At 39.4% G+C, this 72,089-nt stretch overlaps 2 pseudogenes across 1 annotated transcript; one reads left to right on the forward strand and one right to left on the reverse strand.

Moving 5' to 3' along the window:
- The first annotated feature begins 6,570 nt into the window (after positions 1–6,570).
- Positions 6,571–49,065, forward strand: LOC143544308 (G-type lectin S-receptor-like serine/threonine-protein kinase At4g27290; annotated as a pseudogene). Its single transcript, XR_013137231.1, has 7 exons — positions 6,571–7,893; positions 7,973–8,110; positions 35,522–35,646; positions 47,687–47,897; positions 47,979–48,216; positions 48,289–48,443; positions 48,687–49,065. The product of XR_013137231.1 is annotated as a G-type lectin S-receptor-like serine/threonine-protein kinase At4g27290 (transcript).
- Positions 49,066–65,277: 16,212 nt separating this feature from the next.
- The window catches only part of LOC143544317 (G-type lectin S-receptor-like serine/threonine-protein kinase At4g27290), a 16,568-nt pseudogene continuing 9,756 nt past the window's right edge, over positions 65,278–72,089 (reverse strand).

Consider the following 72,089-nt stretch of genomic DNA (forward strand, 5'->3'; position numbering starts at 1 on the left):
CAGCAAGGCATCGGGATAGGGGACGGTTTTAGCCTTCCCCGTATCCTTAGGATTGTTGTTACCATCCTTCAAAACCGGTTCGTTTATTTTAATTTCACTTTTATTATTTTCAATTAAAACCGGTTCTGGTTCGTCATCACTGACGACTGTCTCATCAATATCTTCCACCACCCCATCAACCCGAGATGGTGGACCCCCAACCTTATTATCATACTTTTTCCCATTTCTTAAAATAATTACCTGATTGACGTGCTTCTTCGAATTCGAGCTCGAACTGAAATGCTGCGGGTTCACTCTGGTATCACTCGGTAACTGACCCGCGGTTTTCTGCAACTTTTCCATGTCTTCTGCGAGCTGACCAATCTGCTTTGACATTACTTCTGCTGACTTGTCTCTCAACTCGAACTGTCTCTGTGTTTCCTTCTGATTATCAGTCACGACCTTCAACAACGCATCTAACTTCGAATGTATTGACTCGTCTGAATTTCCTGAACTACCCTTCTGCTGGTCCTGATTCTGATTACCCGACGAACTGTTACCCCGGGTAACCATCTAAGTTATAACCCTGACTGTTACTCTGACTGTTCGAACCACCCTGACGGTAGCTGTTCTACTGTCGTTTCTGACTGGACCCCTGAAAATTCGGATTCGACTGACTCGACGCATTCCCGTATCTGAAATTCGGGTGATTCCTTAGGCCCGGGTGATATGTATTTGAATTGAACCCTTGGCCCTTAGATTCCCCGTACGCGTAACTAACTTCCTCCTCGTCTGGGTACTCGTCATCATCATCATACCCGGGGCAACTTTATGTCTTATGCCCCAACTCGCCACAATCTGCACAAACCGGGAATTTCACCCCGACTTTACCAACTTCTTTCTTCTTCTCCTTTCGATAACCCGCGACTTCTCGTTCCAATTCTGCAATTCTGTCTGACTCGCTCGAGACTGATTTAACTGTTCGGGTGACCCCGACCTTTCGTCTTCGATCTGCAGCTGCCTCTGCCTTGGAATCTTCACTCATAAACTCCAAAAATTCCCAGTCATCTTCCTTGAGTTGATTCAACAATTGACTATTACAATAAGCTTTCAAATATTTTATGTCTTCATAAGTCAATCCATCAACAAAACACTTAATCAACTCCCACAACTCGATCTGATGGTGCGGGCACTTTCTAATCATTTTCCTTATAACGAGCAAAGGCCTCATGAAATAACTCACCCGGTAACTGTGAAAAATGTCGAATTTTCATTCGAGCCTCGATGGTCTTTGACTGTGAATAACACTCGTTAAGGAAAACTTGCTGCATCTCACCCTAGTTCTCAATACTGTGCATCGGTAGCGAGTTGAACCAGTGTTTGGCTTTGTTTTTAGGGAAAATTGGAACAACCGCAACCGAACCTCATCCTGACTATACGTACCGTTACCTATAGAACCGCAAATAGCTGAAAAATCTGACAAGTGTGAATACGGGTCTTCAGATCCCAGTCCGTGAAAATGGGGAACTATGTTGATGTAGGATGGACGGGATTTAAATGTCGGCTTCCCCTGTATGTGAACTTGTGGGACAATCGGTGAGGCACCATCCAAAATAGCCGGTCTAAACCGACTGTTAACTCCTTGAGCCGGGAGCCCATAATTCCTTCGTTTGGCTCTCGGTTCCTCAAAACCTCCCCGGTTAACCTAAATCGGCTGTCTTCGTTCCTCCCAATATCTTCCAATACCACCCCGATCCGGATTTCTGTTCCTCCACTTGTTACCTCTTACCCTAACTGGTTCCTCAACTTCCTCAACCTGTATACCCTCATATGCGTTCTCTGCTCAAACCCATCATTCCCTTTAACTCACCATTCATCCCCGTTACTACCATCATTCCTCGGTTCTTGTTCCTCCTCATCTCCCTCTTCTTCATCTTTGGTGTGAATACTGACATGATCGAAATCCCGTATAATAAGCTGTCAGTGACGAGGGTTGTTGTTCGGGGCTGATGGCCAGGGTCTGTCAAGGTTTCGGTTTCTGGATTGTGGGGCAGAATTTTGGGGTTGCTGATTGGTGTTTATTGGTGGTGGTATGTCATTAATTGGTGGATTTTGATTGTTTGGTTGGTTAGGTTTGGTTTGGAAAACTTCAGGTGGTGGGTTTTGGTTTTGATTCTGGTTCTGACCTTCCATATCTGACTGTCTGACTTGAGCTTGGTTCTGTCGAGCGATCCGTTCGATTTCTGGCTCGTAAATCAGCAGAGAATTTCTTCCTAAATAGCGGGTGTGCATAAACCTGTTACCTGCACAACGAACACACCCCGCGTAAAATGGGAAAATAAAGTAAACTACGCTAAAAATAGAAATAACAACTAAATTAAACAAAGAAATCAATTAACACATAAACACTAAGCGCACTAACACCCCGGCAATGGCGCCATTTTGATGCTAGACTGTCACTATCTAGTAAAAAACAATATAAATCAGTGTCCTAATCACCTTAAACTAATCAGGGTAAGTAGGGTGTCGAACCACGAGGAGTATGTGGTCAGTTTAAAGTGTAAACGATTCCTAACATTATGAAGTAATTTAATTAAAGTGCTGATCACACTAGCAAACAGTTTGGTTTTATAATAACTGAACAAGTAATCAAAGATTTAATCAAGTAACAAGGACAAATCACACCCGGGAATCCGAGTAAGCAAACTAACAGCAAACGCATGCACATAACAGATAAACTATCCTGTGTCAACTACAGACTGACTAACCGGTTAAACCATAGGCGTCCACGCTCGCTAACACACAGCACTGGTTATCCAACGGTCCCTGCCAGTGTGACTCAAAATGGGCAAACATATGCTTTCTCACAATTAACAGGTCAAACAATCCTATAATCAATTATCATGGCAACTGGCACACTAATTGTTCTGATCGAAATAAACCTAAACTGACGTTGTGCACAATAATACTAGACGTCAATACTCATAGATTAACGTCAAAATAATTACAATAAATCGTTCTAGTACATGAGAAAATAACTGAAAGATACAATACTCTACATCCTGGGCATGACTCGAAGGATTTAGCCGCGTCTCGGCATCTCTCGGGCTTCGGTTATGATGTAGTAGGACATGTATGATGCCTTGAGACGATTGGAAGTGATGGTGTCTCTCCTTGCTGCTCTAAAAATCTCCTAAAAGGTGAATAATGGCGTCTAGGGTCGTCAAAACTAAATATAAACTTAAACCCTAACTTTCACGATTATGGGGACCATTGCGTAGCGCGATGGTCTCCTGTCCTGGTCCATCGCGCTGAGCGATGGACCAAAAGTTAACGCAGTCCAAAATGAAGGGCATCGCGCTGCCTCCCACACCCATCGCGCTACGCGATGGGTGGCTTCACTCAACAACTCCCAATAAATTCCTCGGTTTGCGTGCTGGACATCCCGGGTCTTCATTCCATGCTCGTACAGGTCCAAATTAAGCGCGTTAAGTACCTGTGACCTGAAACACGATAAACACGTATGAAGTACCATAGTTCCTAAACTAAACAATTAAAACGACTATGTTAACACGTTAATATATGTACAAATAAACCGAACATCAGTATGCTCGTAAAAGATATGCTTTTATAAAAAACAAGATTTGCTCGAGACCAAAACATAGTTTACTTGAGATAAACAAGGATATGCTTGGGGTTTCATAAAACTTGTGCTCGAATCCAGAGAATGATATGCTCGAGATAAGTTGCGCTCGAGATAAACAAAAGATGTGCTCAGAATAAAACACATCATGTTCTCGAAGCAACACTTAATCATGATAAAGAGTCGAGACCAATATTATATGCTCGATACATCCAAACTTCTTTTCTGCATCATCAATTACTTATTTGGCCTTCCAGAACCTGCTTGAATTTTCACTTTGCATCTACTGCAACAAACAATGACAAGATTGCCTCTAGTACCTATGCATTTATCGACTTGTACATACTTCGTATAAGATTTTACCAGCAGCAATGTTTTTCAAAATACTCTGTACTGTTCAAACATCACACAATTACTAGAAACTATTACGAGCACATAAAACCCTAACTTTCAGATCGAGAAACTAGCTTCATAATCTGAAATTAAATGTCTGTGGCTTTATTCAACTCATCTCGAAATCAATAATCAATTTATCAACAGCCTTTACCGATTTGAAAAAAAGAATCACATGAGCCGTTTTGCCCCAAAACAAGCCAAACACTGTTACATCAGATCTGGACCGATTTGACCAAATAAACATGAAATTAATGTTGAATCTCCGAACGAGTAATCAACCCAAACATCAATCCACATAAATTTTACCCAAATCATCAAATAATTTCAAAACCCTAAAAAAATTATTTCAACGGACTTCATAGTTTAACGTCCATGGTGGATTCAAGAGCAAAATGAATACAATTCAGCTGTTAGTATGAAAGATTCGGCAACCCGCTCGCAATTGAAAAGAACCGAACGTCGGTACGGAAGCGTGAATATCGGTATAAACGAGCTCGGAACTAGCTAGGAACGAATTGTTCATTCACTCTTGAAAGATAATAACTGACGGATGAATGATATTGAGAGAGAGAGCTTGATTCGATTACAAAAATCAATAAAACCGGATTAACACATATATGTAATCGGCATGATTCTCAGTCCCACTAGTTTTTTTTGCTAACAACAAAGTTTTAAGCAAATATTTAGATCCTTTTGAAATCCATAATTAGAGTTATCAAATTGAGCTTAGATCTTTGTTTCTGATTTGATTATTAGATAAAATTCAGAGATCAATAGCTCTGATACCAATTGTTAGGATTCTAGATCTCAATCTAAGCTAGTGAACACAATTCACAACCAATGAAACAGTAAACAACTGATCTAATTCTTTGAATGAATTAACATCACTTTAATTGAAATCATATTTGAACTATAAATTCAACTAATGTATGAACTTACACAAATTAAGCAACGGAATTCTTTGAAGCTAATTAATAGGTTTCATATGGAAGAATAATTATTTATTAACTATAATCGAATTATTACAATCTATTGCTCCCCCTCAAGCTTAGCTCATCCTTCACTTAGTACGTAAGCACACTGATCAGGTGAGTACTGTGACTTGAAAAGTGTTAATGAAGAAGAGACTCTCATCTTAATTATATACAAGTGATAAACTGTTGATGAGCTAAAAGGTGAAAGCGATATTTAACTAAATAGTTACAAACTACTGATGAATAAATTACAACCAACTAACAAAAAGAGAATCATATTCTAACTACTGATACTTGCTAAACAACTGCTGTTTGATCCATTAGTTGTTAGACTTCAGTTGTTTTGATCTCCACTTGGTAAATCAGCTGTTGTGTCTTCAGTTGTTTTTTATCAACAGTTTGTAAGATCAGCTATTTAGAACAATAGTTTGTCAAAACTTCATAATGGAGAACAACTGATGTTTGGGTCATCACTTGTTTGGTATTTGGTTATCAACTCTTTACAAGCTTCAACAGAAGATATGACAAATTACTCATAAAAGACTAAAAATTAAAGATATGAGTATAAGCATGTAGTGAAAGATGCTAATGTTTGCCATATTAATGAAACAACTCAATGACTAATTAGGGATGTTTTGTATCCACTAGCTGTTATGCTTGCTTTAAAAGATGATATGGTTTGGTAACAGGACTTTAACACCGTGCTGGGGGCGTTGAGGCCCGGACAGTAAGCAAGGAAACAATAACGTGGTAATGGGGCTTTAACAAGGTAATTATGAGGGGCAAATGCTGTAACAAAGAAATTGTGAGGCTCTAACGTGGTAAAGGGGTTTTAAACCACAACGCGACGTTAAAGAGATATGTTAATTAATGCCCCACTGCCTGCGTGACAGTAACGTGGTTCTTTAACTTGACATTTAAAACCCACCACTAACAAGTAGACTAAGAGCATGTTTGGGATTGAATTTGGAAAATGCTTATTGGCTTTAGTGGTGTTTTTAAAAAGCCAATAAGTTAAAATGTGTTTGGCAAACACAAAAATATTTTTTATTTAGTTTTTTGAAAAAGTTAAAAAACAGTTTTCAAAAAGTCTCAATTCCTGACTTTTTCAAAATGATTTTTTGAAAAAACCAATAAAAGTATAAAACAATAAGCATTTTTCAAACTTAATCCCAATCATGCTCTAAGATTGGGCTTGCTAGTTTGAAAAGCAAACGTTTATGAAGTTTTGCCCGTTATAAAACTTGTAAGTTATTGTTTTAAATAAATTTCAAATTTTGTAAGCACAACTTCTAAATCTAATTTTTTTATCCATGGCAACGTTTGAATTCTCGCTATTTTAGAGAGAGAGCTTATCTAGGTTATTTAATATTATGTAGAGTGATTGATGGCATGAACGTCTGAACATGACTTTTGTTTACAACCGCGTAAATTGTGTTGACAGAAGAAAACATGTAATTATTTTGTCTAAAAATTTCTATGGTGACAATGAAAGTCAAGAGAAAAAAAAAATCATTTTCCATTTGAAAAGAAAGAAAATAATTTCGTAACGATACTATACAGACATTTATTTTCAAAAGGGGAGTTTTGTGTTTAATTACATGAGTGACTAACAATCCAACACCAATATGATCTTTGGCTTGCTTGTGCTTTACTCATCAATAACTTGTATCTATGCTGCAGACACCATAAATGCAAACCAAACCCTTAGATATAATGAAACCATTGTTTCCGCTCAAGAAACCTTCGAATTTGGTTTCTTTAGCCCCGGTAACTCCACCAACCATTATGTCGGAATTTGGTACAAAAGAATATCCAAACGAACGTACGTATGGGTAGCCAATAGGAACACACCACTCAATGATACATCTGTAGAGCTGACTCTCACCCTACAGGGAGTTCTAGTTATCCGGGATGCTACCATGGGCAACGTCCTATGGTCGTCAGCTAACGCGTCAAACACGTTAGTGAGGAATCCGATTGGTCAGCTTCTAGATATAGGCAACTTTATAATATACAACAAAGGTGAAGACATCAATCAAGAAGATCCCATATGGCAAAGTTTCGACTTTCTGACTGACACTTTACTTCCTGGAATGAAGCACGGATGGAATTTGGTTACCGGAACTGAAAGATACTACACGTCATGGAAATCGGGCGATGATCCGGCTTCAGGTGAGTTTTCTCTTTGGGTTGATACCAGAGGTTACCCTCAGGTGATCCTAAGGGATGGAGAGGAAATAAGATTCCGTGCGGGTCCATGGAATGGACTCAGGTTTAGCGGAGATCCTGATTTGAGACCAAACACAATTAACAACTTCACCTTTGTTGTTAATGAGAAAGAAGTTTACTACCAATATAATCTTAAAAATAACACGGTTTTTACTAGGCTGGTGTTACAACCAAGTGGTAGTATGCAGCGCTTGATATTGGTTGACAGCATACAAGATTGGAACCTTTATTTGGCTCCAGAAAGTGATCATTGTGATCAGTATGCGGTGTGCAAGGCATTTGGGAGCTGCAACATTGACAACTCCCCTGTTTGTGAATGCTTGAAGGGGTTTGAGCCCACTTCGCCTGAGCAGTGGAGAATTGCTGATTGGTCACACGGGTGTCGACGTACTATTCCTTTGGATTGCGGACGTGGTGAAGGGTTCGACAAGTATATCAATATGAAGTTACCAGACACTAGGGAGTCCTGGTATAACCAGACCATAACCATGACCATTGTAGAATGTGAGAAGATGTGTAAAAGCAATTGTTCGTGCACGGCTTACACAAATTCGAATGTTTCAGGGAGTGGGAGCGGTTGCTTGCTTTGGTTCGGTGACCTAATAGATATCAGGACGTTAGCTGAAACAGGGGACACTATATATATACGAATGCCACCTTCAGAGCTAGGTATATCTCTCCAACTGTTTTATTTTCATTACTAAGTTCAAAATTGTCTAAATGTGAAATGAACTTTATGTTTTGACAGACTCAACACAGAACAAGAGAAGCGCAAATACATGGAGAAGAGTACGAGTTATTGTCCCCATAGCATTTGTTGTTTTGGTCATACTAGTCTTGATATGCTTATTTATTCGTTATAATAGGAAGAAGCAACATCGACAAGGTACAAAGTTTGACTACTGATTGTTTGTCTACATATATGCATATTTTAGGGAATCTTAAAATAGCCTTTTTTTTAGAGAGGATTCTCAAAATAGTCATTTTTTCCTTAAAATCTTTTACAATTTGGACTGGCCAGACGCTTTGGGAAAAGAGAATAATAAAGAGGGACCAGGCCAAATTTTGAAAGAAAGTCAGGTAGGAGACGAGATTTGGAAAAATAGTGAAGGTAAAGTCCAAATTATATTGTAATTTTGGAGTAAAAGTTCAAATTTTTTCAAATCTTTTTTATTCAAAAACCGTTTTGAAAGACTGTTTTATTATGTTTCCTACCTTTCCCGTCCATATTTTCAAATTCTTGAAAAAAAATATTTTGAAATCTCGTCTTGAGAGACGAGATTCTACCACCATCACCACCACCCACCTTTCGCCTTCTACCACCACCACTACCGCCACCACCCACCCACCACCACCACCATCACCCACCGTTTGCCACCACCACCATCCACCCCCACCACCCACCCACCGTCCACCACCACCATCCGTCACCACCCACCACCATCGTCCGCCACCACCACCGTCTTCTCCATCATCTTCATCTTCATATTCATCTTCATCATCATCATCATCTTTTTCATCTTCATCTTCACCTTCATCTTTACCGTCAGGTGGTAGACGGTGGTGGTGGAGGACGGTGGGTGGTGGTTGAAGAGGTATGTACCCGCCTCAACACCGAGCAAGGCGGGTCAACCCACAAGATATAGACAAGAGGATTGAAATCAAGACATTATGAAGGCACAAAGCCAAAACCTATGCGCATGACGCATATCACATATGCTCACGCATATCACATATGCTCATGCATCACATGCTCAGGCATCATATGCCCAGGCACCACACATGCTCAGGCATCATATGCCCAGGCATCACAGATGCCCAGGCATCACATATGCTCACGCATCACATATGCTCACGCATATCACATATGCGCGTGGCGCATCAGCGCGCGGCGCATATCACATGCTCGTGCATATCACATCTGCGCATGAAACATCTGCGCGTGAGAATAAAGAGAAGACCTCGCGCATCCTCAGGATTGGCGCATATCACACATGCACATAATCAACCTCGTCCTTATCCAAATCAGGATTAGGGCAACCTTGATTGTGCACGTCAGACAACCTTCCAGAAGGTATCTTTTTAAGGAATAAGAATATGCTGATGTTGACAGCCACCAATGAAAGGTGGACAACTCAGCAAAGCCTATGTGCCACCACGTGGTTATAACCAATGAAAAAGCACCAGGTGTCCCAAAGGACACGTGGCGCAAAGCTACTGGAAGAGGCCAACAAAGCCCTAATTGGGTCTGAGCCCAATCATTGGAAACCCTAGCACTATAAATACAGCATCAACTCCACAAGGAGAACGGATCATATCATACTCAGAGGATCCAATATCATCTGATAACATACAATTACAGAGTATTCAGCTATTAAGCAATACACTCCAAATTCCTTACTCTCACATATTATTATCTTCTCCCACAAATACTTATTCTCACACCGGAGGGTTACCCCAAAGAGGACCCCTCTGTCCCTTTCTGAGGGGTAAGTTTACGGTGCTGTTCATTTTGTAGGTGGAAGAACCCAGATCCAAGAGAAACCATCGGTGAAATAGCATAATCACACCCGAGGAAAGTAGATCGTCTACCAGTGAGCCGATCCACGTTTCTTCATTGGCGCCATCCACTGTTACAACGGCAACAAGATCTCATCAGATCTCTAAACAAAAAACCAAATTTTCACCATGGTTTCTGGCGTTCGTAACGTTGATCAAGTTCTGGAGGATATTGAACGTGAGGATGTTAATGAGGGACAACAGTTTCTGAGGGCGCCGCGTGATTCTACGCGCGCCACCAGTAACCGTCCTTTCATCACAACTCCTCATGGCCAGACTGAAACTCCTCCAGACGATCTTACGTTACAAAATCTTGCCGGCGCGAAACAAAAAGGACCAATGGGTCCAGAAGATGAAACTAATGACCCCAAAGAATGGCTCATAAACGAGCAACGGCGCCTAATGGACAAGTACAATGAGCTGGTCAAACACAAAGCACAAAAGCAAGCGTTTTATAAGCAAACTGTTCATGGAACAAAAAGGGCGCGCGCGCCGGAAGAAGGACATTCTGTTCACACTGCACACACTGAGTTCAGTGATGAAGAAGTGCACAGCATGAGGAAGACGCAAGATACTCATGCAGGAGGCTCACAGCTCCGCGCGCACGTGAACATGGCGCCTGGAGCCAGAGCCGATCTGGATCTGCAAATACCGTACAGCCCACCAGTTAGAGGGCAAGTGGACGTAACCACACCGTACAGACCAGCCATCTTGGTGAAACATTCAAAGTTCACTGAGCGCATCGCGAAGGCTCCCATCCAGCACAAAACCAAGATGCCAAGTGGTTTGGGCAAGTATGACGGCACAACAGATCCAGACGATTTCTTGCAAGGTTTTTACAACACGGGAAACCTAGAGAGCTGGACGATGCCAACATGGTGTCACATGTTTGCTCGCTGCCTCACGGGCGCGGCGCGTGTCTGGTTCGAGAGCTTGCCGACTGGGCAAATCGATGGGTTCGAGGAACTATTGGAAAAGTTCCAAGCCCACTTCGTACAGCAGCGCAGACACACGCGCGACCCTGATGACATCATGCACTGCGTGCGCAGGAATGATGAAACGATTGAAGACTACATAACACGTTTCAATCAGGAGTCTCTGGCAATCGGAGGTATAACTGAGCAACTCCTGCGCGTGGCCTTTATACAAGGCGCGCGCAGTGATCAACTCCGCCGAGTTCTCGTAAGCAGAGATGGCATGCCCACCACTTGGGCCAAACTAATGGAAGCATCGCGAGTCTTCGCGAGAAATGAAAAACAAATTGCCCAAGATAGGGCAAGAGAAAGAGCGCATCAAGCTGAGTCACCGCGCAGCAACGAAAAAAGGGGCAAACAGAACTCTGTATGGTCCAGGTTGCAATCAACCAGTTTTTCTTCCGCAGAAAAGCAGGCGCAACCAAGCTCACCCCAGCCCCAAAAAGACGTTCGTAGTCGCGTGGAGGGTGACAAGAGGGAGGGCGGCAGAGATCCTAGCAGACCTCTGCCAAGAATATGGACTCCCCTCACTAAAACGCCTTCACAGGTGTTAAGCACTGAGAATGTCCAATTCAAAAGCCCCAAGCCACTACACTACAAGGGACCATCAGACAGTGGCAAGTACTGTGAATTTCACAAATCCACAGGGCACAACACTGATGCATGCCACCACTTGAAGGATGCAATTGAAAAAGATGTGAAATCAGGCAAACTGGCTCACCTGGTAAAAAACTCAAGACCAGAAAATGAACAATCAGGAGCCTCAGCCAGCAAAAAGTACAAAAGAATCTGTGTAGCCGAGGGAGGAAGGCAAGGGCAAATATCAAGAAAGAGAAGCGCGCAAATCCAAGGAGATTGGCGCGAGCAACAAGTCATCTTCCCAAGAATCAGGGGAGGCCCTTCCATCAGCAGTCCTCTTGTCATCACTACACACATTGCTCATTATGAAGTGTCAAAAGTCCTGGTGGACACTGGCAGCGAATCAGACATCATGTATGAGCAATGTTTCAGGAAACTGGATCCGGCAGACCAGGCAAGGCTTGAAATTGTGAATGCACCGATCTCGGGTGTTTCAAATGAAATCATTCATCCCCTAGGTCAAATACAATTTGAACTAACCATGGGGGATGAGAAACATAAGCGAGCCGAAGTTGTTAACTTCCTGGTCTTGCCCACCACTTCCTGCCACAATATGATCTTGGGTAGGGAAACGATTGCCCAATTCAACGCCATACCGTCGCCAGCGCACGGCGCGTTGGGGTTCCCAACACCAACAGGTGTAACTTTTGTATACCGGGATCATTTGTGTGCAGTGACAAGTACTCCGCGGGAGGGGAGAATGAAGCTTCCAATGGCAGACAACGCGCCAGAGGAATGGATTCTCAACCCAAAATTCCCGGAGCAGAAAATCACAATTGGCGCAACGATATCAGACGACACGAGGTTGAGAATGAAAAGGTTGCTCACAGCATATATGTCGGTCTTCGCGTGGCAACACTCTGATATGACTGGGGTTCCGCGAGACCTGGCGCAACATTCTCTCAACACGTTCAAGTCTGTAGAGCCAATTGCTCAAAAGAAGAGAGTCATGGGGGATGAGAAGGCGAGGGCCATGAATGAGCAAGTTGAGGATCTATTGCGCGCAAACATCATCCGCCCGATACGATACCAGACATGGGTAGCCAATCCTGTGATGGTAAAGAAAAGTAACGGGTCGTGGAGGATGTGCATTGACTTCAAAGACCTCAACAAAGCATGCCCAAAAGATTGTTACCCCCTCCCAAACATCGACGCAAAGGTGGACTCCGTGGCGCCATTCAAACTCAAATGTTTCCTGGATGCCTACAAGGGCTATCACCAGATTCAAATGGCACCACAAGACGAGGACAAGACCGCATTTAGAACCGACAAGGGTGTTTTTTGCTACACAAAAATGCCCTTTGGTTTGAAGAATGCGGGAGCCACCTACCAAAGACTTATGGATGCTGTTTTCAGCGAGCAGATTGGAAGAAACCTAGAAGTCTATGTGGATGATTTGGTGATCAAAAGCAGGGAGGAAAAGCAAATGCTCAAAGACATCGAAGAAACCCTTGGGCGCCTAAAGGAAGTTAACATGAAGCTCAATCCGAGCAAATGCACTTTCGGCGTACTAGAGGGAAAATTTCTAGGTGTAATGGTCACCAAGGATGGTTTCAAGGTGAACCCTGAGAAGGTGGAGGCCATCCTTGACATGCCCTCGCCATCCACCATGAAAGAAGTACAGAAGCTGAATGGTAGATTGGTCTCAATCAACAGGTTCCTAGCGAACCATGCAAGCAAATCTACCCCATTTGTCAACACATTGAGGAATTGCTTAAAGAAAAGCCAATTCAAATGGACTCCTGAGGCCGAGCAAGCTTTCAGGGAGATAAAAGAATGTTTGATAAATCTGCCCGCGCTCACAGCTCCACTTCCTGGTGAAACTTTGACATTATACCTATCAGCAGGAGAGCGCGCCATCGGCGCAGTATTATTGGTGGATCGCAAGGGAATCCAAACGCCAATATACTATGTGAGTCGGGTGCTGACAGATCCTGAGACGCGTTACTCCATCATGGAAAAGTTAGTTTTATCACTAACACACGCGTCGCGCAAGCTTCATAGATATTTCAATGGTCATCCCATTGAAGTTCTGACTGGTTACAACATCCAGCAAGTTTTGCGGCGCCCCGCGCTCTCGGGAAGGCTGACAAAGTGGGCGCTGGAATTAGGCGAGCATACGATCGCCTATAAACCCCGTCCAGCAATAAAGGGACAAGTCTTGGCTGATTTCATTGCCGAGGTCCCCGAAGGAAAAATTGAAGAGGCTCAGCGCGAGGTAGACCCTCCGCGAGCCAATGATGAAGAAAATGTGTGGAGATTGTTCACTGACGGAGCTTCAAACAACGAAGGGTCCGGCGCAGGCCTAAAACTGGTGGATACGGAGAATCATGAATATACTTACGCCATCAGGTTGGACTTCAAAAGCACCAACAATGAAGCTGAGTATGAAGCCCTGCTGGCTGGCCTGCGCATCGCGCACAAATTCGGAGTTAAAAAGCTGGAGGCCCATGTTGATTCATACTTCGTAGCAGCACAGGTCAACGGCCTTTATGATGCCAAGGAGAACACCATGCCTCTGTATCTAGAGCAGGCGAAAAAGCTCATTGAGCAATTTGACTGCTTCAGAATCATTCATATTCCGCGCAGTGAAAACAAATCTGCTGACGCGCTGAGCAAGATGGCATCAACCAGCTTCGATCACTTTGGCAAAGATGTCAGAGTAGAAGTAATGAGCAACCCGTCGGTGGGAGCGAAGTCTGTCCTTGTAACTCATACAACCCCTTCATCATGGATAACTCCAATAATGGAATTCTTGAAGGAGGGAAAAGTACCAGACGATCGCGCACAGGCGAGGAAGATAAGACACAGGACGCAGAATTATGAACTGCTTGATGGTACACTATATCGACGCTCTTATCTTGGACCGCTCATGAAATGCCTAGATGCTGAGGAAGCAAGCTATGTGATCAGAGAGATACACGAGGGAATCTGTGGAATACATGCTGGCCCGCGCATGGTGGTTACCAAGGCAATGAGCGTAGGATACTATTGGCCAGGCATGTACTTGGACGCTTTAAAAGAGATCCAAAAATGCAAAGCATGTCAGAGCTATGCGCCAAACACCATGCGGCCAAAGAACAACTTGATTCCGGTGACCTCCGCATGGCCTTTCCATAAATGGGCAATCGATATTGTGGGTCCCCTACCGCAAGCGCAAGGGCGAGTAAAATTTTTGGTAGTGGCAGTAGACTATTTTACAAAATGGGTTGAAGCCAAGCCACTAGCAAAAATCACAGCCGAAGCGATGAAGCAGTTTATCTGGAGCCACATCATATGCCGTTTTGGCTTGCCCATGGAAATTGTGAGCGATAATGGCAAACAATTCACTGACAAGAAGTTATCAAACTGGCTCAAGGAATTGCGCATCAACCAAATCTTCACTTCGGTATACCACCCTCAGGGGAATGGCCAAGTGGAGCGTGCGAATCAAAGTTTGTTAAATGGGCTGAAGAAAAGGTTGGAGGGAGAATCCTGTTGGTACATGTATGTCAGTAGTTCATAGTCTAGCATTTGTAATCGAGTCTGTAATGTAATTATGTTTTGTTTATGTTTGTTTTGTAATGCGCGAAGTTGTCAACAAGTTCGCTATGGCGAACTTGTTGAATCAGCGAAGTTATTGACAACTTCGCCTGTGGCGAAGTTGTCGTGTTTATATACTGTTTCAGACGAAACAGTTTAGCGAGTTGGTTTTAGGGTTTTCGTTTCAGTTTTCAGTAACCGAGTTACGTGTCATAGTCTGTAACGGTGACCTCGGGTCACGTGTTTGTTATCAATATAACGTGGTTGGTTTATTGCTTGTGTGTTCGATCTCTACATACTCTACACTCGTATCTACCTACGCAGGGATTCCGCACCTGCGTTGTTAGAGACATCCCGTGTACGATCCGTCCAGGAACCTACAATTGGTATCAGAGCCAATCGGCTCGATTGTGAGGTTCGGGATTTCACGCGGGTGTAGAAAACGTCTCGTTTGACCTATTCGCGGGACGTGTTTTTGTTGGGATTGAGTTTTGCTAGTGCTTGACAGTCATTTTCAAGCCTTTGCATTGATCGGGAGCTGCTGGATTGACGAAAACAGATCTGAACAAACTTCCCTGTTCATCGGGCGAAGTTACCGTTCATCGGGCGAAGTTACCATTCTTCAGGCGAAGTTGCCGTCGCTGGAATTAGGGTTTTTGGCGAAGATATAAGGATTAGCGAAGTTAACTACAACTTCGCTCACTTCATAAGTTCGCCTTAGCGAAGTTATCCGCAACTTCGCTTCAAACCCAAGTTCGCTCAACTCATAAGTTCGCCAGAGCTAAGCGAAGTTATTCTTAACTTCGCCCAAATCAAGCGAATTTAAGATCTCAGCGAAGTTCTCTTTCAGCGAAGTTAACCTTCAAGCGAAGTTATTCTTAACTTCGCCAACTGAGCTGTTTTAATATTTTTTTTTGTTTTTCCAGGTTTTTCAGGTTTTTGCAAGGATGTCGTCGATCAATATCTCCGACTTGGTCAAGATGGAAGTAGAAGCGGGGTCTGCCACTAAGGCCCCGAGGCTGATGAAGGGAACTGACTTCGTGGCATGGAAGGACAGATTCATCCAATACATCAAATACCAGGATGCCAAAATGTGGGTGTGCATCCAGGATGGATATATCCCTCCAACTGCGCAATACGAAGGTCGCGATGTGGTTAAGAAGTACAGCAAAATGGAGGAGGAAGAAAAGAAAATGTACGAGGCCGAAAGCAAGGCCCATGCTGCGATAACAATGGCACTTCCTCAAGAGGTTCTCCATACATTCCGAAAGTACACTTCTGCAAGAGAGCTTTGGGATGCTCTTGAAAATAGATTCGAGGGGAATGTGGGTATCCGTGCATCGAAGGTAAAACTTTTGAAGACCCAGTTCTCCGTCTTCAAATTTTTGAAAAACGAATCGCTGGATGATATTATCACCAGATACTATCATCTAATGACAGAGCTTAGCAATTATTCGATTGCTTACCGAGAAGAAGAGATCGTTGAAAAACTTCTCGATGCTCTTCCACCGAAGTGGGAAATGTACACCGTTCTTATGAGGGAAGACAGAGACTTTCCTAATTATGATCTTGAAACGGCAGTGAACAAGCTCAGAACTTATGAGCTTAATATGGTTCGAAAAGAAACACCTACAGATCAGATACAAGACCCTGGTATGTATGGTGCAAAGGTCAACTCAGGCTCAAGTTCAAGGCCTGAATCTGCTGCTTATTACTCTAAAGGGGAGTCAGGCTCTGACTCGTCTCATGAAGGAAAAGTTTCTGTAAACACGAATGGTGATGTATGTTTCGTTGCTGGAGGATCTAGTACTTCAAAGCCTCAAGCATCCACAAGTAGTTTTTCTGCAAATGCATCTAGCAATAGTTATTCCAAGATGCCTATGAGTGTAAAATCTGCTGAAGAGCAGTTTGCAGTCTATGCATCATTTATTGCTTCCTATGAAAACTACATCCAGGGGAAGATTGTGGACCCTGCTGTTCTGGATGAGGATTATGACCAGATCGATGCTGATGATCTGGAGGAGATGGATTTGCAATGGCAAATGGCCATGATAGTGAGGAGAGTCAAGCGTTTCATGAATAAGACGGGGAGAAAGTTTGTTGGTGGTCGGCCCGGGTTCGACAAGTCCAAAGTAAGGTGCTATAATTGTCAACAGTACGGGCACTTTGCCAAGGAATGCAGAAATGAGAGGGTTGAACGAGGACAAGGTCGACCTACACAACACTCAGGAGTTAAAAGAGAGATAAATGCCATGTTGACCAGAGAGGCAGGAGAGTACAACTGGAATCAACGCTCAAGTGGTTCTGGTGAGCAAGCAAACATGGCTGAGTCTGAAGCTGAAGAATGTAAGAAGGTTGAAGAAATTGAGAAAGCAAATGAAGAAGAAACCGCTTTCATGGCAAATGACAAAGATAATCGCTCCGAGGTAAGTCCTAAAACTATTTGTACTAGTTGTGAGAATTTGTCTGAGCAACTTAAAACAATAACTGATCAGTATGTCCATTTAGATGCTGACTTTAAAACTATTAAAGAAGATCACCATTTTACGAAAGCAAGAGAAACGAGTTATAAAATTAAAATAAAAGCATGTGAAAAAGACGTTCAAAGCTTAAAAATTAAACTTGCTGAGAAAATTGAAATAATTGATCTTAGTTATGAAGTTTTGGAGGAAAAAACTAAAGTGATTGCTGATCGAGATAAACAGATTGCTGACCACCAGGTAAAGGTGGTGGAACTGAACCGCAAACTTGAGCAGTTCAGGAATTCCTCGGCCATCCTTGATCACCTCGTGAGTGATCCAGGTACCTCTGCAAAGAGGGGAGGAATCGGATATAATGAAGTTCCACCACCCTTTAACCACAACTATACTTATAATCCGAGTGTTCAGAAATCTGTCGATTTCGAAGTTCCTCAGACAACTCCAATCAAGATTACAAGTGTAAAACCAAGTGTTAGCTGTGGAGAAACAAGTTCGAAAGTTTCTAATGTGAATATTTCTGTTTTGAGTCCAGTCTCATCGGATTCGGATAAGTTGTCTGAATCTGATCAGACAAAAGAGAAGGTAGGGTTACCCACCGATGGAGATAAAAATGAAGTTTCTAAAAAGAGTTCTCCACTCAATCCGTACGTCCCACCTTATGTGAGACGAACGGCTGGTAACGCTGCCTCTACATCCAAACCAACATTTGACAAGAAAATGGAGAGTAGATGTTGCTTTAGATGTAACAAGTTAGGACATCTAGTTGCAGATTGCCCTTTGAAACCGAGATTTAGAGATGTAAAGACAAATAAAAATGAGAATAAGCATCATTTTGTTCCTGCTAAAAATGAAAACTTTAAAAAATGCCAAAATATAACGAATTCAAGTTTTCATAAAAACCAACCTCATTTTTACAACCAAACCTCAAGATATAACACCTTCAATTCTCAAAGGTTTGGAAGGCATTACACACAATCTGCAGGGAGATTCCCTAACAGGACTTACAGAAATTATCCTGATGCTAACTTAAGAAAGCCAGGGTACGGGACGTATCGATCCAAGACCAATTGGTCTTGGGTCCCAAGATTCTAACTCTTTGTTTTATTGTGCAGGAACAGTTGAACAGGGTTGCAAACAATCTTTGGATTGTAGATAGCGGCTGTTCCAGGCACATGACAGGCAACAGACACTTGTTGCAAGACTTAAAACCTGTTCAGGGAGCTAGAGTTAGTTTTGCTGGTGAAAGCGGAGGAAGGATTACCGGTAGAGGAACTGTGTCGAATGGGAGAATGACACTTGAAAACGTAAATTTTGTGGAGGAATTAAAGCACAATCTGCTGAGTGTGTCGCAGATCTGTGATAAAGAATACACTGTCCATTTCACTAAGAATGAAGCGATTGTATTGAAGCCTGGTTTTCATATACCAGAAGAATGGATAGTAATGAAAGCTCCACGTGAAACGAATACATACGTGATGGATATGAGGTCTACTGAAATGGCCACCGGAGAATCCTGTTTAATGACAAAGGCAAGCGAATCAGAATCAGAATTATGGCACAGGAGAATGGGACATATTCATCTTCGTAAGATGAACTTCATTGTCAAAAATGGGCTTGTGATGGGCGTTCCCTTAAAGAGTTTTAACTTTGAAGATAAATGCATAGCGTGCAAGAAGGGAAAACAACACAAGAAAAGCCATCTCACCAAGACGATCAACTCAATTGCTGGTACTCTAGAACTACTTCATATGGATCTCTTCGGTCCGGTGAATGTACAAAGTCTAGGTGGTACTTCTTACTGCTTGGTGATAACTGATGATTACTCGCGATACTCGTGGGTATATTTTCTGAAAACGAAAGACGAGACGACTCAGATGGTGAAGAATCTGATTACAAAAGTCGAGAACGTCATGAGTAAATCAGTTAAATTCATCAGAAGCGACAATGGGACAGAGTTCAAGAACTTTGAGATGGAAATCTTTTGTCTTCAGAAGGGTATTGAGCATCAATACAGCGCTCCGTATACTCCACAACAGAACGGAGTAGCTGAAAGGAAGAACCGAACGTTGATTGAAGGAGCCAGAACTATGCTGGCAGACTCAAAGCTTCCTGTGATGTTCTGGGCTGAAGCAGTTGCTACAGCCTGCTATGTTCTGAATCGGGTGTTAACCGTTAAGAGACTTGGAAAAACTTGTTACGAGCTTATGCACGGAAGGAAGCCCAACTTGTGCGGTCTTGAACCTTTTGGGTCTCCTTGTTCGATTTTGAAGACTAACTCGAAATTTGGTGAAGTAGCCGATGAGGGAATCCTAGTCGGTTATGTTGTTGGGACTCCCAACAGACGGGTCTTCAATACGACAACTTGCAAGGTGGAGGTGGTTTGTAACACCGACATTACTAGTTACCAACCGCCAAAACCAAGCAATGGACCTGCTGAGCTGTTTGACTATGTTAAACTTTTTAAGTCGTTTAACGTACCTACTTTGGAAATTTCTGAAGAAGACGAAAGAGCAGTGACGAAGATGATTTTTGATGAGGAAGAGGAGGTAGTGCAACATCAGATGACAGAAAAATCTCAGCCTTCCACATCAAATCCTATCGATACCCCTGCGGCCTCAACTGAAGATGAGTTTATTAATCCTTTTCACTCTCAGCCAGAAACAACCATAGACGAGATCTCTTCGAACTTGGAAGACAATTTACATGTCGGTGCTGTTCCGACCACGAGAATTCACAAAGATCACCCTTTGGAGAACGTTATAGGTGATGTGTCCTCGAGTGTACAAACCAGAAGTAGCTTGAATGAGCACACCTGTGTTTATACAAGCATAAAAGAAACGGGTATAATGAATGAATGTTTGTACTCCTGCTTTATAAGCCAAATTGAACCAAAGAATTATCAAATGGCTTTAAAGGACAGCTCGTGGGTCGAAGCCATGCAAGAAGAATTGGCTCAGTTCGAGAAAATGGAAGTTTGGACCTTGGTTGAAAAACCAAGAAATGTGCATGCTATAGGCACGAAATGGGTGTTCAAGTGTAAGAGGGATGAAAAGGGGATTATCGTGAGAAATAAGGCGAGGCTGGTTGTTAAAGGTTTTAATCAACAAGAGGGTATTGACTACAATGAGGTTTTCGCTCCTGTTGCCCGGTTAGAAGCGATTCGATTGTTTTTGGCGTTTGCTGCATCTAAAAAGATGAAGGTGTTTCAGTTAGATGTGAAGAGCGCGTTTCTTAACGGGAAAGTTGATGAGGTTGTGTTTGTTGAACAACCTCCGGGTTTTCCTGACCCAGACTTTCCGGATCACGTATACAGGTTGAGCAAGGCGTTATATGGGTTACATCAGGCACCTCGTGCCTGGTATTCAACGTTATCGGACTACTTGCTGGAAAATGGTTTTGAAAGGGGATTGATTGACAGTACGCTGTTTGTGAAGAGAGAAGGATGTGACTTCTTACTGGTTCAAGTCTACGTGGATGATATCATTTTTGCTGCATCAAGAGTATCCATGTGTCAGGATTTTGAGGCTGTCATGAAGAAACGATTCGAGATGAGTGCTATGGGTGAACTAACCTTCTTTCTAGGATTGCAGGTTGATCAGAAGAAGGATGGGATGTTCATTCATCAAACAAAGTATGTTCATGATGTGCTGAAGAGATTCAAGATGGAGGACAGTTCTCCATATGACACCCCAATCTGCGTCAATCACAAATTGGGCGCTGAATCAGATGGTGACGCAGATGTGGACCCTACTCTGTATCGGGCGATAATAGGTTCATTAATGTATTTAACTGCTTCTAGGCCCGATATAATGTTTTCTGTTTGTCTTTGTGCTCGTTTTCAGGCAAACCCAAAGGAATCTCACATGAAAGGTGTGAAGAGGATTTTGCGGTATCTTAAGGGCAAGCCGAAACTAGGGTTGTGGTACCCAAAGGGGGGAGACGTTGAACTGGTGGCGTATACAGATTCTGATTATGGTGGCTGTAATCAGAGTCGGAAGTCAACAACAGGAGGCTGTCAGTTTCTTGGAGGAAGATTAGTTTCCTGGCAGTGCAAGAAACAGACATCAGTTGCAATTTCAACATGCGAAGCTGAATACATGGCAGCATCCAACTGCTGCTCTCAGGTTTTGTGGATTCAGCAACAATTGCGCGACTATGGTCTGAATTTCTTACTTACTCCTATTTTAATTGATAACACTGCCGCCATCTCAGTAATTAACAATCCCGTGAAGCACAGTAAAACTAAACATATTGACATTCGTCATCACTTCATACGGGATTGTGCTGAGAAGAAACTGATCAAGATCGAAAAAGTTGATACACTTGAAAATTTTGCTGACTTGTTTACAAAAGCGTTTGATAAATCTAGATTTCAAAACCTAATTTAGCTAAACGGGATGATCAATCCCGAGTAACCATGTCTTTGATTTTCAAAAAAAAAAAAAAAAAAAAAAAAAAAAAAAAAAAAACATGGGTCATTTTTGCTTAAAATGAGTCGGTTACCTCAGTTTGATGGACATATCCTAGGATATGTTTTGGTCCTCGTTTCAACTTAGAGAATGAGGATAGCCATTAACCGGAAGACTGAAAGTGACCGGTGCAGCTATGACGTGTGTTCTTTCAGTTGCTGAAAATTAGTCGGTCATACTTAGTAAGAAGGACACATACTTGTATGTGGTCGGTCCAGTTGATCCATTGGATCTTCAGGATAGCCGTTTACCTGACGACTTTGACGTGATTGGGGCGATTGAATTTAAAGTTTTTTTTAAGGGAAATGAAATTAATTTTCAAGTCTGTTACTTCGTATGAAGTTCTATGCTGTGTTTAACAGAAAATTGATCCAACCTTGGAAAATGATATATATACTAATCGTGTGTGCTTAACTAGTGAAGTTATTAGGCTTAAAAGGCTTTAGAACAGTCATTGTATGTCGTGGTAATTTTTATGGTGCGTAAAAGTGTTTGTGATACTAACTTAAACTACTCGAATTTACGTGGAAACTCCTTAAGAGTTTTGAATGTCTTCACACATATCTTTCCGAATGATAGGCAGAAAAGCGACTACCCAGTCATACACGAGCCCCTGAGTGATCTGATTCCCGTGAAGAAAGCATTTCAAGACACTGCAGTGATCCAGATTCGGGACTTGCAGTAGTTTAATACTCCGAAGTCAATAAGAATGTTTGGTTAAAAAAAAAAAAAAAAAAAAAAAAAAAAAAAAAAAACATGTATATTTTTAGTACTTATGAGACATAGTAACAATCAAGACTTCTCAGGTCTGGAGTAAGAAGAGAACGGGAAGCAGTCAACGAGTATATACAAGTTAATCAGACATTATGGGTCGAAGTCAATTCGGGGTGACTTGGGTATAGCCAAATACGCTTTGAGAATAGATAGAAGACATCATTATCTCTGAGATGTTGCCAACTTAAATTTTTGAGCTTAACTGAACCTTAATCCGTATCACAGAAACGATGAAAACCATTTACGTTATTTACATGCTTGCAACCTGTGTCTCTATGTCATAATACAGCCAAAGACGGATCTAAGTGACAGTCACATCGTTAGTATGATTCCTGTTAGGATCTTTTCTAAAACGTAGTGGTCCCTGACTAGACTGAAATTTGATCCCTTATTTCGTTAAAATTTTTCTAAGTTTTTTTTTAGTTTTTGTAGTTATATTATTTTATTGTTGGTTACTGGGTCTTGATCATATTTGTTTAACTCTTTTTGGTAATTTCTAAGGTTAAATTCAGGATTATTCAAACTTAAAGGGCTGATTTTGAAAATTACGGGCGAAGTTGTTGAATTCAGCGAAGTTGTGCTTAACTTCGCCTTGGCGAAGTTAAGCGTAACTTCGCCTGAACCAACTCAGCCCTATATAAGGACTTTCTAACGGGAACAGTAACATATATTGAAAACTTTCCGGCGAACATAATATCAAATACAGATTATCCGCGATCTTGTTATCTTCGATTTCGATCCTTGATTTCAGTTTCTAGTACTCATTGACGGTATGTATAGTCAATATCTTTCACAAACATACTCATTCTCTATAGTTTTACCCGGTTCGAGACCTCGGGTCGTCGAACCTTCGAAACCAAGTTTTTCACCTTTGTGTTACGTGTTCATGGACGTCCTTCACGTTTCAATATCATTAATCCATGCCGTTCTTCATTGATGGATCATTAAATCGGTCCGAAACGTCGGATAACACTTGTTTGAATCTGAACAGTCGCCGTTTCAGATTCAGGCGAAGTTAAGGTTTACGCGAAGTTATTCTCAACTTCGCCAGTGGCTTAAGTTCGCCTTCAGCGAAGTTATCCACAACTTCGCTTGAAGCTTAATTTCGCCTATGGCGAAGTTATCCATAACTTCGTCTTGAACACAACTTCGCCTATTTCAAATTTTTTATAAGTTTATAGACGAACTTACAGATGAAGCGAAGTTGTTCCCAACTTCGCCTCACCTTTAAATTCGCCTGTACATCACAACTTCGCATATGGTACACAGCGAACTTGTGAGATGGTTTTATGGTCTCTAACTTGATTTGTTTTGTGCAGATATGGCTGCTGTTGGAGGTGCTGGAGGTGATGATGGTGATGAGCAACGACAATTCTTCCCAGCTCATAACCAATACATCACTTTGGATCCAGACGCACGAGGCGTTGAAGACTATAGGGAGATTATCACATTTCTCCAACGATCACGAGTTTTTCACGCGATCACTAATACACTACCCATATCTCTGCCCAACATTCAAGATTTCTGGCAGACGGTGTATTATGATTGCAGACCTGAGCCTCCAGTGATGCGAGCAACTGTCAATGGTCAAGACATACAGTTTTCCTCGGAAGACATACGGTTGGCTCTGCAGTTCGGTGATGAAACGAGAGACGACCCAACGGAATTCGTAGCTCCTTTCCGTGACGGAGCTTACTTAAGGATGGGTTATTCGGGTCCGCTGGGGGACTCGCAGAGGAGGAAAGGCTTTCTGCTGGATCAATGGCGCTTTTTGATGCATGTGTTGATAGTATGCATGTCCGGCAGAAAGGCAGGAACAGATGGGATGGATGCGACGATGCAATCGGCTATGATTGCGCTGACTTACAACCGCAGATATTCGTTTAGTCAGCTAATCTTTTACGAGATTGATCGTCAGAGACGGGCGACGGCGCGCGAGCGTTTTATTATGTATCCTCGGTTCCTACAAATGATTATCAATCATGTCGCTCCGTCTGTACCGCAAAGACGCCCTATCAGATACGTTGAGTGCGTAACAAAACGTATCTTTGCTCAGTGCAGAACGTCGAGCACTCGAAGCAACCCTGAGCGGCGTCCCAGGCATACTCCACTTTTCGGGTATCTCATTAACCCGGAGTATGTTCCTGCAGGAGGGGACGAGTTCAAGGATCCGCAACCACATCAGGCGGCAGCACCTCATGCTGTATCAGCTGCGCCTGTTGTATCTTCTGCTGCTGTGCCAGCTACTATATCTCAGGCTGTGTCCACTGCTGAAAACGTTGATCTAGATGCTGCTTTTAGTGGACATGGTTTGTTTGATATGGATGTCTCGGGTCCTCAGTTTATGGATGTTACCAGAGCAGCTACTTTGGTAGCTGACTCTGATCTAGACGAGACGTTTGCTGAGGCAAGAAGACTTATGGTGTCTCGTGAACGGACTACGGGAAAGAGGCCGAGAACTGTGGGGGAGGATGAGGATGAAGTGGATGAAGAGGAGGCAGTACAGATTGTGCTAAGACGCTCAAGAAGAGAACAGAGAGGGATAGGTTCGGGAGCTGGAGAATCTTCAAGACTAGTACGTTTTGCTCCACCTGCCTTATCTGGTATGTCTCTTATTCCTACTACTGCACAGGTTTCAGCGATCGAGACGTCGGCACCAACAATTGTGTCCCTACCACCTCAACCGCTTAATCCACCGGTGGTAGTTGCACGGTTTGTGGAGTCGACAATCACCTCTACTGCAGGGTTACCAAGTGTACCACCTGCGGTCACTTTTGCTGATGTTCCACCAACTCCATTGCCTACTTCAGATACCGAGAGGATTCTTTCGCTAGAGCGGATTGTTGCTGAACAGTCAAAGACTATTGACCGCCTAGTGGAATCCAATCGACTACAAGCTGCCCTCCTGGTAGAACATGGACGAATAATAGATGCCTTCAAGGATTACTTGGCATCTCAGGGGGAGAAGACGTGTAGGGGCGATGAGTTGAGAACGAAAAGACGAGAAGATCATGACGATGATCCCAATGCACCTTCAGGTGCAGGTGGTGAGCTGCCAAGAACCTCTCAGGCTCTTGGAGCTTCCACAACTGAGGGGGAGTCTACAAATGCAGCTGGTGATGATGTTGTAGTTGTGGATGACGACGCTGATGTTGAAGACGTTATTGATGCGTTGAAGGAGTTGGATGAGGAGGAGGACGATGAGTTGATGGATGATGATGACGTGTTGCCTATGGATGAGATTGAGAGGATTGGAGAACAGATTAATGTGGAAGATGTATTAGAAGAAGGTGAGATTGTAGATGAGTCAGTGGACCATGAGATTCCAGCTGTTGAGAGATCAGAATTGGGGGATGAGAGTGTGATAGAAGATACAGTATGGGAGGAGCAGCCGAACTGGAAAGAAGGCTGTGCTCAGTGGTTTGTTAAAACCAAGAAGCCTGCAGTGCCAACGATGTTCAGAAAGACTTATAATATAAAGGGCTATGCAGAGTCAAAGAAAGGAATCATATGCTGGTTGTACGACAAAGAGCTGAAACTATTTGTGATCAAACGGTACGACGGCATTCAGTACTTTAAGAGATTGTTGAGATCTCTGAATTCCTTACCAGAATGTGAGGTGAGAGATTTAGCGAGATTGGGGCTGATCAATAGAAGTAATGATGATATGGCAAGAATCATTGGGAAGATCGTCTGGAAAGAAGCCATTAAAGACAAAAAGTTTGAACTCCTAAAGCCTCAAAAAGGAAAGTTGATAGAAGACAAAGATCGTGGAATGAGGGCTGACGGCAAACCTTGGATGGTAATGAAGTATAAACCAGTCCGTCATTTGAAAGAAGTACCGATGAAAGTTATGCCCAAGAACGTCCTAAAAGATTTAAAATGGTGGTACGTGGATTGTGAGACAGCTGAGGCGGTAATGGAAGATGAGGATGAACAAGAAGTACTTCGGGTGTACGACCCGATGCATCTTGTTAATCTATCGAAGGATGATTTGAAAGTGCTCAACGAGAAGAAGATCTTCTACATTCCTGCTTGGAAGGATCAAGCTAGGAAATATCAAAGGGTAGTGTCGGTATGTGTGAGAGAAGGGGCGCACGCGTAGAGGTAAAGATTACAAGACTCAAGATTTGAAGATCAAGATATGAAGCTACTGCCAAGGGGGAGTCTGTTGGTACATGTATGTCAGTAGTTCATAGTCTAGCATTTGTAATCGAGTCTGTAATGTAATTATGTTTTGTTTATGTTTGTTTTGTAATGCGCGAAGTTGTCAACAAGTTCGCTATGGCGAACTTGTTGAATCAGCGAAGTTATTGACAACTTCGCCTGTGGCGAAGTTGTCGTGTTTATATACTGTTTCAGACGAAACAGTTTAGCGAGTTGGTTTTAGGGTTTTCGTTTCAGTTTTCAGTAACCGAGTTACGTGTCATAGTCTGTAACGGTGACCTCGGGTCACGTGTTTGTTATCAATATAACGTGGTTGGTTTATTGCTTGTGTGTTCGATCTCTACATACTCTACACTCGTATCTACCTACGCAGGGATTCCGCACCTGCGTTGTTAGAGACATCCCGTGTACGATCCGTCCAGGAACCTACAAATCCCATTCTTGGGTCGAAGAGCTACCTAATGTCCTGTGGGCACACAGGACATTAAGCAAAACCAGCAATGGCGAATCCCCGTTCAGCCTAACCTATGGAACGGAGGCAATGATTCCAGCAGAAATTGGATGCCCATCCCATAGAGTGCTCATGATGAGCAAGATTGATAACGAGCGCGAAAGAAGGTTGGATCTCAACTTACTTGAAGGGCGCAGAGAGGCGGCTATCATCAATGAAGCCAAATACAAGAAAAAACTGGAAAAATACTACAACCAGCGTGTGAAAGAATGCCACTTCAAGAAAAATGATTTTGTCCTTCGAAACAATGAAGCTAGCCGCGCGATACCCCCGAGAAAAATGTCCCCCAATTGGGAGGGACCTTATCAAGTCTCGGAAGAATTGGGAAAAGGCGCATACGCTTTAAAAGATTTGAATGGAAAGAGGATCCCGCGCGCATGGAACGCGGCACAGCTTAGAAAATGTTTCATGTAAAAATGTCAAGTTTGTAATCAAGGCTTTTTAAGCCATTATGAATAATGATACGCGCTATCTTCTCTTAATGTGGATTCTATTACCCTTTGCATACATGTTTCACACTTCCCTTTATTAATTTTGAGCAATATGACAACATCGTATTGACATCAAAACGAAATAAAACGAAGTAAAACATACATGCGCGAGCTTCAAGCTCAAACGCGTTAACGAGTCTTAACTCTAAAACGTCAGGGCCTTAGCCCAATTCTATTACCTTTTGCATACATGTTTCACACTTCCCTTTATTAATTTTGAGCAATATGACAACATTGTATTGACATCAAAACGAAATAAAACGAAGTAAAACATACATGCGCGAGCTTCAAGCTCAAACGCGTTAACGAGTCTTAACTCTAAAACGTCAGGGCCTTAGCCCAATAATGTGAGCCTTAGCTCAAATCACTCACAACATCCATCCTACATACTGCGCAGCCAGACCATAAAAATACCTAAACACAACTAAGGCAAAACAAATGCCAAAACATAGTTGTTAAGGTCTCAGGTCGCGGTCGCGCATGCAATTGTAATGGATATCTGAGCAACACATATTGACACGTAAAGGCTAAAAAAATCATAATTCCATGCGCAATAACGTCGCGCAAAAGAGGAATAATGAAAACGCCAAGGCGCGTGTCAACATAATCAAGATATGGCAAAATCACTTACAATATGACAAGGATTAAGTATAATAATTTCCTTACAACCTTGTTCTTATTTCAACGTGCAAGCATATCTTATATTAAACAAGCAAACATGCAATATAAAGAGATGAATGGGGAATGCGCAAGATGCGAAGAAGGGAAAAACAAAATTTCATTCAAAGGCATTGAAATTTACAAGTTTACATCATCGCCCTCAGCATCTGGCGCAGCCCGCTCCTCATCTCCAAACTGACCATAGTCAAGTTCTTCGTCTTGAATGGATTCTTCTATCACGACAGTGTCAGGAGCGGATCCTTTGGCCACGCCAGAGCCGCTAGCAACGCCAGCATTCCCCGCGCCATCATCGCCGCCGCCAGCCCCCTCGCACTCGTCAAGTAATTTCTTTAGCGCGCCGAGATCGGGCTGGTCAGCAAGCGCGGAAATCTGTAAATCATAAGGAAAAATATGAGTACAAAAAGACTTGGAAAATAAGTCAAGGTTATCTCATTAAGGTTAAAATACCTGTGCAAGGATGGGAATGGGAGTATTCAAATACTTCTCCCCCATCGCGGCCATGTCCGCGCAGGCAGCGTCGCTCTGATAAGGGTACTCGGATGGGTTCTTCTTCAACATGCCATATTCATAGCCATCCGTAAACCCTTCAGCTCGACCAACCAAGCGCGCGGCAGCGTTGCAATCCATCACAAGGGCCTGGAACTCGTCTGAGTATTTCATCGCGTAAGCGCAACGAGTCATGCCCTGTGAGATTAGCCAGTGGCGATCCTGCGCGAGGGAAGCAACAGACGTCTCGAGGGCAGGAATCTGAGAGTTTAATAACTCAACAGTTTCCTTAGTCTGTTTCAGCTCCTCTTTGTCGGACGCTGCTGCCGCCAAGGTTTCTTCCTTCTCCGCCCGCGCAACATCAAGTGCTTCCTGGCTAGACGCTGCCGTCGCCAAGGCTTCATCTTTATCGGCCTGCGCGGCCGCCAGATCCTTCTTCAGGCGCGCAACCTCACTCTCCAGTGATGATTTTTCAGTTATAGACTGGACAAGAGCTTGGTCACGCGCCTCCGCCTCCAGCTCCAAGTCGCGCGCTCTGCGCGAGTACTTGGCCGCCTCCGCCTCCGCCGCTTGTAGCTTCTCCCGCGCAGCCTGAAGCTCATGCCCGCGCTTCACGAAGGCGCTGTTGGCACTTGCTCTGTTCTCACTGAGCTCTGCTTGGAGCTTCTCAGCTCTCTCTCGAGCATCAGAAAGATGCCAAGCAGACACCTTAGCCTCTTGCTTGGCTTCCGCAAGAGCATCACGTACTTTTACGTAATCATAGCGAAGCTCTTGGGAGGCAGCAAAGAAGGCTGACCCAGCAAACATATGATCGTTGAGCAAGTCGTCGCGAGCGCGGTCCTCCTGGAACCTCCTTTCAGATGGAGGCACAGCATGAGCCCAGAATTCCGCACACACACCCATTGACTGAAATGTGCTGTCTTCAGTAATATTCCATCTCGGGCGGTAAATGTGATCGGCTTCCTGCAAAAACAAAGTAATTATCTAAGTCATCAAAACATTAAGATGGAAGTCCGCGCAGCGGAGCAAAAAAAAAAGAACCTATACCTGCGGGGATGAAGCAGAAAAGTCAGCGCCAGCCTCACGAGAAGGCTCCGCCGCGAAGCCTCGTGGCGCTGCAGGACTGGCGCGACCGCGGTCGGAGTCTTCAACTTCAAACTCCTCATCCTCCTCGGAAACAGGCCTTTTCTCCTGCGACCTAGAGCCAAAATCGGTCTCGCGAGGAGGGCTGTGCGCAGGAGGAGGTGAGGAAGGTCTCGAACGCCGCCAGGTCGGCGCGCAAAACGGCCTCCTGCTCCTTTGTAATCCCAATGAGGGGAGATTCAGCACTAGCAGGAGCAGGAGCAGAACCAGCGGCGCTGGCACCGGCGCCAGGAGTGCCGCCAGCAGCTTGTACGCCAGCAACGACCTCTATGAAAAAATTAACAAAAAGAGATGCTTCATGACTTGGTCTAAAAGAAAAAACTCAGAAAATACAAGCACAATACGTACCTTGGCGCAACTCCGTTCGCGACACAAACATCGCCATGAAGTCCATTCTACCCTTTTTCGTGGGTAAAACAGGGGACTTCGAAGCGACCTCCGGCGCAGCCTCGGCATCTTGTTGCGCTGTCGCCGGCTCTACAAACATTTGAGTGAGCAAAGATTCATCAGTAATTCTATCAGAATCGCGCTCAAAGAACAGTAAAGGATAAGCAAAGTATACCTGTAGAAGGCGCAACACCGCTTCCCTTTTCCGCCGCGCGAAGGGAGGAGGTAGCGCCACCATACCTCAGGTGGACAGGAGGTCTGCCCACTTTTTGAGGCAGGGAGGACAAGGAAAACTTGGTGGTAAACACCTGGGTTTTCTCAGGTCCCTTCGCCTGAGTAGGAGGTTCCTGAACAACAGGGGCATCATTTTTCTTCTGTTTCTTACTGGCCCCTGCGCCAGTTTTCCCCTTAGCTTTACGCTTTAGTTGGGGCGCCTCCTCTTCCTCCTCCTCTTCCGCGAGCTCCAGCTCGTAGTTTTCGAGCGCATCTACAATACACGCAACAGAAGTGTTAGCAAAATTTGGTATTATAAAGGAAAATGCATAAGTACAAAGGCTTACCAGGCGCATCGCTGTCAAAGACAAATCCCAGATCAACAGGGATGAACATGTCATCAAAGCGATCGGGGAAGCCAACCTCCCCAGCGCCCAGCGCGACGGAGCCACCCTCCATATGCTCATCATAGGCGGCGTGGACATACTCCTTGCTGACTGCACAAAACAAATCAAATCATATCAGCAAAAAGATAAGTATTCGCGCAGAAGTAATGCAATGAGATCAACTTACACAAGCCGTCAACTTGGATCACGGGCTCAGTCGCGCTGTCAGCCCACCTCCTGCTCATACCCACACCCACCAGCGCCTCCTCACAAATTTTCTTGGCGGGGGATGGTTCAGCAGTCAACTTTTTCACCCAGGCGCCAGTTGGGTTCTTGACGACACCCACATCCGCAGGCGCAGAAGAGATCGCGCGCATGGTCATACGGATGGGGATCACACCAGCCCTGATGTAAAAAAACCTCTCAGACCAGTCATGAAGGCTCTTGAATGAAACAGTGGAGCACTTCACCTTCTGACTGCGAGGAATAAAAGAGAACCAAGAGTCTTGGATCTTGGGCTTGTAAAAAAACTGAAAGCGCCGAGGGGTGGGCTCCTCGCGCTGAGATTTGCACATGAACTCAAAGTGAGTCATGCGCACGAGTCCAAACGGATGGACTTGGGATATATGAATCCCATAGAACCTAAGCAGCGCACCCACAAACCTTGTCATCGGGAGACGAAGGTTGCAGTGGGTGAAAAAATGGCAATACAAGGATATATAGCCGGCAGGCGGGTCCGCCGCCGTTTGCCCGGCCCCAGGCAACATGCAGCCAAACACAGGGAGAAAACCCTGAGAGGCGATGAGGCTGTCAAGATCGGCCTGCCTCAGTTTGCAGGGGATTTCATTCCACCTCTTCACGGCCTTGGTCCTCCCTACCTCCTCCGATGAGGCCTCAGCAGCCTTCTTCCCCTTGCCGGTCTTCTTCAATGTAGACATTACTAACGATTTTCTACGGCAATGGATGGGGGAGATTGTGTTGTCTGAGCTATCAGACATACAACTGTAAAACGGACAAAGGATGATCTGAAGAACAGAGACCTGGAAGCAGAAGACACGTAATCGGAATAGAAAGAAAGAAAGAAAATAGCTCAGAAGAATAAACAAGAAGATGAAGGATAAAAAAACTCTAAGGCTGGCTTTTATAGGCCAAGGAGAGAGAAAAATTGGTGCTGATCGGACTTCACGCGCCCCCACATCGGTGGCTCATATGCTCACGCATCACATATGCTCACGCATCACATATGCTCACGCATATCACATATGCGCGTGGCGCATCAGCGCGCGGCGCATATCACATGCTCGTGCATATCACATCTGCGCATGAAACATCTGCGCGTGAGAATAAAGAGAAGACCTCGCGCATCCTCAGGATTGGCGCATATCACACATGCACATAATCAACCTCGTCCTTATCCAAATCAGGATTAGGGCAACCTTGATTGTGCACGTCAGACAACCTTCCAGAAGGTATCTTTTTAAGGAATAAGAATATGCTAATGTTGACAGCCACCAATGAAAGGTGGACAACTCAGCAAAGCCTATGTGCCACCACGTGCTTATAACCAATGAAAAAGCACCAGGTGTCCCAAAGGACGGTTGGGTTCAGCAGTCAACTTTTTCACCCAGGCGCCAGTTGGGTTCTTGACGACACCCACATCCGCAGGCGCAGAAGAGATCGCGCGCATGGTCATACGGATGGGGATCACACCAGCCCTGATGTAAAAAAACCTCTCAGACCAGTCATGAAGGCTCTTGAATGAAACAGTGGAGCACTTCACCTTCTGACTGCGAGGAATAAAAGAGAACCAAGAGTCTTGGATCTTGGGCTTGTAAAAAAACTGAAAGCGCCGAGGGGTGGGCTCCTCGCGCTGAGATTTGCACATGAACTCAAAGTGAGTCATGCGCACGAGTCCAAACGGATGGACTTGGGATATATGAATCCCATAGAACCTAAGCAGCGAACCCACAAACCTTGTCATCGGGAGACGAAGGTTGCAGTGGGTGAAAAAATGGCAATACAAGGATATATAGCCGGCAGGCGGGTCCGCCGCCATTTGCCCGGCCCCAGGCAACATGCAGCCAAACACAGGGAGAAAACCCAGAGAGGCGATGAGGCTGTCAAGATCGGCCTGTCTCAGTTTGCAGGGGATTTCATTCCACCTCTTCACGGCCTTGGTCCTCCCTACCTCCTCCGATGAGGCCTCAGCAGCCTTCTTCCCCTTGCCGGTCTTCTTCAATGTAGACATTACTAACGATTTTCTACGGCAATGGATGGGGGAGATTGTGTTGTCTGAGCTATCAGACATACAACTGTAAAACGGACAAAGGATGATCTGAAGAACAGAGACCTGGAAGCAGAAGACACGTAATCGGAATAGAAAGAAAGAAAGAAAATAGCTCAGAAGAATAAACAAGAAGATGAAGGATAAAAAAACTCTAAGGGCTGGCTTTTATAGGCCAAGGAGAGAGAAAAATTGGTGCTGATCGGACTTCACGCGCCCCCACTCGCAGGTGTAAGCCAACGCGAGCGCGACACGTGTCCCGGACACTGTGTGAGGGGACACGAAAAAAAAAAAAAAAAAAACTTTACAGCTGCTGCCAGAGTTCACGCGCCACCACTCGCAGGAACGGACCAACGCGAGCGCGACACGTGTCCCTGACAGCATGTGAGGGGACACGAAAGGCAACTGTAGCACCTCGAGCACACGAAAGGTCTGACACGTCTCCATCACTGACCCACGTCAGCAACAACCAACCACGTACAGGGACGATTCGTTTGCAACAAAAAGGATAGAATTTCGCGCAACGATGGGTAATAAGAGGAAAAAGACAAACCCCTACTAAAAGAGCAAACTGTTAAGTCTAATATCTATCTTGCCTCGCTCGCGCGAGACAAGACACACATTAGACTGGGGGGGCTTGAAGAGGTATGTACCCGCCTCAACACCGAGCAAGGCGGGTCAACCCACAAGATATAGACAAGAGGATTGAAATCAAGACATTATGAAGGCACAAAGCCAAAACCTATGCGCATGGCGCATATCACATATGCTCACGCATATCACATATGCTCATGCATCACATGCTCAGGCATCATATGCCCAGGCACCACACATGCTCAGGCATCATATGCCCAGGCATCACAGATGCCCAGGCATCACATATGCTCACGCATCACATATGCTCACGCATATCACATATGCGCGTGGCGCATCAGCGCGCGGCGCATATCACATGCTCGTGCATATCACATCTGCGCATGAAACATCTGCGCGTGAGAATAAAGAGAAGACCTCGCGCATCCTCAGGATTGGCGCATATCACACATGCACATAATCAACCTCGTCCTTATCCAAATCAGGATTAGGGCAACCTTGATTGTGCACGTCAGACAACCTTCCAGAAGGTATCTTTTTAAGGAATAAGAATATGCTGATGTTGACAGCCACCAATGAAAGGTGGACAACTCAGCAAAGCCTATGTGCCACCACGTGATTATAACCAATGAAAAAGCACCAGGTGTCCCAAAGGACACGTGGCGCAAAGCTACTGGAAGAGGCCAACAAAGCCCTAATTGGGTCTGAGCCCAATCATTGGAAACCCTAGCACTATAAATACAGCATCAACTCCACAAGGAAAACGGATCATATCATACTCAGAGGATCCAATATCATCTGATAACATACAATTACAGAGTATTCAGCTATTAAGCAATACACTCCAAATTCCTTACTCTCACATATTATTATCTTCTCCCACAAATACTTATTCTCACACCGGAGGGTTACCCCAAAGAGGACCCCTCTGTCCCTTTCTGAGGGGTAAGTTTACGGTGCTGTTCATTTTGTAGGTGGAAGAACCCAGATCCAAGAGAAACCATCGGTGAAATAGCATAATCACACCCGAGGAAAGTAGATCGTCTACCAGTGAGCCGATCCACGTTTCTTCAGTGGTGACGGATGGTGGTGGCAGAGGTGGATGGTGGTGGTGGGTGGTGGCAGTAGTGGTGGTGGTAGAATCTCGTCTCTCAAGACGAGATTTCAAAATCTCTTTTTCCAAGAATTTGAAAATATGGACGGGAAAGGCAGTCACTAAAGACGGTTTTTAAATAAAAAAGATTTAAAAAAATTTGAAATTTTGCTCCAAGATTATAATATAATTTGGACTTTATCTTCATTATTTTTTCAAATCTCGTCTCCTACCTGATTTTCTTTTAAAATTTGGCCTGGTCCCTCTTTATTATTCCCTTTTCCCAAAGCGTCTGGCTAGTCCAAATTGTAAAAGATTTTGAAGAAAAAATGGCTATTTTGGGAATTCTCTCTCTAAAAAGGACTATTTTGGGAATTTTTCCCATATTTTATCGTTACATTAGTTAGCAAAATTCTTTTTAATGAAGTTGAACATGTAATCCAGAAAATAAAAGTGGTGATGAAGATCTTGAGCTACTACAGTTTGGCTTGTCTGCATTACTTAAAGCTACCAATAACTTTTCAATGAAAAACAAACTTGGAGAGGGGGGTTTTGGACCAGTGTACAAGGTATTTTGCTACTCCATGACCTTATCTCCTAGACCAACTGTAAGCTTGATTCTAACAAACTCAGATCAGACAAATACCAATTGTTTAGTATTCTGGATCCAAAAAGGAGAAAAAGATGAAAAGAGTTAAAACCCAATAAACTAATCAGCCATATTTCATATTCAATAAGCAAAAGATGTTTACAATAATTCCTTGCTAAGATCTATTACAAAATGTTCTAACACCAAACCGAGACCACTTCATTACGAAACTATTCAAACCGCTAACCAAATAAGATAAAATGAAACACTATTTATAATTGCTGAATAGTGTCGCTGTTAGACTATCGACAGCACTAAGTAGTCTTACCTGGTGTCTTACGAAGCACAAACATAAGAATATGCGACATTATCTAAGGATGCTTTTATTAAAAGCCAACATAGATAATGTTGCTGACTACAACACTAACAAAAACATCAAAATCTTAATCTTCGTCTTCGTCTTCTTTCTCTTGATCCGGCCTTCTCCATGACTAAATTGTTGTTGCTTTAATACAAATAGACCCAACACTAAGTAAGTTATATGTATGCACCGACAATGCATGACGCGATAAACCTCATATCAGCTGCCAAACAAGATTCAAAACTTATTTAAAAACTACCCATAACTTCCACAACACTATAAAATTTCAAACTTAGTAAAAAATATTAGGATTATGTCAATACAGTACACACCTAGATTGATTCGTGTTCGATGTGACGAGGGAGCACAACACAATTATAATGCAACTATTGTTTTACCCGACGCGTTGTGCGGGGCAGGTTGTTAAAATCCGGACAATGATAAAACCCAAGTGTTGAGTGAGTAAGTCGACATGAATTCGATAGGTTACGATTACGCCCGTTACGGTAAAGGAGCAAAAAGAACTAAAAAAGATATGTATACCAATCGAGGTGGATCAATGAGTTGGGTCAGTCGGTAAACTCAGACGTTGGTAAAACCCAATCGTTGTTGGTCCTTAGCATTGAGGTTGTGAGTCTACACGAATTAAGTTGGTTTCCTTCACGTTCGTTACCGCACCATAATTGAAATAAACAAAGAAACGCAAAATTGACGGTCGATTGACGAATTCGGTCAGTCTTCGTCATGTTCGCTACCTTACCAGAATTACAAAAAATAAAAAACACAAAATTTGTGTTAGGTTGGCCTCCGTTATGTTCGTTACGATATCGTAACTAAAAACGAAAAAAAAACAAAATACCAAGGATTAATTCAGTGCTGCCAAGTGGCCCAATAATTAACGGCACCAAAGTCCTTAATTATCATACGGTAATAATAATAATAATAATAATAATAATAATAATAATGACTATCGAAGTATCATATAGATTTGGAAGGATAATAAAAGTTTATAAAATAAAATAAATATGAAGTAATATAAAATAAAAACGATTTTGATGAGTATTTAAAAATGAAAATTTATTGCTTACGTGACTATATTTTTAGAGGAATTTCAATATTAATTCTAATAAATACAAAATTTGGATTCTATCTAACTTTTGGTATTCAAGGTCAACGAGGTTTTTTTATCCTTCGACGCTTCGTGACGCGTGAGTGCGTGACAAGTTCGATCAACTCCTTATTAAGGGAAATATAAAATAATATCGTCAAGAAAACAGAACATTTGAAGATAATATATATTACTGTTAAAAAGGAGAAAAAGAAATATTTATTATATAATAAATAACTTAACAGAGTAGAGGCGTGTGAAACTTTGAATTAAATTACAAAAGTGCTCAGTTTTATTCTTTTGCGTGTCAAGCAAAGTTGTTTGTTTAAGCGTTTAAAAACTGGTAAAATCATACAAACTTGAGTAAACGTGTTGTTTGATAAAATGATTCATACTATAAAAAGAAATTAAGGTTCATGTATCCGGATTTGCTACGGGGCTCGTTTCCGTTTTATAAAAATTGGGTTGAGGAAAACGCGCACATTTCACCCGAATTGTCCGAATTCCTTTCAAAAGGGTTGGTTTTACTAAATTTATCCAAAATTATGACATTTGACCACTCTTGTTGTTTTGATATTCCAGCAGGTTCGTTAATCAGAACGTGGTCGATTTTATCAGAATTTATATTTGTTTAACTTTCAAATTAGCATACTTTTTTATACGAACATGTTTAAATTACAAAATTTATACACTTGCTAATTATAAGTGTAGATTTTTATAAAAATATTTTAAAATAATATTAACTTATTTATTTATTTATGAAAATTCATTTTAAACATTATTTTTAATCGATAAATCGTCCATTTATACCAAACAATACTAGAAAATTCTGATTATTTTTCTGAGTGGTCAAAATAACTTCATAAAATCCCTGTAAAATTTTCAGAATCAAACTATTTAGCTAAAATACCTTTTTAAGCAATAAACGATCCTTAAAATTCGATTAAACGAGAATTCATAAACTATAGCTAGGGTCCTCTAACTGACCCCAAAATTTATGTGACTTTATAATAGTTTACCTGAGTTCTTCACAAAATTTCAGAATTTTCCTAGCTAGTTTTCTATTTTTCATACTAAAACCTCAATAAATAGTAACAAATCCACCAAATATTCTCATTTTATCAAAATTATTAAATTTGAACAGGGACTCATTCATATAGCAACTTATGTCCCTTCAAATTTTCATGGTCTAAAACTATGCATGTCACAGTCTAGACCTAAACAGCCCCTAAACGAGCTTTTCGGTTAATACCTTTCTGTTTCTCACTCGGTTAATCCTTTTTCTTGTGTTTCCGGGTTCTTGGCTAGCTATAGCATATCTAAAGATCATGTACAACAAAACAAATTGTGTAACATCAATAATCAAGTCTTATAACATATGGTTTCGATTAGGGTTCTAAATCGAGTTTTTAATTCGTAAAAACGCGATTTAAACATTCTAATCCGTGTTTTTCATCAAAAAAGTTTATGATACAGGTTAATACACATTTTTAGCATCAAAACAGTTTTTGTTTCATTTTGAAGGGTTTTCCATGGCAAAACATCATTTTCCTTAATCAAGCCTTAATCTTTTGATTTAAAGCATGTTTCAAACACTTAAAATCTTGGTTTTACCTTGAGTTTTGGCTAAAAGTTTGAAGTGGGAGGCTGGAGTAGATGAGTATGTGAGATATTTTGAACACATGGGGGTTTGGGATGCCTTAATAAGGAAGGAAAACAATGGTGGGGGCCACCCCTATTTTGATCGGAAATGAGGGGCCCTAAGCCCCTTTTTTCCTTCTTTTTCCTCGTTTTGCATACACGTACAATAATTCCTGAGTCCATTTTAAGTTCGGGTTCGATTTTTGGGAAGAAAACTGGTTCGGATGCGGTAAACAATGCAAAAACGAGCGTTTTTCGGCTTAATTTTGTAAATTAAAGAAAACATACTATCTTGTTGTAAAAATCCAAAATAATTTCATAAGTTGCTTTAAACATCTCAAATAAGTATTTCATAAGTCTTTTTCGGCTTGACGAATGATACATGCTTGTTTTTGTACTAGTGATTGCGTTTAATATCATAACATATTGTTAACCGGAAATCTTTCTGTTTAACTGGTTTTCTACATACCCATGCTATAATTCGATATGTTAGTTACTATTATACATGTATCACTTATAGATGGCTCCCAATATATCTGAGTCATAATCAGTATCGTTCTGTTAATCGTTTACTCGTTACGTAATAGCTAAGGTACACCTGGTTTGGTTGCTAATGTCACACTTTATTGACATTTTCTCCGTTCGGGGAAATACACTGGTTCGTCTAAAACCCTCTTGATGATATGCTCGCAGTTGAAGAAATTGGTAAAGTAACTATTACTATTGTCTGACATCTTCAGAGGATTGGGATTTGAGCGTACGATTGTTTTATGTCTGTGGCCAAAATATTTGACATAAGGATTTGATGGCATCTATCAAGATTAGATTGAGGAGGCCGGGATAGGAAAGAATACCAACATATCTTATCCCTGTAAATATAATAAACTTATCTCTGATCAAAGCTTAGGTATGTTCAAATACCTAATTTTCTAAGATCGATGGCTCTGATACCAACCTGTCACACTTGGCACTACGAGCCTAGGTGCTTGTTTTGTACAAAAGGTGTTTTACATGAAAACCATAATTTACATATTTTACAATATTAAAACATCAGAGCCATCAGATCATCTAATGGTTATCCCCTCCATTCTTTATTTCCTATTCTTGGTTACCGGTAAAATAGTTTGTAAAATACGTCAGTGACACATGCTGATGAACACGTTGAAACTAAAATATTTTATATACTTAATTACTCCCTACGGTATCTTGTGACCCGACCCGTCATGGCGAAGGAAGTTATGAAATTATGAATAACTTTATAAATTCAAGCTCAACTCGAAACCTTTCACCAAAAACATAAGTGTTCGATTACTTGCAAACTACCAATATACAAAAGAACATTTCCCGCGCGGGTATAACTTGGGCCCAACCCGTCATAGAGGAAGAATGACCAAGGGAATGAAATGACTCATTACTGTTATTTTGTCATGTTTGGTTAACCTATAGGAACAGAATTATTATTTTATATCGTTTGGTAGAAAAATAATAAAAAGCGTATGAATAAAATAGAAATGATAAAAATATTCATATCTCAAAACTAAAAAACTACAAAAATAAAAAATTACATTGGCGACGGTGGCGCCGGCGACGGTGGCGGAAGCGATGATGGTGGCCAGGCAACGATAGTGATGGTGGATGTGGTGGTATGGCGGTGACCGTTGTAGTGAAGAAAGTGATGGTGGTGGTGGCAGCGGTGACGGTGGTTGTCAAGTGGTGGCGGTGGTGGTGATTATCAGGTAGTGTTATCTAGAGAGTAAGGTGAAAGGGGAATGAAATGAAAAAAAAGAAGGGGGTGGAAAGGAATGGATTTTATGGAATGAGATTCCTTGTGTAATCATTGATTCCATTCCATTGACCAACCAAACACCTATTTTTTTCATTCTTTCGCAATGACTCATTCCATTCCTCTCTCATTCCTGCCTACCAAACGCCACCTTAGTTTGTTTTGTATAGCTTTAACCTTGATGGATCATTTGCTTTTATAAAACATTTGGACCTTTAGTTCTTTTGTTTATTTATCACTTATATGCTACTTTTTTTTTCGTGAAAAAACATCTTTTGTTTATGCTCCTTCTTCAACAAGACATATCAAGTTGACCATAACCCTTGTATATAAAACTTTATGTTTCTTAAACGTGAAGAAATATTATTCAAACTGTAAGATCCCGAATCCGGGAATCCTATAGTTGGTAATCATACAAGAAACTTATAAAAATTTAAAACCAAGAAAAATTTCATTTTATTTAAAACCGATTCAGAGTAAATAACAGCGGAATAATAAGTGCCAAGATTCCCAAAACTTAACAAAATTTTCTTTTAAACTCAAGGCAACCCATTTCATTTTAAAAACTAGTTCAGAGTATAAAATCAGCGGAAATTCACAAGCACTAAAACAAGCTCCCAAAAACCGGGAAATATGCCCAAAACCAAATTTAAATGTGTTAAGTAATAACTTAAAAATAAACAGTCTTCATTATTAAATTTTCCCGACTAGCTATGCCTTCAACCGACCGAGTAGTCTCGAGCACGTCCAAGCGGTAAGCATCCTCCTCTTAACCTGAAACTCACACTAACAAACACACAAAGTCAGCTTGAGCTGAGTGAATTCAAGTTTTAAATATTGACATCTATATAAATCATTCCAAATGTTTAAAATATTGACATCTATATAAATCATTCCAAGTGTTTAAAATATTGACATCTATATAAATCATTCCAAGTGTTTAAAATATAATACGGATATCAACAGTTAGGCCATAATGAACCATAAGTAGTCATACTTATATATCTATATAATTATATCCCTATGCTTATCATTCAAGTAATAACATCAGGGTCGAGAACACGTACAACCCAAACACGTAACATCCGAGTAATAACATCAGGGTCGAGCACACATACAACCCAAACACGTAACATCCGAGTAATAACATCAGGGTCGAGCACGTACAACCCAAACACGTAACATTCCATCCAACGTATGCAAACATAAAGTAGGCATACGCAAACATCCTTAGTCGATAACGACTAATTAACATCACCAATAATTGGCCATAAAATAACGCATGTATAAACATACGTATATATATATACACACACACACACATCATTCGAAAATATACCATACTAAAAGTAAGACTATTGTCATAAAGTAACACATGCGTATACATACATAAATATCATCTCAAGACATGCTATGATACGAGTAAGCCTATATCCTTGAGCCTAATATATATAACCTTAAGGAATATATGACCATAAACGAGTCTCAAATATCCTAAGGCATAGAATCTAATTCACACATAGTTTCATAAGTCCACAAATACAAATAAGGCTATGTAATACCATCCAAAGAGTTTAAACGAGTAAAATCGGGTAAGATTGTAATACGGTGTGTATGCTAGCCCAAAACTTGAAAAGAGTAAAAAGGGGCATCATGAACTCACCTAACACGAGGCACACAATCACAACGGGCTAGAGGACCCTTAAGTACTCCCACAAGTCAAAAGCCTATCGGATTACGAACAATAATTACTAACGGTACCGAATCGACTCGTTTATCCTACGAGGCTTTCTAATATGGTTTGATGGACCTAAAGCCCCAACCATACTAATACCGTTTACATCAGCCCCCGAGGCCATGTATTTACCAAAACCACCCTTAGTTAATTCCGGGGACAAAGGATTTCCAAACTACACTCGAAAGTTGTTAATTTTATCGAATACGCGCGTTAACGGGTTGTTTATGCACTTAGCAACCAAATCAGCCCCGTGTGGACCAGATTTAGTAAAATCACATCCAACACGTCCACACGACGCTACACGAGTTGGATGGGTCGGTAATTCGCAAGCACGATGCACAAACTACCAATAAACGCGAATTCGCGTTGTACCGACCCGTTTGAGTAACCGACAACCAATTCAGGCCCATTAACATAAAAATTTAGTTTTTCACAGCCCGTATAACATATCGAGGCTACACAATCTATATTGGTTGTTAATTCCCTCAAACAACGCGCTAAACGCAACAATCAACAAACTAGACAAACGAAATCCTAGTTTTTCAATCTATTGACAATTGATCAATCAAACGAGCTTCATAGCCAACGATACTAAGGTAAAACATATATGACATACCTAGGAAGATGACGGAGCAAAACCTCACTTCAAACAGCCCCGACAAGAACACAATTGAACATCCACCTGTTTAAGCCTAAAACGAACTTATCGATCAATAACAAGTAAAACGTGCAGATTTTAGCATGCGAAGAGGCATTTAATTACATAGGATAACATTTTAAATAAATTATTAAATTTTTACCAGACTTTAATAAATTTCTTAGGTTTATAAAAATATGTTTATTATATTTTTATAGTGGACACAAAAATCATAAAAATTCCTCCAACACAGAAAGGTATGTGCAGCTATTTCAGTGCGCAACAAAATGGTTTTATTTTTATAAAAATCATTACCCAACCAAATTAAACGATTCCAATTGGGTTTGGTTCCTAACTCAAAATATTAACTTCGAGAAGTGGAACAAACCAATTTGGAGTTGACGAAAAAGAGTTATAATGTCAGGAAGACAGACCAGAATTCGTCATCCCGCATCAGCTTTGACACTCGATCTTATAAAATAATAAAAAGCATTCAAATCTTGTCCAAAAATTACATATTATACCTTTCTGGAAACTAGACTCAACTTAGAACATCATAGAAACAAGAATCAATCAAAAAAATATATTTTCATCGAGTTACAGACCGAACAATAAACGAGTATGAATCTGTCAGAAATCGTTATAACCAAAAACTCAACCCTAACGTGTTCAATAAAGGGTTTCATGATTAAAAAGAGTTGCATGGACGTTAGACTAACCTTGAATTAGACTCGGGAGGGATGGAACTTGGCTGGGGCTGCACGAAAAAAGAGGCGGGGGCTGCTGGGAATGCAAAGATCGGACATAACAAGAGGGAGGAGGGAAAGAGTTAGGGTTTTGATGCTATAATAAAATAATTACACTCTAGCCCTTCAAAATTGTACAATGTAATAACTTGGATGAAAGGTTAAATAATTTAACTTACGAGAATGACAAGGAGGTCCCCGAAGAATGCCAACTCAATCCCGAAAGATATACAAACTCTACAAATGTCTCATGCCGATAAACGAAAATGCCGGGTGCTACATACTAATCTAACGCTTTAAGTTATAAGAGGCAATGTTTTGAGCAAAAGGATGGATAGACGAATTTTTAAAATGTATTACAAGGCTCTAATTTTGAAAGACGAAACCCCGGATTTTAAACAAACATTTATAAACGATTGAGCCGATTAACGAAATTTACGAGCGTTACACAAACCATAATACTTTGTATGTAAAATCTTATGTTTCTTAATCATGAGGAAACATTATTTTAACTATACCATTTATATATATAAACTTAATGTTACTTAAGTATAAAGAAACATTATTTTGTCTATAACCTTGGCTTATGAAAATTATGCTTAACTTGCAATTGATCAAGGTTTGGCTATACCCTCGAATAGGGTCTAAGCTATATAATAATATAATAACTTACGCGGAACCCCTACCTTGAGCGGGTACCTGAAGTTAAATGCCTAAGCTTGAACGAGCAACACTTCTACTAGTCGTCGGGTATATGGGGAAACAATCGTCAAAGACTCCTATCACCTTGCACATATTTCATGAAACTACTCGATGGATTGCTGGGATTGTGACACATACTTCAAATCTAAATGTGTGTAGAGAAAGTGTGTTATGATGAATTGGCTTATCACCCCGAGCCCCCTTTTATTGGCAAAATTTTCTCTTTCGTTGCGAATCATGACGGGACGAGCCTTAAGCCGCTATTGGATTATTTTAATTCGCCGCGTAGCGTGACGGATGTAGGGTTTGGCCATCGCGTAGTGCGACGCCACCCACTAGGGTTTTATCATTAACCCTAGACCTGCCACATGTTGACACGTGTTTGGAAACGTGTCACCTGGCCGTAGTGACTATGTCGCGTGCGACGGTGAGGTGGGTGAGTCCGTTGTGTAACGCGACACCGCCCATCCTCAGTTTTGTGAGATCCCCATCGTGTATTGCGATGGGCTTACTCATAGTACATCGCATAGCGCGATGGGTTTGGAAAATCAGAAATTTCATTTTCCATCCCTAATCTTTTAAAACTTGACAAAATTGGCCTGAATTTTTCAGGATGTTACGCATCGCGCAAAGCGATGGGCTTGTTTATGGCCTATCGCGTAGCGCGATTAGTAGAAAATTCAAAATTTTCATTTTCCGTCCTGGATCTTTTATAACTTGACAAAATTGATCCAAAAGTATCGGGATGTACAGAAGTCATCAACAAGTAACATAAATTGCAATTTGCCACCCATCGTTAATGGAGAAATGGTCCACATAAATTCGTGTGGAACAATTCGAGAGGCTTCATTGCTCGATCATTTGCTTGTAATTGGAACGGATTTCTTCTTTATTTTTCCTCTAAACATGCATCACATACCTTTGATCCATATGACAACTAAGGTACACCTCTAGCAATGTTAGAGCTACTCACTCTATTCATATCCATAAAGTTCAAATGACCAAGGCTGGACCAATTCTTGCATGCCAAAGCCAGCCTTAGTCATAAATTGAATTAAGTAGACATACATGTGAACCGATCTTCGACGAGATCTTGTAAAGGCGGTTTATTGAACAAGGCACCTTTATTAAAAGAACTCCATCTTCATCATATAGCGATAGAATCCATGCTCCATTAAAACCTTGCTTCCATTCTCGGTGAGTTGGCCAAGACTAATGATGTTGCTCTTCAATTCCTGGATAAAACACACGTCATACATTAATCTTTGTTCTCTGTTTTTACAATCAAAGATAATTGTCCCTTTACCTCAAATTTGTATTTTGGACCCATCTCCAAAATGTAACTCTTCACTTATCCACGTGCCAATCTCTATGAAGTTCGAATCGTGTTCGTGTCCCGTCAAGTGATTTGATGCACCATTCTCCAAATACCATAAAGTGCTATCACTTGAATCATCTGCATAAATCTTTGGATGCATCTTCTCTTCATTTAGTAAAATCATTTCATTAGGATCCTCCATCATAATCAATGCTGGTCCTTCCTTGGTCTCATTCAGATTCGATTCAACCTTTTGCACCCTATACACTCCCACAAATAATGCCCAAGATTGTTACAATTATAACATGTTATTTTCATCTTGTCTCACCCCTTGTCTCATCGCCATTTTGGTTTTATGGTTCTGGTCATCACAGTTTTGTGTGGTATAATCTGACTGACCATGTCCTCGACCATACCCGCGGCCATGTTCTCGACTGAACCTTCTACCTCGATTACTCGAGCTTTCGCCTCAAACTGAAATCTTTACGGTTATGATTAAATCTTCTTTCACTTGAATCATTTGGAAACATTAACTTGTTTTCAACAATCTCTTCATTTCCTTTATCCTCCCCTCAAATGCCTTTAACCTTGCTAAACAGTCTTCAAAAGTCATTGTTGCTAAATCAGTAACATGTTCAACGGTGGCCACAAATCCAATAAATCTAGTTGGCATGGAATCAAATAGTTTTTTTAACAGCTATAGCTTCTTCCAAAGTTTCTCCAAGACTGTTAAACCTGTTAATAATCTCGAATAACCTATCTGCAAAATCTTTGACTGACTCTCAATACCCATCTTTAACCGGTCAAACCCACGCTAAAGAGTCTGCGACTTTACTTGCTACACACGTTCGGCACCCACATACCTAACCCGAAGTGCCTCCTAAATCTCTCGAGCAGTACGGGTTGTGGACAGTTAAGCCAAAGTATTTTTTGGCAATGATTGATAAATCATGGCTCACGCGCGATCTTATGTTTTGTTATCTATTCATCTTCATTATCGGGATCAACCACTTCCCATAGATCTTGTGCATCAAGTAAAGCCTCCATCATAATCACCCATGTGTTGTAGTTGGAACCGGATAAATTCGAAACTAACAATGATGACGCAATCGGTTCCCTTTGATGTATGACGATCTAATTCTGTGGCGGAGCACCACCAGCACCCCCATCAGCCATACTTTACGTGTTTGATTCTTCAAAATCAAGTCATTAAGTCAACAACCTTTAGCGATCTTGTGATCGTGGTTTTTGCACACCACGTCTCCTTCAAAGGATCTTTGCTCTGATATTAATTATTGGAGAAAAACAATTAGCACACAAAGAACAAGAGACTACTCAAAGTATTTTTATTAAACTTGATCACACTACTACATTCTTGGTTCATACTTATAGTACTAGAAACTTTCATACAAAAACACTTCGACATAAATGAAATCATAAAAACAAATTAACTAGTATAAGTTAAAAGGAAAATAACTTAACTCTTCATCAACCCACAATAAACATTAGACCATTCATATACTAGAGAATAGTGATGTTGCTTCCAGCAACACACTTAGCTCAATATTACACACACATTTACATTTATTATATTTGTATATGTGTATGTGATGTGAGAGTGCAGGGGCACCTCTCGTTTGTTGTAGGTTTTTAAATCCGGATTTGGTAGACACGGGAAGTGGATGAGGGTGAAAATGAAGGCGTCTAAAAGTGTGAGTCAGTGGATTACGGACATTGCCACATAACCACATTGTTGATTCTCTATGCTAAAGCTTATAAAAATCAACTGAAAACAACTATTATAAATACCTTGAATCCAATTAGATATTTTGCAATACACATCGATGACGCACATATGTAAATACCTTTGTTCCCAATAAAGACAATAAATATGCTGGAATGAAATAAACTGAAAACATGTAACTTATGAAGATGTATAGATGGGTTTTTATTGTCTTATGTCCATCTGAGAAAGATATGTTTCAGGGTGTGCTGGAAGATGGACAGGAAATAGCTGTGAAGCGGCTAGCAAAAAAATCCACTCAAGGACTTCATGAGTTCAAGAATGAAGTCATCTCAGTATCTAAATTACAACATCGGAATCTCGTCAAACTGAAAGGATGCTGCATAGAGGGAGCATAAAAAATGTTGATTTATGAATACATGCCAAAAAAAGGCCTGGATTCCTTGATATTTGGTAAATAGGTCAATACTAATTAAAATTTAGAAAAGTATTAAATTATCAAAAACATAAACTACAATTTATATTGTGCACCAGATAAAACTAATAGGGAAGTTCTTGATTGGCCTACACGTTACCAAATCATCATTGGTATTGCTCGTGGACTTATGTATCTTCACCAGGATTCTCGGCTCAGAATCATACATAGAGATCTTCAAGTAAGCAATATCTTGCTAGACATGGATATGAACCCGAAAATATCAGATTTTGGCATGGTTAGAACTTTCAGAGGGAATCAAATTGAGGCAAACACAAATAGAGTGGTTGGAACATAGTGAGATTCATTTACCCTAACCTTATTTTCATTTATTTAGTGAATCACATTCATGAACTTAATTCCTTGTAGCGGCTACAAGGCGCCAGAGTATGCAGGAGATGGTATCTTTTCAATAAAATCAGATGTATATAGCTTTGGTGTACTTATGCTGGAAATTGTTTGTGGGGTGAAAAACAGAGGATGTGTCCACAAAGAACATTGCAACAATCTTGTTGGGCATGCAAGTTTGGGCCTTATAAAACAATTATTTTAATCATTTATTGGATGGTTAACTTTGCTTTCACCGATAAAAAAATGACTATCAAAAAAATATATAGAGATTCGAGAAAATCTCAACCGATTTCTCTATAATGTGTTTGTTTATGGCGAATCTAATTAAAAACCAAAACAAAGTTGCAACTTTTATAATGCAACACGCCATTTTACAACAACTAAACACAATACTTGTGTTCTTTGTGCTTGACAAGCATGGGTACTCCATAATGAAGATAGACCTTTGCAATTAGTTGCCAAGTACTTAAGTGAATCAATCAATGTATCGCAAGTTTTACAATCAATCCATGTTGGTTTATTATGTGTTCAACGTCACCCTGAAGATCGACCGACTATGACTTCTGTGATCTTAATGCTGGAAAGTGAAGGTCCATTGCCTTCTCCAAAAGAACCAGGATATTATATTAGAGAAGATAAGCAAGATAACACACAAACTTCAAGCTCATATGAACTTAGTTCTAACAATGATCTTAGCATTACCATGTTAAATGGTCGATAAGATGAAAGATATATGTATTTGTAAGAAATAAGTCGAACAACATCATTTATCTTAAATTACTCAATCAACAATATCTTCATCCAAAACAATTCAATTTCACACCCCCAACATTTAGTTTTGTAGTGTTGAAAAAAAAAACACCATTTTAATTACAAACGAAAACAAAATGCTTATCACCCATTTCTGGTCATCCAATATTGAAAGACTAAAATCAACAGAACTGGAAACTTTTAGCAGTGCTACTATAGATTTTTTTTTGATAGGTTTTGTGCTTAAAAAAATGCTTTTAGATGGTTAACTATATTTTTCAATGCTTTTGGATAATTTGCTGTGTCAGATAGCCGATTAAGGTGTGACATTTAAGCCAAAACAAGGTACACCTCAGTACGTATTTACCGATTAAGCAAATAAACGCCTTTTGCGTAACAAACTAACGATTAACCGAACGGGTCGGGTTATGACCCAGATATCTCGGGGGGGGGGGGGGGCATCTATAAGTGATATACGATCTATACAAGCTAAAACATTAGAAATATGGGCTTAGTTTGATAGCAAACAAGTTAAACGAAAATATGCTCGTTTAACTACCCGCTGTAGATTTAAACGCAAAAGATAGTTACAAACCAAGCATTGTATCATCCGATAAGCCGAAAAAGACTTACCAAACACTTATTTGAAATGTTTTAAGCAATCCGTGAAAATATTTTTGATTTTTACAAACATATAGTATGTTTTTATAATTTTACACAAAACTAGCCGAAAAAACACTCGTTTTCGCGCTGTTTAACGCACCCGATAAGTTTTTCGCGCCAAAAACCGAACCCGAACTAAATTTGGACTGGGCTTTTCGTATTTGGGCTTGAAAAACCTGACCATTGGGCCAAAACAGCCCATCATGGGCCATAAGGGGGTTCCGATCGGCAGCCCACCCCCACCCCCATTTTTTTTATATAACTTGTTAAGTAAGCTTATTATTCATTTCATTTGATAAAAATTGAAGTCCAAGCAGCTGCAAGTCAGTTTTTCCAGAAACCTTCCAAAACCCTAAGGTAAGAGCTTAAATAAGTAGCTTTTGAACTTGTTTAATACCATAAAAACATGTCTTGGTTACTAAAAATCATTCCTAACCGTGTAAAAATCCTAAAAATGGTCCATAAACATGTTTTGATCATACACATGGTAAGGAACCTGTTTTGATAGTTTTTTTGGCCATAAACACGGATTAAAGGGTTGAAACGACGTTTTTACGATTCAAAAGTTCGTTTTTGTGCACTAGCTGAAACCCTAACTTAAGGGCTGTTATGTTGATGAAATATTGCTTGGTTTGTGATATAGGACTTGTACCTAGCTTTCTTAGAAGCACAAGAACCTGAAAACTTGATTAAAAGGTCGGAAACGAGCCAAACCCGCTAAGGTAATGCCGAAATACTCGCTTACGGGCTATTTAGGTTAAGGTTGTGATGTGCACATTTTTAGGACTTGAAATTTTTCAGGGAAATCAGGGACCATATCAATGAGTTCCTGTTAAAATTTGGTAATTTTTCGACCATTCGAGAATATTTGACGAATTTATTACCGAATTGAGACGTTTATTTGGGAAAAATTACTAAAATACTTTAAAAATTATGAAATTTTTCTGGGAACTCAGATTTGATGTATTTTGTTCACATATGAATTTTGGGATCATTTGGAGAAGTTTAAGGGTGTTTTGTTTATTTGCGTTAGTGTGAATTTTTACAGCCGAATTTGGGCCGAAAAGAATATTGCAAGAGCTTTTTACATTTTTAAATTGATACAGGTTGATTTGGGACATGATTTGAGCATTCAGCAATTTTTATGGAATTTTTGGAAATTGTTTGGGGTAAACGGACGATTTTCAGGCGAAATATAGCTAATAAAATGAATTTTTATAAATTAATAAATCAGTAAATAAATTCAAGAAATATTTTTATAAAAGTCTACATATTTTAATTGATAAGTGGTTAAATTTTCATAATTTAATGATTAACGGTTAATTAATTATGCTAATTTGAATATTAAACAAATTCAGTTTTTATAAAAACCGGCAAGTTCGCGATTAACGGACCTGCGAGAATATAAAAACACCAAGAGTGATCAAAAATCATATTTTTGGACTAATTAAGTAAAAACGAACTTTTCTATGAAAAACCTGGACAATTCGGATGGATTGTGCGTGTTTCTTCTTAAATCAAACTGAATAAACGGAAACGGGCCCCGTGGCTAATCCGGGACCCCAATAAGTGATCTTTCTTTATAACTTAATCATTTTAGTAACCAATACATTTACCCAAGCTTATTTTCCCATAACTGTTTTCTGAACGCGTAAACGAACAACTTGGCCCAGCTGGAAAAACGGGAACCTGAGCCAAGTTCAGTTTTAAGTATTAGACATTGAACAACATCACAACCTAAGCCTATTGCCACTTTCTGGGCATTCCAACTATACCCAGATTAGTTATACAGCCCAGTTTAGTATTGAGATTATAATAATATTAAAGTATTAATATTATTATAATATTGATTATAGGAACTACTGACAGCGGACCGAACAAACCACGAGCCGATACAGTTCTGATTATCTACTAAACCGTGAGTTTCATGACCCCACTTTTAAACTGTTTTACGAACTTTTGGGGTGAAAAGCATGTTTGATTACATATACATACCTGAAACATGTACTGATGTGAATTATCTAAGTGCTAACACACGAAAGTCCCCACGATCACAGTGATTAACTTCGAGCCGGTGGCTTGTGAATAGTACTATTGGTTTGACAAACCCAAACGGAATCGGCCTGGTTGCCGTGTCACATAGCGCCGTTTGCACATGACAATATTTATACAAACAGGCTATGTAGTGTTAGACATAGCTACAGGGGCATGTTGTGGGCGGAAAGGGGCCACAGTGGTTGATTGAGCGTGGGAAATGGAAGCACGCAGCACGAACAGTCCAGGCTTCACTGTAGCTTAGCATATTTACATCACATACATTATTTACATACATACATACTTATTTCATGATTACAAGTGTTAACTTGTGAATACTCATTACTGTTTTCTTGAAACTCGTGAAACTCACCAACTCTAGTAGTTGACCCGTTTTAAACTGCTTTTCAGGTGTACCTAAATTGGAATGATTTGGTGACCTGTTACTTGCCTGAGGTGTGTGGTTGATGCTACGTGAATAGAAGCAAGGGCGATAGTAGTAAGAATGTATAGTTAACGAACTAGTTTTGTTTGTATCACCTAGACTGTAAAACAATGATAGAACGAAAAAATGTAATATATTGTAAATTAGTTTGTAATGTTTCTTTATAAACAATGTATTGATATCAGAGGTGTCTGTTACATTCCCGTTTTACGCTTCCGCATTGTGCTAGTCGGGGTGTGACATAAGGTTACACATAAACCACCTTTCCAAGTGGAAGTCTATGTTATCCATGTCAAAACCAAAATACTTGGAAAGGTAGTGCAAAATCAAATGGCATGGACTGCCACTTTGAAAAATGTGACTTATGTGTAACCCTAATTCGCTATCTTAGATAGTAAATTACATAAAAACATTTAAAATATAGTCAGCCACCTATATTTTTTTTTTATTAAACCATCCAATCCATAAAAAATATCGGCACTATACTTGCTACTTTGCTTGGACATGGATGCCACATGGATGCGAATATGAGGGCAGGATATTAGATTGTTTTTTCAGGAAAATTGTAAAAACTAGTAGGCTTTTACATCTATGTAAAACTAGTAGGCTTTTACATATCGTATGTTGCCTATATTTTTCAAATTGTCAAGGTATAAAAAAAGTAGGTTGTCTTGCTTCATCTTATTCTTATAACATTTCCTGTTCATTCTTCATCTTTATTTTTATAACTATACTAAAAACACAATTTTTTCTCTCTTATTTTTAATTAAATAATATTTTTCATTTCTATAACTATACATTTCTATAACTATAAACAGTAGCATTTTCTCTCTTATCCTCTCACAATCACTTTTAATCATTTCTAAAATATGAAAAAATCTCTCACATAATTTGGAGAATAGATTAGGAATGCTCCTAGTCATAACATCATATATATATATATATATATAAGGGAAGTATAGAATGAAAACCTACTTGAGTTGTGAAAACCTATGTAACATCGTTTTTTTAACACATGTAATATATATTATAACATTTAATACAAAACATCAAAAACTAAAAAAAATTGTTTTGCTATTTTTTAACAATTTTTTACTAATTTTTATATATGTTTTCAGGAGAGAGAAAAAATTATATTTATATTTACATTTTTTATTCACTTTAATTGTGGACCAAAAGATTTCAACTTTAATTAAAAATATGTGATTGAAAATGGATTTCTAGAGTTTTCACAACTCAAGAGGATTTTTAATTGAACCTTACCTTATATATATATATATATAATACATAAATCATGGGCAAATTAAGACACCTCTTTTTCAAGTAATTTACAACTTATAATGCATAATGCACACATTATATAGCATGTAAGATAAGGACAAACTTGTCCATTAAAAAATATGACTATAAATAGTTACAACATTACCCCCTCAACTTTAATAAGCTTTTGTAAATTTAAGATATAGTTACAACTTTGGACCTTTATCTTTACCAATGTATTTATTTTAAATTTAATTGTTAACCAACTTCCCACCAACGGTTTTCCAGCGGCCGTAACTTTTTCATATGTTAATATTCTTTTAAGAAAATTACACCATAAAAATGAGCATTTTATTGTCTTTAATTTGGGTTTGGTATTGCTATAGTTTATTCTAATTAAAATTAGGATGTTACGTATGGGTGTTCACAATTCGGTTTTAACAGCTTCTAAGTTAAGCAATAAGTCAAACCGTTGGTTCATATTTTTTCATTGAAAACCGAAACTGAATCGTTACTAATGATTTGGTTTCACACATTGAGCTTCAATAATAAGTTTACCGACCGGCCCGGTTTTATATGGCCAATTTTCAGTATAAAGCATAAACCAAACCGTTTGCTATGGTTTGAACATTCTGAAACCAGCTGACCAAAAGTGATGATCGGTTTAAACATTTTTAAGGTTTCAAACGAACCTTGAACATCCGTAATTTTTACATGATTACTAGAATTTTCGTTTCCCGCCGCATCGCACGACCATCCATCTATACTATTTATAATGTAGCACTCATGGGCAAGTTAAGACACTAGATTTTTAAGTAATTTACAATACTCAAAGCTTTATGTACACCCTATAAAGCATGTAGCATAGGGGCAAAGTTGTCCACTATAAAATATGTTTTACGTAAATTCAATTTGTTAGAAAATAGTTACGAAATTGGCCCTTAAACTTTACTAACCTTTTATAAATTTAAGAAATTGTTACAACTTTTAGCCCTCATCTTTACTCATGTATTTGGCAGGTTTATATATTTTCTTATTTTTCTTCTATATCTCTAAATATATTACGTTTAAGGAAAAAACAGAGCTTACCGATGCATCGTACTTATTTTTGTCGACATTTCCATATAAAATTTATTCAATAATGAGGTACGGTTTATAATGTACAAGTCACTAAAGCATTATTGTACAATTCAAATATGTAACTATAAATCAATAAAATATTTAAACACATAAATATGCATTAAAGTATAACCCATGTTATGTTTTAGTTTATAAAATCTGAAATTATAAATTTATCCTCTATTTATACAACTCACATTAAAACAACAAAGCAATAAAGTCAACTCAAATTAATGTTGTACGAATTTGTAACGGCTTCACAAAAAGTATGAAGGCGAAACTTAAACCGTGGGCATAACCGTTAACAACGGGTTTTCATCGAAAACCAAAAACGACCGACCAGAAGTTAATGGAAAAAATTAACCGTGAAATCAAGCCATTGACCAGCTTGAACGGTTTTACAGTTTTAAATCAAACAACGAACACCCATAAACTTGTTACATGATTACCAGGGTATGTGTTTCCCGCTGCATCGCGCGGGCACCCGCCTAGTATATATATATATATATATATATATATATATATATATATATATATATATTAATATGGGAGATTTCTTTTGAGAACCACTTTTAATTTTAAGAACTCAAGGTAACAATTTTCTTTTTGAATTTTTTTTACACATACGTAATATATGCAGGTTACATATACGTAAAAAAATTACAGAATTTTTTACGAACCGAGTCGATTTATTACATAGGTGTAACGAACGTTTAAATTAGTGTAATCACTGTACATCTTTATTCTCTTTCCTATTTTAATTTTTTAATCACATTTAATCTTAACCACATAATCTAATCTATTTAATTAAATATGTGGTAAAGAATGAATTTTTTAAGTTAAAACTCAACAGGGTTCTCAAATTATCCCTTCCTATATATATATATATATATATATATATATATATATATATATAGTTAAGATAAAACAAAAACCACTTGAGTTGTGAAAACTCTAGAAACTCATTCTCAACCATATGTTTTTAATTAAAGTTTGAATCTTGTGATTTACAATTAAACTTAATAAAAACATTTTTTTTTTGAATTTTCGATGGTTTGTATTAAATACAACATATATTACATACTAGTTTGAGACCCGTGTATTACACGGGGAATTAATAAAAATTATAATATTTAAATATTAAGCAAAACACAATCAATAAAACATAACACAATTATCATATATTATTAATACAATTACAACTTACATTAAAATTGAAGGAATTACAAAACAAACATTACACACCTATTTTACAAATAAGAAAAATTTCCTTGTGCACTACATACGTGGTTGTATTGGTCAGATTACCTTGTTTATCAAGAATCATAATCTTTAGCCCACACCTGCTTGTAACTCTTGATAAGGCGACATATAGCTGTCCATGTGAGAACACGGGTTCTTTCAAGTACAAACCAACCCTAGATAATGATTGACCTTGGTTTTTGTTTATGTTTATCGCAAAACATACTGCAGGGAAAACTGTCGTCTTTGAAACTTATATGCTATTTTGTTGTCTGTTGGAGTCAGTGGTGATCTATGGATCAAAACTCTATGTCCAATGTTAGTTCCAGAAATAATTTTTGCTTCAACTACACGAGTACCTAAAGATATAATTTGTAGTCGAATACAATTACGTAAGCCTTCTTTCTGGTTAAGATTTCTAAGGAGCATAACAGGAACACCGGTTTGAACCCGATATTACAAAAACCGGTTTGTAGTTATAAACCACCGGGTTAGGACCGATTTGGATTTTTTTTTAGCTAAAACCGGTTTGACAAAAACAGGTTTCATCCGATTTAAAACCCGTTTGTAGCTCAAAACTAATTTATAGCTCACATATCATATCCATTTATAGCTCATTGGCCATTCCATGTAATGCCCCATTGAAAAATCAATTTATGTAAAGGAAAATATGGTTGTAATTATAATAATGATATTAACAATTGCTTATGTTACAATAAGAGAGATATTTTGGAACCGGTTAGTCAAAACCCGGTTTAAAACCCGTCTGCCTATATACGTTAGCTTCAAAACTAATTTATAGCTCACATATCATATCCATTTATAGCTCATTAACCATTCCATGCAATGCCCGGTTGAAATTTGGAAATCAATTTATTGTAAAGGAAAATAGGAAATATCAATTGGAAATCAATATATGGTAATTAGTTCTAGCCGTAATGGCAGTATCAATACATAGATACCAACACTGATCGGATAATATCAATTGACGTAAGTGTTGGTTGACGTACGTGAAGGCCCAAAAACATATGGTAAGAAAAAGATTCTTGGTAATGCTTTGGTTGACAGTTTCTCAAGGTTATAAAAAAAGATGATGATATATACAATCGGTCAAAACTTCTTTATAAAATATAGGCCTTTAAAGTGTAGAGAACTGGACATTCAATGAACTGCTCGGGTTTAAAATTGGTTTGTGCACCTCTAGTAACAAATGTGTCGACTACTATTTTAAAAAGGAAGCGGTAAATAGCAAATGTTGTTTAATAATTTATTGTTGTTGTATAATAAAGGAAAATAACTAAAATGAAAAGTGACATACCTTTACACTAAATGTGTCAACGGACACACCAACAATGATGGAGTCAGATTCTTGATGCTATTGAATGAATTAAATAAACAAATTTAAGTAAAACTAAACAAATCAGAATATCAGTTGATTTGAAATTGGAAATAATTCTTCATTATAAAGTGTTGATTGGCCATGGAAAGTTTAAAATATCAATTGAAAAAGTGTTAGTTCACCATTCTTTTAGGCAATTAGCAAACCAAGGATAGGATAATAATAAGCTATTGACGAAAATAAAAGATCATTCCTTTTGAAAATTAAAGTTGAAATCCAAGCATTAGTGAAAAATAATTGAATAGAAAAAATTCCAATGTAAGGCCCCGAACCCCGGGAACCCCACAGTTGGTAATCATTGAAAACACTTGTAAAAATATTTAAACTTAAAAATGATTCATTTCATTAAAATAAGCAATTCAGAGTATAATTCAGCGGAAAACATAAATAATAAAATAAGTTCCCAAAAACCGGGAATTTTGCCCAAAATCAACATAGTTATCTTTAAATAAGAACCTTTAAAAATAAATGTTTAATAGTAAAACTTCAATTCCTGTATGCCCTTCACCGTCCAAGTAGCTTCGTGCACGTCCAAGCGATAAGCCATCCTCTTCCTAACCTGAAACTCACACTAACATGCACACAAAGTCAGCTTGAGCTGAGTGAGTTCAAGGTTTAAGTAAATAATATTAGTAGTAATAGTTATGATAGTCATACCAAAAGTTTTAAAAAGTAAAAGGGTGCATCCATCAAATCATCATTACCGAAAACTAAACATCCTCAAACATACATATACAAAATGTATATGTAAACATCTTTTCAATTACATCTCTATATATATAACAGTATATATATAACATCCACGTATAGCATCAGGGTCGAGCAAACGTACAACCCAAACACGTAACATCAGTGCATGCAAACACAAAGTAGGCATACACAACATCAGTAGTCGAAACGACTACAACATCGCCAAATATAGGCCAAGCAATAATGTATATACATATATATATATATATATATATATATTTAACATCCCAAGGCCTACCATATGCTAGCAAGCCTATATAAATTCGTTTAAAAACATTTCATCATGTAAGAAAACACTTAGGTGTGCATGCTAGCCCAAAAGTAAAAAAGAGTAAAAAGGGCAACATAAACTCACCTGAAATCAATCGAACACCTGCAACGAGCTAGGAAATCCCTAAGTGCACAATCACAAGCAAGGGCCTATAAATTATACACAACACGTTACTAAACTAGACCGTAAGAATACTCTTGCCTAATGGGTCGTTCAAGCCCAACACTTTGGCCCAAGGCCCAACACTTGGCCCGAGGCCCAACACTTGGCCCAAGGCCCAAGGGTAATCAAATCGGGTCGAATGCGCGTGTAATAAACCTTAAAACCATTTGTTAAACGAATCAGCCCCAAATGGACCAAATTCCATTTTAAATCTTTTCATTCATCAAGATTATGTCACCCGAGTTGATAGGGTTGACGGTTCCTTTTTACAACTCTTACTTTAACATTTAAACGAAAATTCAGGCACCGTGACTCGATTGACGAAGCACTAACCACAACAGCCCCGAGCATCAAAAAAATAATTTTTTCCACAGCCCTTAAACCCCCAGGGCTGTACAAACTGATTCGGTCGGTCATCCGATCAATTAACGCATCAAACTCAACAATTGACAATCCTACACCCGGTAAACCCTAGTTTTCGAACTAAAATCGATTGACCAACCTAAACACCTCCAATAGCTACGCAATTTTAATATGATGTAAATGCCATACCTGGGGATCTTTCTTCACTGGAAACTCTATTTTTTATCCATGGAAAGTGGGTCAATTACACCTTGGCCGAAAATCTGTCCAACGAGAAGTATCGGCAAAATTAAGCATCAAAACGATTAGGGAAGAACAAAAAGAGTGTTGGGGATTGTAGTACATACCTTGAACTACTTCTAGGAGCTTGGAATCGATCAAAAAGTCGAAGCAAATAAGGGAGGGGGGGCTGCACCCAGCCGATCGCAACAGCAGCTAGGGTTTCTCTTTTTTTTTGTTTATGATATATTACAAATATGTTTCATTCAAGTCCCTCGAATTTGCAAGATTTGGCGACTTGTAAGGAAGGTTAAGTGTTTTTAACGTAGCGGGGATGACGTAAAGGCTCCCGAGAAACGTCGGTTAAGTCCCGAGAGTTATACATACTCTACAAGCTTTAGTTCTTGAAACCGGAATTAACGGGCGTTATATCCAAAAAGTTAAATCCCCATAGAAAAATTCCAAACAGAACAAATCTAGATTTTAATTAAAACAGATAAACTTTATTTTAAAAGATCAACATTTTTAGTCGTCGGTATTGCTTTGATTTTTGAACAGTTATTAAGTCAAATTCGATACTTACAAGTTACAATCTTAAAAGTTAATACAATATTAATTGCTAATATATTAAATGCATAATTAAATTAAATTGATTTATTTAGTAGATATGGGTTAGAAAAAGAGGGAGTCAAGAGAGCATGACAAGTGGCAAAATATGGTACTCTTTTATTAGAGTAGTAAGATGTAAGAAAAAAAACGATGTTACATAGAGTTTTTACGGGTTTTTTACAACTCAAATGAGTTTTTATTTTATACATTGTCTATATATATATATTGGTTCGGTTAAAATAAAAACCCATTTGAGTTGTGAAAACTCTAGAAACCCATTCTTAACAACATGTTTTTAATTAAAGTTTGAAATTTGCGGTCTACAATTAAAGTTAATAAAAAATGTTTACATTTTCTCTCTACTGAAAACAATGTTTAAAGGTTAAAAAAATTGTAAAAAAAATAAGTAACAAATTTTTTTTTCAATATTTTGGGCATGTTTGGGATTCCATTTAGATCTCCTTATCTCCTTATTAGCTTTTTGCAAAAGGAGATAAGGAGTTAAGGTGTTTGGGTATAATGTTAAAAAGGAGTTTTTAGTGAATAAATAAGGAGATAAGGATAAGTTAGTGAGGTGTGACTTATGAAAAAAAGAGATAAGGAGGAGTGAAAAGGAGAAAAGGAGATAAGGAGACGGAATCCCAAACACCCCCTTTGTATTTAACTGTAACAACATATATTACACTAGCTTTTGAACCCGTGTATTACACGGGATTTGCTAAATAATAAAAATAAATAAGGTACGTTTTTTGAAAGAAATAAACAAAATTAAATGTAAGAATAAAATAAAATAAATACTACAAATAGTAAGAGGTCTATAATCTAAAATTTACAAATTAGAATGAGACGACCCATTACAATAATATACAACATTTGTCAAAATTATTTAGACTCATTACCCATGGATAACTATAATGAATTAGATGAGAGATTTGAAAATTAGAAGTGAAATTATAACCTATTTGTCAAAATTGTTTGACCCATGACCCATGGATATGTAGGATAAATAAGATGAGTAATTAGAAAATTATAAAGGAAATTATAACCCATTTTCCAAAATTATTTTGACCCATGACCCATGGATAGATAGGATGAATGAGATGAAAGATTAGAAAGGAAATTATAACCCATTTGTCAAAATGGTTTTGCCAATAACCTATGGATAGGTAGAATGAATGAGAGGAGATATTAGACCAACAATGAATGTGGAATTGACACATCATCCTTATTATTTTCTTATATTAGTAAAGTTAGATTAGATAGATATGTTAAAAAAATGATGTTAAATAGAGTTTTCACGGGTTTTCTCAACTCAAAAGGGTTTTCATTCTATATTATATATATACACATAAGGAGATTTCAAATGAGAACCACATTGAGTTTTTAGAACTTGAAAGAACTCAACAAAACAATTTTTTTTGAATTTCTTTTACACATACGTAATATATGTAGGTTACATAAACGTAAAAGAAGTTACAGAGTTTTTTACGCACCGAGTCGACTTATTACATATGTGTAGCGGACGTTTAAATTTGTGTAATCACTGTACATCTTTATTTCATCTCCTACTTAATTTTTTAATCGCATTAAATCTCAATCACATAATCTAATATATTTAATTAAATGTGTGGTCAAGAATAAAGTTCTTAAGTTATTAACACTCAACAAGGTTAACAAAATATCCCTTCCATATATATATATATATATATATATATATATATATATATATATATATATATATATATATATATATATATATATAGGGGTGAGTAGGGCTGTAAATGAACCGAACGAACACGAACAAGGCCTTGTTCATGTTCGTTCATTAAGAAAATAATGTATTCATGAACACTTACCGAACAAGATTTTATGTTCGTGTTCGTTCATTAAGAAAATTAATGTGTTCGCGAACGGTTCACGAACACAAACTAACACAAATAAAATCGGCAAAGCCTAGAGATTGAGACCGATGTATTTATCAATGTGAATAACGAAAGCCTGTAAACGAATAGAATGAACACGAACAAGTTCATGTTCGTGTTCGTTCATTTAACTTTAAAAGAGCACGAACACTTAATCGAAAAATATTTATGTTCATGTTCGTTTATCTCAAAAAGGACATTTGTGTTCATTTGTTTAAAATCTAAACGAACATAACTGAATAAAGATAAACCAACATGTATGAACAAACATAAATGAACACAAATACAAACAAACTTGAATGAAAACAAATTAACAAATATAAAACCTTTTAGCAGATGACATATCCTGATAATATTTTATATTTTATATTAATGCATAAACGAACATAAATAAACAGACATAAACGAACGTTCATGAACATAAATAAATGAACGGAACATGTGTTTATGTTCATTCATTTAATTAAACGAACACAAATTTTTTGTTCATGTTCGTTCGTTTATTAAATAAACGAATTTCCAGCCGAACGGTTCACGAATAGTTCACCGAACGTTCGGCTCGTTTACAGGCCTAGGGGTGAGATCTAAATAGAACTACTTTTAAAGAGAGAACCAGAGAACTAACAAAACATTATTTTTAACTTTTTTTTTAAATATTTTGTGAATTTTTTCTTTCCTACTTCTAATAAGATGATATTGTTCCTAAAAAAAAGTCGATGTAGTGCATATGTGCACTAATGTGTATTGCATATATACAAAAGTGTTTTATTACATATAATACGACACAATTACGTTATACAATACACAATATCGAATATATGCGAATACAACACTAATAATTATATGCAACATACATTATCGCATATACGTAATACAACAGTAATACACATATGCAGTATATTGATTTTTTTATTTTTTTATATAATATAAAACTATTGCATGTATATAATACAAATAATTATATATATGCTGTTCAACACTATTGCACATATTAATACACACACTAGTGCACATACGCAATAAAAAAAAGTCGATGCATTGGATGTGTGCACTACAACAAGGTTTTTTTATTATTTTTTATTTTTATATTTTTTTTCTAGTGAAGAATAACAACAATAAGAAGGCTGAAATAAAAAAATTAAAAATATTTTTTTAATTAAATTAAAAACATTTCTGCATTGGTTCTCTAGTTCTCTCTTCAAGAAGGAGTTTTCTCTCGATTCTTTCCCTATATATATATATATATAGGGGATGGTTCATGCGAGAATCAATATTACAGCGAAAAGTACGAGAAGTGAATCTTGTTCATTGATTTTGTTTGATTAATGGTCGTTACTCAAAATTGCATTATTGTAATTTTAATTTCACCATTTTAATGAACTTTAATACTAAAAGGGTGTACTAGTAATATTGTGTACCTTGTTAAAAACAAACACTAGTCAATTAATTCTTCAATTAAAGCCACACTTAAATTACTCTTTTGAAATTCATTTAGTATTTTTAGTGTCATATTATTTTGAAGGTTTACAAATGGTTCATCCAATCTTATGTATGATGAATATCTTGTTTTTTGCAAGAGTACAATGGCAACTTTGGTAAAAACCTCTTGTATCCCTATGAAGTATAGGAATGTACGCACACGCATACGTACCTACGTTCTACATCCCTACGTGTGTACGCCCCTACGTATGTACATACACACATACATACGTAGGTACGCACATAGCTAAGTCCCTACGTCACTACGTGCGGACATACCTGCGTGCCTACATATGTACGTCTCTATGTGTGGACATACGTAAATCCTATGTACCTACGTGCATTCATAACGTGTATGGCGTATGCATGAGTTTCATATGTTGTGTAGATGGATTTTTTTAATTGTGTAAATTTTTTTTCTTGAGTATGTTCTGCTTGGTAGGGGGACAAAAAAAACATGTGTATAATTTCATTTAATCTGTAGTTACGTAACGTACACATATGTACATTATCATTTACCTTAAATTATACATATATGTATAAAAAAACATGTGTGTACATATATGTACGTACATATTATACATATATGCATAATTTTGCTAAAACCAAGAATTTTTGTTATGAAACCGGAATGAAATATAAGAATTTTGGTTTTTTTTTTTACTTTTTTATTTTTGTGTTTTTTTTGTTTTATGATTTTTTTTTTATTTTTGAATTTTTTATGATCCAAAATGGCTCTTATAGTTCTTAATTCCCAAAAGGTTCTCACATGATCCTGATCATATATATATATATATATATATATATATATATATATATATATATATATATATAAATAACCAAAAATTAGAATAACCTACTCACAATAGTTTTTCTTATTTTCTTAATTATATTATATTATAGTTATAAATTACTACTATAATATAAACAAGAACTTTGGTGCCGCAAGTGGCCTAGGCGACACCGTATTGTTTGATGAATTTTGTTTTTTAGCTCAGTTACCATAATAAATGTAACAAGAACCGACCAAACGTTAATTTTTTTTTGTTTTTAGTTCCGATAATGTAATGTATGTAATAAATTTGACTGAATTTGTGTCAAGTTACCGCCTCAATGCTCGGGATCACAACGCTTGGGTATTACCACCGCCTGGGTTTGCCAACCAAATAAACACCGTCTTAAATATTTTGTTTTCTTATATGTTAATTTGACGAATTAATTTTTTTGGCTTTAACTCTCAAATTTTACCAATGATGTCTAATTTGTATCGAACGCAACAGATACTGATCGAATTCGTCTCGACTCGTCTTCAAAACGCTTGGGTTTTACCAATGCCCGTGTTTTAACTCTAGGGTTTTGCCAATTGCCCGCGCAACACGCTGGGTAAAAAAACTAGTTAGTATAATTGAGAACTTTGGTGTCACAAAGTTTTAGATAAGACCTTGAGTACTTATTTATATAGTTTCAAGAATTATTCCAATAGTTGAGTTGGTTTGATGGTTCATTGAAAGCTTCCTAAGTCTTGTCCCCATTGTATGCTAAAGTTCAAGTCCTCTTTCGGTAGTAGATTTCCTTGTTTTTTTTTTTTTGTCTTTTTTTTAAGTTATCCGTATATGTATTGATTGTTGCATTAGGGATTTTTAAATATGACGAAATTATTTTATAGGTTTAATTTTCTTACACGTAATGAACCTAATTGATACGAATTAAATTCACATCGAGTTGTCGCCGTAACGCCAATGTTTTTGTCTTAATAATGATAACTTGACGTAACTATTTTTTAGGTTTAGTTCCGAAACATAGCAAACATAGATGATACCAATCAAATACAACGACTGTGTTTTATCGACCGAATAAACATTGTTTGAATTATGTAAATTTTTTGTATCATATGTTATACAGGTATCACTACTATCCAGGTGTATACTAATTTGTGTTTTGGGGTTAATGCATGTATGGGTACGAACCTAGCTAATACCAACAGAATTCGTATCCATCGCCGCAACGCAACGGGCTGCTACCTAGTTCTTAAAGAAGAAAGGAAATGGGGATACGGGAGGGTTAACTATTGCCTACTTTTCTTACAAAAAACGTAGATACAAAAAATTTATTATTTATTATGTAAGACATCATGCTAAAGAAAACCAAATGTGGTTTTTTGTTTTTGTTGATAAAAGAACGTACGCAAGGTTTGGAAATAAAAAAAGAAAACCAAGTCTTAAGTAAAACTATGAGTTTGTTAAATACAACTTTAGCATACTAATATACTATCTTTCCCTTATAACATGATGTTGTGTTCTTTTGACCGAAAACTTTCAACTTATCTGCCACTCAACATTGAAATGCTTAGTTCATTGTTAGAACTTGTTCCGCATGAGCTTGAAAATTGTGTAGTATTCTGATTAGTTGTTCCGATGTAAAAGCCTGGTTCTTTTGGCGAAGGCAATGAGCCCTCGCTCTCCAACATCAGGATAGCTGAGGACATGGTTGGTCTATCTTCAGGGTGTCGTTGAACACACAACAAACCAACATGGATTGAATGTAGAACCGAGACACATTGATTGATTCACCTAGGCAATTGGAAACTAATTGCAAGGACTGATCTTCAATATGGAGTCTTCATGCCTGTGAAAGAAAAAAGAACACAATATTAATTTTTTTTTTCAAAAGGGCATATCACATTGAAAACAGTTAAAACACTTAGTTCTTTGTTTGTGTAAACACTAAGATGCCACTAAGATACTTTAGCTTTACCTTTTGTTTAAATGTGTTTTAATAATATCTTTATAAGTTAGCTCTCTTTTGTTTGTGAAACTTACACATCCAATAAGAAATACCAAATCTTTTTACCCTTTTATAGAATTGACACTTTGCGAGTTAACAAAACCAAACTTACATGCTCAATAAGGTTGTTACAATGTTCTTTATGGACAAATGTTCTGTTTTTCTCCCCACACACAATTTCTAGCACTATTACACCGAAGCTATATACGTCTGATTTTATAGAAAATGTACCATGTCCCGCATACTCTGGTGCCATATAGCCACTGCATGAAATTAAATTAAGTGTAAGCGATTCATTAAATAAATTAGAATTAGGTTTGACCATATCGTGACTCTCACGATGTTCCGACCACCCTATTTGTGTTTGCCTCTATCTGATTTCCTCCAAAAGTTTTAGTCATGCCAAAATCTGATATTTTCGGGTTCATATCTATGCTAAGCAAAATATTGCTGATTTTGAGATCTCTATGTATGATTCTAAGCCGAGAATCCTAGTGAAGATAAACAAGTCCACGAGCAATTCCAATAATTATGCGGTAACGTGCATGCCAATTAATGAGTTGACTTTGAGTTTTATCTGTAAGATGTTTGAATTTTAGTTTGTCGTTTATTTGAAACTTTTTGATATTTGCTCATAATATTTCATCTAGCAAATATGAAGGAATCAAGGCCCTTGTTTGGCATGCATTCATAAATCAATATCTTTTCGGCTCCTTTTATGCAGCATCCCAAGAGCTTGACAAGATTGCGATGTTGTAGCTTAGATATCAATATGACTTCATTCTTGAATTCGTTAAGTCCTTGAGTGGATGATTTTGCAAGCCGCTTTACTGCTATTTCTTGTCCGTCTTCAAGTATTCCCTTAAACATAATTTTTTAAGATAAGTAGGACACAAAAAATCTGTGTATGTGTTTTCTAGTCTTACTTTTTTCATCCGTGTTATCATAATAGTATTTTGCGTTATATTTTTTTACCATGTACTAAGCAACGTTTTATAGTAACTCATGGACACCATATGTACTACATAAAAGGTCATGGAGTCATTGAATACCTTGTAAACCGGTCCAAAGCCACCTTCTCCAAGTTTGTTGTTCATTGAAAAGTTGTTTGTAGCGTTAACTAATGTAGAGAACCCAAATAGCGTTAACTCTAGATCTTTATCATCACCTATATTTTCAGGATCGTATCGAAACTCGTTACCGAGTGGCTATCCACATTACAACCTCCACAAAGAACTAGGAATACTAGTACATATATAAGTTACCAGATATAACAGTACTTTTTTTGTCGGATGATTAGGAAGACTTGATCTTTCATCTAAATTGTTTATGAATTAGTGCGTACAAATATGATTAGAAGAATATAATAAGTTTATGCGGTACTAGATTTAGGGAAAAGCTAACATACAAATGAAATTAACATGCTAATTGTGAGAATCAGGTAGAGTAATTAAAAACACAAGTAGAGTAATTAATTACCTGTAATTAATTACTCTACTTGTGTTTTTAATTACTCTACCTGATTCTCACAATTAGCATGTTAATTTCATTTGTATTTGATCTAAACCCACTGGATTTAATAGGTTTATGCTATTTTCGACTACTTTTAACCTTTCGGTTTAGAACATGTTTTTTATTTTTTTTTATTATATTTTTTAAACATAACTGGGAAAGACTCATTCATACCTTGTTGCTGCTGCTTCTTCTTATTGTAACAATAAAATAAGCATATTGAAACTATTATGAGCAAAACCACAAACGTAACGGGGATAATAACTCGCACTCTACTCCATGCGCTTGATCTTTTATCATTTTCTACCGAGTCTGTGTCAAAACAGATTGTTCATTTGAAACTTTGACACATAATTATGAATTTTAGTAAATATGAAACTGTTTTTTAATTTACCTAACTCAGAATGTGACAGTCGAATGTAAAGAGTCACCTCGTTTTCAGCAAACGTTCTGATATCTATTAGATCACCGAACCATAGCAAGCAACCACTCCCACTCCCTGAGATATTAGAGTAAGCGGTACACGAACAATTGCTTTTACACAACTTCTCGCATTCGGCAAGGGTCATGGTCTGGTTATACCATGATCCCCGAGTGTCGGGTAACTTCAAATTATAATATTTGTTAAACCCTTCCCCGGGGTCACAATTTAATTGGACGGTATGCCGACACCCTTGAGACCAATCTGCAACCATCCATTGATCAGGAGATGTAGGTTCAAACCCCTTCAAACATTCACAACCTGGTGACTTGTTAATGTTGCAACTCGCAAATGCCCCACCCCACACACTGCATATTCATCACAGTGGTCGATTTCTGGGACCGCATAAAGGCTCCATTCTTGTTTGCTATCGATCCATAACAAACGCTCTTAACGACCAGTTGGTTGTAACACCAGCCTCGTAAAAACAGAACTATTTAAAAGATTGTACTGGAAGTAAATTTCGTTCTGGTTAAGAACAAATGTGTAGTTGTAAATCGGGTTCGGTCTCAAATTAGTAGCTCCGCTAAATCTGAGTCCATTCCAGGGAGCCCGAAACTTTACTTTTGGGCCATCCATTAGGATCGACTGAGGGTATCCGCGGATATCTATCCCTATAGAAAACTCACCGGAAGAAGGATCACCTTCAGATTTCCATGATGTGTATCGTCTTTCAATCCCGGAAACCAAATCCCAGCCCTCCTTCATTCCAGGAAGTAAAGTATCGGTCAGAAAGTCAAAACTTTGCCATATGGGATCTTCTTGATTGATGTCCTCACCTTCCTCGTATATTATAAAGTTGCCTGTATCTAGAAGCTGGCCAATCGGATTCCTCACAGATGTCTTTGACGCGTTAGCTGACGACCATAGGACGTTGCCCATTGTAGCATTCCGGATAATTAGAACTCCGTGTAGGGTGAGAGTTAGCTCTACAGAGGTATCATTGAGTGGTGTGTTCCGGTTGGCTATCCATACTGAAGAAACGTGGATCTACTCACTGGTAGCAGATCTACTTTCCTCGGGTTTTGATTGTACTATTTCACCGATGGTTCTTCTGGATCTGTGTTCTTCCACCTACAAAATGAACAACGCCGTTAACTTACCCCTCAGAAAGGGACAGAGGGGTCCTCTTTGGGGTAACCCTCCGGCGTGAGAATAAGTATGTGAGGAGAAGATAATAATGTGAGAGTCAGGGAATCTGGAGAGTATTGCTTAATAGCTGAATACTGTATGATTGTGTGACTGTGTGTTTGTATGTAACTGACTGTGAGTGAATGTAATTCAATATGATTGAATGTGATATCACTGCCTGTAACTGTCAATGATTGAGTATGAATCCCCATCAAAGTGGAGTTGATGCTGTATTTATAGTGCTAGGGTTTCCACTGATTGGGCTCAGCCTCGTTGGCCTCCTCCAATCGCACTGCGCCACGTGTCCTCTGGGACACCTGGCGCTTTCTCGTTGGTTGTAATCACGTGGTAGCACATGTGTCATGCTGAGTTGTCGACCTTTCATTTGGCAGCTGTCAACATCAGCATATCCTTATTTCTTAAAAAGATGCCTTCTGGAAGGTTGTCTGACGTGCACAATCAAGGTTGCCCTAATCCTGATTTGGATAAGGACGAGGTTGATTATGTGCATGTGTGATATGCGCCCATCCTGAGGATGCGCGAGGTCTTCTCTTTATTCTCACGCGCAGATATTTCATGCGCAAATATGATATGCACGAGCATGTGATATGCGCCGCGCGCTGATGCGCTGCGCGCATATGTGATGCGCGAGCATATGTGTGCCTGGGCATATGATGCCTGAGCATGTTTTGTATGCGCCATGCGCATAGGTTTTGGCTTTGTGCCTTGATAATATCTTTGATTTCTAATGTCTTGTATATATCTTGTGGGTTGACCCGGCCCGCTCGATGTTGAGGCGGGTACATACCTCTTCAAGCCCCCCCAGTCTAATGTGTGTCTTATCTCGCGCTAGCGCGGTAAGATAGATATTAGACTTACTGATTTGGTCTTTTTAATGGGGTTTTGTCGTTTTATTGGTTGTTTCCATATTTGCGCGAAGTTCTATCCATTTGTTTTAAACGAAGTGTCCAAACACGTGGTTGGTTGGTGGTGACGTGCGCCGGAAACGTGTCAGACGTTTCGTGTGCTCGAGGTGCTACAGTTGCCTTTCATGTCCCCTCGCACAGCTGTCTGGAACACGTGTCGCGCTCGCATTGGTTTGCACCTGCGAGTGGGGGCGCGTCTCTGCTCCGTGGCAGTGCCGTTACGTTTTTATGTCCCCTCAACAGTGTTAGGGACACGTGCCGCGCCCTCGTTGGCTTACACCTGCGAGTGGGGGCGCGTGAAATCCGATCAGTTGCCAATTTTCTCTCTCCTGGGCCTATAAAAGGAGGCCCTTAGGAAAAATTTTTATCTTCATCTTCATTGTTGTATACTCCAAAGCTTCCGTCTTTCCGATTTTCTGGTTATTTCTTCCAGATACCCTGTTATCTGTTGCTGTTGTTATTGTATGTCTGATAGCTCAGACTCCTCTAACCCCTCCATCACCTCTATTGCCTCTCGAAGACGCCGTGTGAAATCTGTGGTGATGTCGACATTGAAGCAAAAGGGCAAGGGGAAGAGGGTTGTTGAGACCACATCGGAAGAAGTAGGGAGGACCAAGTCCACGAAAAGGTGGAATGAAATCCCCTGCAAACTGACGCAGGCCGATCTCGACAGCCTCATCTCGTCACAGGGTTTTCTCCCTGTGTTTGGCTGCATGTTGCCTGTGGCCGGGCAAACGGCGGCGGACCCGCCTCCCGGCTATATTTCACTGTACACCCATTTTTCCACCCACTGCAACCTTCGTCTTCCGATGACAAGGTTTGTAGGCGCGGTGTTACGTTTTTTCGGGATACATATATCCCAAGTCCATCCGTTTGGACTTGTGCGCATGACTCATTTCGAGTTCATGTGCAAATCACAGCGCGAGGAGCCCACCCCTCGTCGCTTTCAATTTTTTTACAAGCCCAAGATCCAAGATTCTTGGATCTCCTTTATTCCTCGCAGTCAGAAGGTTAAGTGCAGCACCGTGTCATTCAAGAGCCTTCATGACTGGTCTGAGAGGTTCTTCTTCATCAGGGCTGGTGTAATCCCCATCCGCATGACGATGCGCGCAATCGATTATGCGCCCGCGGATGCGGATGTTATTAAGAACCCAACCGGCGCCTGGGTTAAGAAGCTGACCGCCGAACCATCCCCCGCCAAGAAAATTCGCGAGGAGGCGCTGGTGGGGGTCGGCATGAGTAAGCTGTGGGCCGACAGCGCGGCGGAGCCTGTCATCCAAGTGGACGGCTTGCGTAAGTTATCGCATTGCTTTATTTCCGCGCTAATAAAATTTGCCTTTGCTGATATTATTTGTCTTGTTTTTGCGCAGTAACCAAGGAGTTTGTCCACGCCGCCTACGACGATCAAGTGGAGGGTGGCTCCATCCCGCTGGGCGCTGGGGAGGTGGGCTTCCCAGATCGCTTCGATGATATGTTCATCCCTGTGGATCTGGAATTTGACTTTGATAGCGACGCGCCTGGTAAGCCTTCGCACTTATGCTTATTCCTTTAGAATACCAAAGTTTATTAACAGTTCTGTTGCTTGTATTTGCAGATGCGCTCGAAAACTACGAGCTGGAGCTCGCGGAAGAGGAGGAGGAGGAAGAGGAGGCGCCCGTACTAAAGCGCAAAGCTAAGGGGAAATCTGGCGCAGGGGGCAGTAAGAGACAGAAGAAAGATGACACCCCTGTCGCTCATCCCCATGCTCAAACGAAGGGACCTGAGGAAACCCAGGTGTTTACCACCAAGGTTTCTTTAGCTTCCCTGCCTGTGAAAGTGGGCAGACCTCCTGTCCACTTGAGGTATGGTGGCGTGACCTCCTCTCTTCGCGCGGCTGAAGAGAGAAGCAGTGTCGCGCCTGCGAAAGGTATACTTTGCTTACCCATAATTCTGATTGAATTATTATTAAATCTTTTCGCATTTGAATGTTTGCAGGACCGGCGACGGTAGCAGATCAGCCTCAGGCGCAACAAGGTGCTGAGGCTGCGCCGGGGGCTGCTTCGAAGTCCCCTGTTCTACCCTCAGAAAAGGGTAGAATGAACTTTATGGCGATGTTCAACGCGCGAACAGAATTGCGCGAAGGTATGTTTTGCGCCATTGTCTTCTGAATTTTTTGTTTTGATCAAATCATAAACCCTTTTTTGTTGTTGATTTGTTCATAGGAGTTGTAGCTGGCGTACAAGCTGCCGGTGACACTCCTGGCGCCGTTGCCGGCGCCGCTAGTTCTAGTCCTGCTCCTGCTAGTGCTGAGTCTCCCCT

This window comes from Bidens hawaiensis, unplaced genomic scaffold (genome assembly GCF_021521415.1).
Source record: "Bidens hawaiensis isolate Kalapana, Puna unplaced genomic scaffold, B.hawaiensis_p1.1 tig00013519_1, whole genome shotgun sequence".
Lineage (NCBI taxonomy): Eukaryota > Viridiplantae > Streptophyta > Magnoliopsida > Asterales > Asteraceae > Bidens > Bidens hawaiensis.